This window comes from Narcine bancroftii, chromosome 7 (assembly GCF_036971445.1).
Source record: "Narcine bancroftii isolate sNarBan1 chromosome 7, sNarBan1.hap1, whole genome shotgun sequence".
Taxonomy (NCBI): domain Eukaryota; kingdom Metazoa; phylum Chordata; class Chondrichthyes; order Torpediniformes; family Narcinidae; genus Narcine; species Narcine bancroftii.
The window spans coordinates 46144748-46205695 of NC_091475.1; the positions used below are offsets into that span (position 1 = coordinate 46144748).

Sequence of the window (60948 nt, forward strand, 5' to 3'; positions counted from 1 at the left end):
TGGTTAATTGTTTTATTCCTTTTTCCATTCAGGGAATCGGGTACAATCCTGTATGGTACCTACATTTAAATAGTAGTAGCTTTTCACACAACTTTCATAATTGTACAGCAAAAGTTGTACAAAAACTTTTGGAGCTACAGCATGTGTGAAATCTTGGAGTGTGGGGAGGGTAGACACAATGGGAGGTTGCTCCTGCGGGGACCAACTACCCATTCTGACTGCTGTTAGCTTTATGCAGGCTTTAAAGGAGCCAACAGTAGTTTTATTTAAAATCCTGCAACCGCTGGGTCTGCGCCAAAAATAGCAGTGTCTATGATCGGCAGAAGCTACGAGGGGTTGAAGATTGCAGGGAAGCAGAGGACTGGTGCAGAGCTCCAAAAATTGGGAACACAACCCCACACCCACCACCCTCCCCGTCTGAGAAGGAGAAGCAGAGGAAATGACCCATAGGACAGTGACCATGGTGGCAGACTAGTGAGGGGCTCTGAGGCCGAGGAATACACAAGCGGTGACTCAAGGCAAAGAACCCACACAGGCTGTGGGCTGCTGGAGACTGTGGTCAGGGGACCCACCGACCAAGCTGGGGACTGCTGTAGACTGACTCGAAACTGGCTGAATTGGTACCAGGTATCGTAACTGAGTTGCAAGAGGGTGCGAAGGGCTCTGAAAGGTTCCTAATTGTATTGGAGGATCGGATCTGGAGCTCGGGTTGCTGATGGCTTGGACTGGACTTTGTGGCTGTGGAGGCTCTGGAAGCGTTATGGTGAATCTGGGGAGGATCTCTCTTGCTTCTCTTCCTCTGCCTGTAAAAGATACCAAGCAATTTCTGCCGATGGCAAATCTGACTGCTTTACAGCGGACAAAAGGCAATTTTGTGTAATATGGCACTGTTTTTATTACATGATAATAAATTGAATCTTGAATGTTATTGGAAAGATCCTTGAGTGTAAGTATACATCTAGGTGGTTTGTGTTAGGACAGATTTGTTACAGGCAAAGTAAAAATCAACAAATCTAAAATTAAAACATCTCCAGATGGCAGGTCTGCCATGGGCTGTTTATAGTTAAGTCTCTTTTACTTGACTTCTTTTGATGATCATAGAACTTTACTGGCATTTCAAAATCAATCACTTTTATACATTTGCTTTAAAATTTGCCCCTTTTATGCTTCAGCTGAATTCGTACATTCAAATCATATCATTACAGTTCTTTTAGAAAATCATCTCTGCATCTTTCTCAATCAGACTGTAATAATTATTGCAGAGTATTTATATCATTGATGGTTTTTAGGGATTTATAAAGAGATTGCAGTGATCAGGTCTCCTCGTGGAATTTTATCAGTGCAATCCAAAAAAGAGTCTTGCTACAGGTAAGGCAGATCATTTACCTATTCATTGCCTGAGAGAGCTGAAGTGAAGCTCATGCAAAATCACCTGATTTGTTCGTATAACTCATTTATGAATTGATTCAATGTTGTTTTATATCACCTTAACAACTCAGTAAAATTTCTTTTTTTAAGTTCAGGGGCGGGCAACATTTTACCACGCGTGTGTCAGTGGTTGAACGGTGGTATGTACTGATTGCCACCATAAATTAAATAAATACTGAAACACAGACATTATGTAATTTTCTGCTTGAAGTACGTCATGTACAATGCATGAACATAAATGATGATAATTTATCAAAAATCAATCCACAGAAAAAGTTCAAGGAACAAGATCAACCGTATTCCTTCCAAAACATTACGATGATGCATTTCTGGTATTCCAGTGAATCAGTTTAGCTTCTCCCACTCACATACCACCACCAAGGTTTGCACATGACTCAGCTGGCTGTGTTACTCCAGAGGGATTTATATTCATGGCAAAAGGTCCCTCTATTTCTTCAACTTTTTTCTGATACTTAGCAAGAATTAAACTACATTTAGCTGTATTTTTGTGAAAGAAAATTAAATCAGTAATTTTATCCTCAAACACTCTTTCCAACTATTTGACTTTACCACAACTACTACTTGTCACTCATGCCCCAGGTCTTGAGGTAAGCCCCCATATCTCAATTTGAACGGTGTCATTCCCTGGAGCCTACTTCGCGCACTGATCTTGTTCTTTTTAAGATGGACCTCGCACTATGTTTATGTTTGTTTAACTCTAATAAAGCCGATTAGCTGAGGGTTGAGCTGTTGACATTTTATGTCAAGCAGTTGCCCCAGCCTTTCATTCGTTCTGTTAAGGATGACTTTAAGGTCAAGTTGGTGTTTGACACGTTTATCTTTCCCCTGCACCAACTTCCCCATATTAAGGTGAGCTCACAGCCACACAGCGATTGGCTGGGCCTTCCCTCCCTCGCCCACAGCTCACATCCACTCCCCTCCCCTGCTTAGACCAACCGCTCAGGCAGCGGCAGCAGAAGCAACAACATCCATCTACCGGGATATTCAGGTGCAATATGCGCCGCTTGTTCCTCTTCATCCCCCCCTTTCATCTTGTTGGTGCTCACGGTCATGCTTCCCATGAGTTTCCCAGTGGCTGGAGTGACAAGGGATGGCTCTTTGCCCTGGACCTGCGCCCCTGTTGGCAGATGCACCTTGCACCCCTTGGATCAAGGGTGCTGGCCACAAAAGGAGGAAACTCCGGTGTTGCCTTCCCCTTTGCAAGTCCCACAGTGCTTGTTAAAACTAATGCGGGCTTCAGCGACCATTTGTGTTGAGCCACTTAATTCACCCACAAGAGGATCCTGTGCCATCTGCTCTGGTCTGTGCTGAATGGACAATTTCACATTACCGAGATGTTTATTAATATCTCCTTGCACTGCACATATGAGATCGTGAGTCAGATAAATTTGGATCACTGTAGGTTGCCCAGCCCCTGTACAAATCTGTTTGGTAGTCATGGCTTCTCACTAAGGTGGCAAGAATTTGGGGAGGAAGAGGAAGATGGGGAGAGAAATGGGAGAAAGGGGGAGGGTAAAGGATTCAATTTATGTAATAAAAACACAATGCTGGAGAAACTCAGCAGGTCGAACAGTGTACTTTATATAGCAGAGATAAAGGTGTTGCATCTTTATTTCCAGCATTGTGTTTTTACTTTAATCATGGTGTCTGCAGACTTTCGTGTTTTACATTCAAGCTATGCATTTTCTTTCCTGTTAACCTCTTAGTGAAGAATTACGTGCACCGTGAAGCCAGTAACTATAAGCTCAGTTGTTCATTTCTCATTCCAAATCTTGTTTCTTTGTGTCCTTGCATGTGCCAATACTCCAGGATAATGCTTCCCCTGTGGTTGCCGCATTCTTGGAGGATGGTCTTGAAGGGCAACTTTGAATAGTGCTGGGCTATTGGGTTTGCTTCCAATCTGCTACATTTTGGCATGGGCAGCAACTACCCCAGCTGACTGCCTGACAATCTACAACCAGATCATTGGTGGTTGGGTCAAACAATATTAGAAAGCCACTGGTCATGCACATAAAGATGCTTGGTGTGTGGTGAGCTGTTGAAAATCCCAGAGACTACCTAGGAGCCCAACAATTTGCAACAGGCCTTTACAGAGTTTTAAGCCTTGTTTTAAAAGTTAATTTTTTTTTTAATTAAAAGTTTTCCAATGTGTAAGAATGGTCAACTCCATTTGCAAGCATGTGAATGGATGAATGAGGCAGCATCTACTGGGTGGTATTGCAACTTCAATTGCACTCCAATAACAACAAATCTAACATTTGAATGGTGCAGTGGGAGTGCAGACTGCTGCTAATCTGAGATATCATTCTCAAAAGCTCCATGATGCCATTGCCAGTTCCCTCATCAATCCTCATTTATTAGATCAGGAACCACATCACACATTACTAGAGTGTGCACATGATGATAACCAGCACTTGCATGTCTATAGCTTGATATCCAACCTCAGCACAAAGTCACAAATCTACATGGAGCTGAGCTGCTTCATGCTCCTTGACAGTGAATCCAGATCCTTTGACAAGTTTCTCAATGTACCAAGCATGTCCATTAATTCTCCTCTGTGACTGTCCCCATCAAGCTGTTCATCTGAGACTTTTTTGTGGATGTAAAATAAGTTTCACTGTAAATCCTCCATTTAAAATGTAATTCAAACAGGCATTACGTTTTGACAAGTTAAACCAAGGAGAACATGATAGGGCCCTGGAGAATGTTGAAGAATAGAACAGTTTCTTGAAAGCAGTGATACAAGTAGACTGACTGGTAAGAATGCATTTGGCACAATCGCCTTTATCAGTCAAAACAAAACAAGACATTGGTAAAGTCACATTTGGCATAATGTGTGCAGTTCTGAATGCCCAGCTACAAGAACAATGTAATTAAACTACAAAAGGTGCAAAAAAGATTCATGAGGGTATTACTGGTAGGACTTTTTTTTTTCCTGGAGTATAGGGGGCTAAGGGATGACTTTATAGAGGTATACAAAACCATGATGGGCATGGATGGAGTGATTAGTCAGTCTTCACTCCAAGGTGAGAGAGTCTAAAACTTGAGGGCATAGGTTTTAAATTGAGGAGGAAAAGATTGTAAAAGAACCTTAGGGGTAATTTTTTGACACAAAATTATATGTAAGAGCAAGTAGTAAAGTGGGGGGGGGGGGGGGGGTACAATTACCACATTTTTTAGATATTTGGGAGAAAAGGGTCAGAAACTGTGGGCCAAACACAGGTGAATGGGAGTGGCTCAGAAGAGCAACCTGCTCAGACCTGTTTCAGTGCTGTATTCCTCTGAGTCTATGACTCTTCAACCTCCACACTGAGCTCTATGTTTATTTAGAGGCTATTTCAGAAAATGTGAATGGACTGAATAACACTAGCTGAATTAATTGGCTGATATAAGCTTCTTCAGACCTTATCAATAGATTTTACAAACAGCTTTTGTATTTCTAGCTGCAAAGAATATTATCAAAATTTATTATACTATTTACAGAAGTTTTGAAGGAGTGGCCTTTTTCAGTTCAGTAAGAACATCTGAATTTCATCTGTCTATGTAGCATATCCTGTAATATTGTGTTCCAAATTAGATTTGTGAAATATTTAAATGGCTGTCTCTCAAATAATTTCTGTAAATTTCACTATTACCAATCCAGCTTTTTAACAGTAATGGCCTATATATATCAATAGTGCCTTTTTCTCATCTTTTCTGTTTGCCAAAGGTATTTTGTGTACCTTGAGGCAGAGAAAATACTTTTGGCAAGAGGAACATGAGAAAAAACTGTGTATTCAGTAATGTAGAAATTCTGATTCTTTCATTTATAGCCTTTGATATCATTTCAAAGTTCAGATTTATTTTAGAATACATACATGACATCACATATAACCCTGAGATTCTTTTTCCTGCGAGCGAGGCAGAATCACCATTTATTGGTGGTGCAAAAAAACTGAAGATACTTATTTATGTAAACAAATAAAGAAATGTAAACAAAATGGCTGTGCAATACAGAGAGAGAAAAAAAATCAATAAAGTGCAAAAGTAAGTCCTTAAATGAGCCTCTGAGCTCATTATTGAGGAGTGTGACGGTGGAGGGATAGCAGCTGTTCCTGAACCTGGTGGTGTGAGTCTTGTGGCACCTATTCCTCTTTTCTGATGATAGAAGTGAGAACAGAGCGAGTGCTGGGTGGTGTGGATCCTTGACAATTGCTGCTGCTCTCTAACGGCAGCATTCCCTGTGGATGTTCTCATTGGTGGGGAGAGTTTTGCCTGTGATGCCCTGGGCTGCATCTACTATCTTTTGCATGGCTTATTACTCATGGGTATTAGTGTCCCCATATTAGACTGTGATGCAGCCGGTCAGCACACTTTCCACCACACATCTGTAGAAATTTGCAAGGGTTTTAAAACCTCCACAAAATCATGGAGGCGCTGACAGGTTTACTTCACTATGCTATTAGTGTTTTGAGTCTAGGAAAGATCCTCCACGAAAGTGACTCCCAAGAACTTAAATTTGCTCACCCTCTCCACCTCTGATCCCCCAATGATCACTGGATCATACCCCTTTGGTTTTCCCTTCCCGAAGTCAATAATCTACTCATTGGTTTTGGTGACATTGAGTGTGAGGTTGTTCTTGGTGTACCATTCAGCCAAGTTTTCAATCTTCCTCCTGTATGCTGACTCGTTGCTCCTTTTTATACAAGCCACAGCCATCAGTGAATTTATCGATGTTGTTGTTGTACCAAACCCCACAGCAATAGGTGTATAGCGAGTGGAGCAGGGAGCTAAGAACGATGCCCTGTGGTGCTCTGGTCCCAGATTTAACTTGAGTACATTAAGTCATATCAATTCAACATTTTAGTTTACTATTTTCCTTTAAGAAAATGTGTTAAATTTATATCATTTTGAGCACATGGCACCTTAGATTATTTACAACTTTAAGGACATGAAGAAAATTCTGAGCTACTTTCCTCTGCTGTCACTAAGTTTGCTCCTTTGATGGTAGAACAGGCTGAAAGTTCGATTTGTGCTTATGTCTTTTAATCTAATATCTTCCATCTCTGACCTGCTATGCATGCCACCCTCCATTCATCCCATTGGTGGTGGACATTTAAGATATTCTGGCTTTGTGGACATCTTTCTAGTAAAAGCCTCCTAATTTTCTTTCTTCTCCTTAAAACCTTTTCAAAAGCCATGTCATCATTCTTTACATTAAAAGAATGCTCAAGTGGTACTAAAGCACATACCTCACAGTTTGAAGTTCATAAAATAGAAATATAGAGGGAAAGTAAAGGTTTTAGAGATTATTTTTTCGTTGCTAATTGCTAAGAGAGGCGGTCTCTGCTATTCAGCACCAATATATTCAGTTCCATTGAAGGCAAGACAAATTTCTCCCCAACAATTTTAGATGCGATCATAATGAAATTAAAATTCCACAAGATTTAATAAAGGGAAAGGAATAATAATGGCTCAGATTCAAAACCAAGCCTCGGTTAAACTTGGGTTGCATAATCACACACAAAGCTCCTTTTTTTAAATAGTATGCATACAAATTCTTAAATCAGGACAATGCAGTATTCAGACATGACCTAAATAAACTTTTAAAATAATTCAGTTACTTGCACAGGGTAGCCAGAAACAGAGCCAGCTGTCAGACACATCTTTTTCATTGCAAAGTATTTGGAATTAGCTGTTCCAGAAACAACATGGAAATTAACGTGTTCCCACTGAGGTTTCCTTCAAGCTACATCAATACTTTTGGAAATAAAAGCTAAGAATTGGCCATTATTAGAGGGAAATCGTTTATTACCATTGGGATTGACAAGAATATTAATATGCAAACCAAATCTTTCAGCCAGAATATGCAAACATATGCTTGTGATTTATCATCAGATCTCAAATGTATCACCTTAGGGAAATCAAATGTCCCTGTCCTGAGTGTGGTAAATTAGATCACTTGTCACTCCATGCTAGTAATATAGACCACATCAGCTGGTTGAAAAGTAGATTGCATTTATGTAACTTGCTTTGGTCAATGGTGCAGGTGAAACTGAAGGATCTGACCCTCTCTACCATCACCTTGTCAATGAAAACAGGTTGGGTGATTCCTTGGCCTGCCCTTCCACAATAAGATCCTTGGTCTTGTTGATGGTGAGAGCAAGGAAGTCAGAAGTGGTTGGAGTTGTTGGTCCTGAGAAAGGGCCTCATAGCAGAGGCATGTTGCCATTTAACTTCCAATTTTGTGAGTAAATCGTAAGGGAATATTTTTAAAACCATTCAGGCTAATTGGTGCAGCACATGCTTTAAATATAGAATAGTAAGCATTTTGGACTGGTACCTGCCTTCTCTTATTCAGTCATGAGGATACTATCATGTACATGCGTTAACAATCAGCAAGATAATCGCAAGTAGTTGAGGTAACAAAACACGCAATAGATGCGTGTGTTGGAGCAGAAAGAGGGTGAGGGATAGAAAGATGAGAGGAGGAAAAAGAGGAATAAGGGAGATACCCCACTTTGTCATGGATAGATTGATTTTTCATGAGAAAAAGCAGAAATACCTTTGCTCAGAGAATGAGGTAATCGTTTTCTGCAAGCGGCAAGAGCTGTTTACAAATGGGATGCCATCTTGTTGCAGAACATTCAAATCTGAGGGTTTTTTTTTTAAACCAAAAATTGACTTTCTTCATGATAATTTATTTACAAAAGGAAAACTGTTCAAACCTGAGTTTTGTATACATTCATTTCCAGCACTGTACATTGTTACTGTATTTACACCATAACCACTACTTGTGGCTCCCTGTCATTACTCTCCCTCTGTTGTTTGAGATGCTTTACCCTGATCTCAGTTCCTCAATGCCCGGTAAAGGAAGGACCAGCCATGTTCAACCTTTTTTTGGACTATAGCCCTCCTAGGACTCTACTCAAAGTTTATGGCCCCCTTCCCTGTGAAGCAGTCAAGTTTTGGTTTTCTGTACTGCATAAAAAATATTTAAAAATATTTATTTTACATGAGGTGCAAAGAAAAAAAGATTCACTTAAATGTGCTGTGGCTCCCTGTTGTCTGCTCTAGACTGTGGTCCTTCCCCACTGTCACATTGGCTGTGCCAAGCCTCAGGGTGTCCCTCAGCACATACTCCTGCAGCCTGGAATGCACCAGTTGGCAGCTTTCCAACATGGACATCATTAAAAAAACCATTAAAAAATGGCTGTGCTGCCAGAGCTGCTGTAATGGCAGTGCTGCTGCTGGTGCAAACCCAGGGAGAGTGGGAAACAAAAACATGGAGCTCCTCCACAGTGTTTAACCATCCAGTTCTAATGCAGATGGGTTTTTACTGGTTTTAAACAGTCTGTGAAAGGAGCTGTCCAACCGTAGGGTCTGTGCCCAAAAATGGTGGTGCCTTTGCTTGCAGCAGCCTCAAGAGGTTGTAGACTCCGAGGACACCAGAAATGGGGAGAATATCTTTTGTTGAGGAGAAGCATACAAAAGGACCCTACACGACAGTAACCATGGCAGCGGACCAGCGAGAGGTTCAGTGGCTGAAGGACCCACATCGGCAGTGGGCTGTTGGCAGCTTGTGGTCGAAGGACTCACACTAGCTGTGGGCTGCTGGAGATTGGCTCATGGGAAACAGGTATCAGAACTTGTATTTGAGAAGGTGCTGAGGGTAAGGAGAGCTCCCGAAAAGCCTCAGGTGCTGAAGGCTTCCAGATCCTATTGGAAGAGCTGGAGCTCGGGATGCCAACGAATAGTTCAGGGATCTGTGATGCCACAGAGGCTGCAGGCAACTCCATGGACACTCAGTAACTCTGAAGGGACCCTCATTTGCTTCTTTCTTTTACTGTAAGGGTTGACAGGCAATACTAATGCCGATACTTCACCTGCCTCTCCCCTCCACATTTTTTCATATCTTGATGAAGGGCTGAAGCCTGAAACATTGGTTATCTTTGCTATATAAAGTACACTGTTTGACCTACTGAGTTTCTCCAACATTGTGTTTTTATTTTAACATTCAGTGTTTGCTTTTTTTTGGTGCGATGCTTTAACTTGATCATGGAGGATGACAGTGTCTGGTTTAATATTCTACTTATTGATGAGTAAATATTGGAACCAAAATTGTAATATTTACTAAATGGACTGGGGAAATGCAATCATAATTTAATCAAACTGTTAATCCAAAATAATATTTGAGAAATTCAACAGAGTTCTTTGAAGATGCAACTACTGGAGTGGGTAGGGTGGAACCATAGAACTATGAGCACTTGAGTTGCCAAGACAAAGTAAGGCTACAGACTAAGTGCTAATAAATGGGATTAATACAGCAAGGTTCTAGAATGGTTGGCATGGGCATAATGGGCTAAATATTCTATTTCTGTGCATTTGGATTTCCAGAAGAAATTTGACAGGTTGCTGAAGAAAAGGTCCTTTTTGTACATGATCTTGAGGTAATGATTAAAATATAATGAACCTGGATATTGGCTAACTAATAGAGTTGGGGGTAAAGGGATCATTTTCAAGTTTGCAAGTGATAACTCGTTAACATGACACAGGGATCAGAGTAGGGGGCCCAACTATTTACGGTATTCATTGAAGGTTTGGAGTCACAAGAGTCAGACAACACAAACAAGCCCTTTGGCCCATGCCCATAACCTGCATTCATCCACGTTAATTGAAGTTGTGAAGACAAAGAATCTGCAAAAGGGAAATAGAAAGTGCAAAGATTTAGCAGATGAAATACAATAAGGGTAATGTGAGCTGACCCACTTTGTTAGGAAGAATAGTAAAGCCAGAATGTTATTAAATTAAAGAATTCAGAATGCGTGCATGGAAAACAGAAAATGAACTTGCAGCTGCAACAGTCCATCTAAGAAGAGAGCAACCAGGGTTCTTTCAACAGATTCTAATTGTGTTCAATTCACGTTCATGTTGGGTATTATTATTGTCAATTATCATAAGAAAGGAAAAAGGGAGATGGTAAATAAAATTCAACTTTGATACTCTCCTGTTCTTTTTATACAGCTTCTGACACTCAACAGGCAAATAATTTCCCCTTCTTTACCAAATTCCATTTTCCTCGTAGAAGAGGTGTGGATGGGAGCAGCTCCATTGAGAATACACTAGTTAATTATTAACCTGTAAGAGCAGGCACCCATTATGATTAAAAACACATAAATGCTGGAGGCTATAATCACAGCATCTGCAGACGGCTAACAAGGATCAACTTCCAGAAAAATCATTTTCAAATTTCTCCCCCACCCATGGGCTGAATGGATCTAATCTCCTTCAGCCTTCTAACCATCCAAGATATATGTTTCTGCCATTTACGTTATCAGTTGCAACTGTGCCTTGTGCTGGTATGACTCAATCTTCTTGACTTCTCTCTCTAAATCTCTCCAACACTTTATCTAACTAAGCTTTTGCACATCTGCCCTAATACCTTCTTATGTGACTGGGTGTCAGGTTATGTTGGATTACATGCTCAAAAGTGTCCTGGACATAACAATCTTGAGGTTACTACAGAAATGGAAATTATTGCTGTACTATGTGGTTCCAATGATTTGGCAACTCCAAGCCATCAAGGCTACAAGGAAAATGTTCATGATAAACTATATCCTACATATGCTCTGCTACATTAGCTGCAATTCTACTTACAACATGTGGCCCAATTGACCCTGATAAAGCATTTACTGTGGAAAATAAAGAGGGAGTTTTTACGACTGACTAATTTTTTAATGCGTTGACCATCGCCTTCCCAAGATCGTGTTCTATGGCGAGCTCTCCACTGGCCACCGTGACAGAGGTGCACCAAAGAAAAGGTACAAGGACTGCCTAAAGAAATCTCTTGGTGCCTGCCACATTGACCACCGCCAGTGGGCTGATATCGCCTCAAACCGTGCATCTTGGCGCCTCACAGTTTGGCGGGCAGCAACCTCCTTTGAAGAAGACCGCAGAGCCCACCTCACTGACAAAAGGCAAAGGAGGAAAAGCCCAACACCCAAGCCCAACCAACCAATTTTCCCCTGCAGCCGCTGCAACCGTGTCTGCCTGTCCCGCATCGGACTTGTCAGCCACAAACGAGCCTGCAGCTGACGTGGACTTTTACCCCCTCCATAAATCTTCGTCCGCGAAGCCAAGCCAAAGAAAGTTAAATTATCATATCAAAAATTAAGTAAATACTAAGCATAAGTCTTGACTCATGATTTGATTGAAGGTGAAAGGTGTTTGTGAGCCAGCTCTTGATAGTAAAACACAGAAATGCTGGAGGGAACTCAGTAGGTCTTGCAGCCTCCAGAGGAGGTAAAAATATAATACTTATTTTTTTGGGCTGAAGGCCTCAGGCCCAAAACATCTGTTATATATCTTTACCTCCTATGAACTCTATGAGACCTATTGAGTCCTTCCAGCATTTCTGTGTTTACTAGGGGTTGACACCATGGTTAAGTGAAAAAAAAACACACACAAATGTGTGAGAAACTCAGTGCCTTTATGTAACAAAGGTGTACCAACATTTCGGGCTTGAGCCCTTCATCAAGGTGTTTTACTACATTCATAGTGTCTGCAGCCTCTCATGTTTCACTTAAGCCAACTCTTGATGTCCAGGCCCTTTAGTTCATATCCCTTATTGCAGAGATGGAATTAGAGACCACTTACAAGATATGTTATTGTAACCATGTAATATGGGGTGCACTAGTATACCGTGGAAAGACTCTGATTCAGTGCAAGTGAATCAAGCTCATTGCTTCATATTAGTCATTCACTGTATCTGCCACTCAATCAGGAAAAGGGCACACCAATGCTTCATACCTGATGAAGAACACTGGGACAAAATTTTGGTTACCCTTTAATTCCTAATGATGGTGCATAACCTGCTGAGTTTCTTCAAAACATTTATGCATTGCACTCAACCCCAGCATCTGCAGTCTTGTTTCCTTTTTATGCTTTTTAAAATAAAATCTTTGAGTGAAGATGTATGTCTTCAGACAGACTCTTGGGGAAACCAAAGTAGCACATTCCTGGTAGAGTCACCCATGTCAAATAGCTCCAAGGTGAGATTCTAGATTAGGTGCAATTGGACTAAACAATGTACTATTCTACAACAACAAACCATCTGCTGGAGGAATTCCACAGGTTGAGCAGAATCACTGGAGGAACTCAGTGAGCTGAGGAGCACCAGTGGAGGAACTTGAAGTTTTCTCTAGTCTACTATTCTACAACCCTTTGACGTTTATCTTACAGTAAATATTGTGAATTGCTCTTGAAAGAACAACTGCCTGAATTTTCCATTGTGATGTGTTGTCCAAGCTTATTGGTTGCCTGCCCATTTAAACCTGTTCTTATGTTGAGAAGATCCAACAGTGAAACTGCTCTGCAGAGAATTCAGACCAACATAGTTCAGCAGTTGTAAAAATACCAAAATATTACAAACTAAAAACATACATGACAGTCATCTCCAAGTGTTTTCTACGATCATATTAGTTTTATTATTAATATTCTGTTGCCTTTTTCAAGATGTACTGAAGACAAAGATACTGGAATCGCTAGCTGTGATTTACGAAATCAAATTTATTTGTGATCCTTTGTCAATCTAAACAGAAATCCAGCCACTGTTATACCACTTTTCTCCACATTCATTGCAAATGACAAAAGTCATCATCTGCTCATCAGGATTTCCACTTTGCACCCAACCTGGAATAAAAAGTGTACCTCTGTCAATTGCAGTGACCGTACAATTAAATTTTTCACACCTTTTGCATCTGATTTTGTTTGTCTTAATTCCTTCCAGACAATGAGGCAGCTGATGGTCCTGAAGCCCAGAGGTAGTGTACAATGCTCTTAGGTGTTTCAACTCCTCACTAGCCATGTCCATCACTGACATCTCAGCAAAGGTCTGTGGAGTTAGTTCTCCTAACAATATTTTTTGTCTTAAATGAGGATTTTTAGGGTTCTGTAAATTTGAAATCCTGCTTCGAATGCAAGCTTTGTACTTTTTAATATTTTTCAAATGAATTGTATATATGGATTGTTCGATTTCTTTGGCAATTCTATGCAATGTTTCTACCATTTTTTCATCAACTGTCTCTGAGTCAGTTAAAGCTTGGAAAATTAGTTCTATACACTTAGACCGCACAGCATCAAGATCTGAAATACACAACTTTTTAGGAACTGGATTCTGGTCAATTCCTAAAAAGCCTTCTGCTGAAAGTTCCTGTACATTGTGTGTTTTTTTGTTTGTGAGGAGATGGTGGAAGACGTCAGTTTCTGTTGCTATTTGAACATCTTCTGGTTGTTGTGTGAAGTTTTTCCTAGCAAAATTGGTTTCATACATCTTACGTTCAAGTTGTACTTTTCCTTGATTTATTTCATTTGACAGCTCCATTTTTTCCTGACATTTTCCCTGGAAAATAGAAGTCTTGTATAATTTTTTCCATGCAGACAGTAGACTCCGTGCCTTCCCCCTGGTATCAGCATCTGGACAAGTTTTTAGCACTCTATATACAGCTTTAATAAGATCCATCTCCTGGAGAATTTCAGGTGTGACTGGAATACTCTCAAAATCATTCAGGAGGTACTTTATGTCCTGGATGTTGTTTGCAGAAACAAGTTTCTCAATCTGCCGTGCTCTACGGGTCACCTCCTTCAGGTTATTCATTGCACTGTCAAATATCAAATAAGTAGACATTATTACGGGTATTTATATTTAAATATACAGTACATTCATTTTAAGAGTGTTTTTAACAGATCAATTTTTGCAGTAGAATCAAGGAACTGGACAGGAAAATGGAGGTAGAATCAAGGAACTGGACAGGAAAATGGAGTTGAGGTCATGATTTTTAATGAATAGTGAAACAAGTTTGAGGTTGTGTATCGCCAACTCCTGCTTCTGATATTTTTTTACTTCTCAAACTTATGGCATCCTATAAGAAACATAGGGTTGCAGAAATTAAGATGTGAATGCACAAAATAAAATTCACACAACGCTGCCTCCCAATCTAATGTTTACTTTTTCACACATTTGTAAAACACATTGCTGATTGAAAAGACCAAAGGAAACTAAAAAAAAGTTTCACCTATAATGTGACACAGATTGAAATTTCTTCCTTTACTTTCGCGTTGCAGATTGTTGAAAATGTAAGTCAATAGTTGCATATTGAGATCACAGAATACATGGGAACAATTGAATGATGGAGTATCCTCAAGATAAAGATTAATTGATGGAGAAATAGACAGGAAGGGGAAAAGTTAAAAACCTTGAGTAAAAACATTGCTAACAGTGGAATTGGAATTGGTCTCAAGAATAGATTTCTGCACCGATAAATAGCACCACTAACAGTTCAGTTAGTTCACTTTGCATTTTACCACTCCAGGGGATTTAGAGAGAGAATTCAAGGGAATTGGGTCCTGCCAGCACAAGGCACAGTAGCAACTGATAACACGAATGACAAAAAAAAACACATCTTGGATGGTTAGAGGGCTAAAGGAGATTAAATGAAGCCCCTGTTTTCTAAAGGTTAAGAGTGGAATGGAGAAAAATTATCCAACAGCTTGTGGCATGAGCCATTGACTACATCACTTTTCTTCATTGCAAACTGTTTTGCTTACATACACCAACTGTGAACTCACTTAACTTTCCAGAATTTTTGGGACAACTTTAAAGAGTGATTTAAAAACAGCACATAAAAAAAAAGCAAACAAAAGCATTAATGATTAAAATACAAGTATGGGCCCTGAGGAGGTTTGTGAATGAATATCGAAGATTGATTGGAGGTGGCATTGAAGTGTGGATTAATTCCTAATCTTTTCTTTTTCTTTGGCTTGGCTTCGCGGACGAACATTTATGGAGGGGTAATGTCCACGTCAGCTGCAGGCTCGTTTGTGGCTGACAATTCCGATGCGGGATAGGAGAATATGAACAACTCAGTTTAGTAAACTTTGAAGCTTTTACTGATTAACAAGGGAAATAGTTTTCTCAGTTAGAGTCATTACATGCAGCTGTTAAGTTTGTGGTGTTACTGGGCAAATAGGAGGGATCAGAAAAATAAATGGGCTGGTAAGTGTGTGGAAAAATGGTAATGAAAACCTGTTCAGAAAACAGCAATGAGAGAGAGCTAGAGCAATGTTTATCTGTCATATTTAGTCCAAAAATTTATATTTGGAGATTTCAGTTCAATGCATTATTAATGAATGGAAATTTTCAGCCACTTCCCCAAAGGGCTCACCACAAATCTCAACTATCATCAGGAACCTGACAGCCATTCTACACAAGAGAAAATTACACTACATCAATAGATAGTTTCTAATATTTTAGGAGTTTTACTCAAGATCCATACTTGGCCTATCCTCCTCCCTCATCTACCCATAGCCTCCTGAGAGTATCATGAGGAAGGATGGAATCAACACCCACATGTAGGCTGCCAAAACTCAGCATCATTTCTCCAGAAACTCTCACAGCTATTTTCTTTCTTCTGAGCTCAAGGATAAATTGAGCTACAGTTTTGGATGAATTCAAATTTTGGCTAGTTATCTATAGCTAAGCTTCAAAGGTAACCTACATTTATATAGATTATTTAACGGCAGGAATGGGGTAGAGATCCTGCAAAGCAAGTTTCGGGGAGCAAAGAGTCGAAAGAACAGGACCTCCAAGATGGTCATTTCTGGATTACTAATGGTGCCATGAGCTAGGGAAGGTCAGAATAGGACAAATATGTGGCTGAGGAGATGGTGCAGGGGGGCAGGGTTTCAGGTTCTTGAATCATTGGAACATTTTCTGGGGAAGGGGTGACCTGTACAAACAAGATGGGTTACACCTGAACAGGAGGGGAACCATTATCCTGGCAGGGAGGTTTACAAATGCTGTTGGGGAGGGGCATTTAAACTTGATTTACAGGGTGGTGGGAACCAGAGAAAAGAAGCAGAGGAAGAGGTGGTCAGTACACAAGTAGGGACAGCTGGGAGGAACTTTGTGGACAGGCAGACAGAGCAAATTTTCAGCCACAAGGATGAGTTGCAATACAAGGATGATTCCGAGAATGAATTATATGAGGAGTGTTTGACAGACCTTACCCTGTTTTTTTAGAATTTAGGAGAATGAGGAGAGATCGCATTGAAACAATGTGAATGTTGAAAGGCATGGATAGAGTAGATGTAGAAAGGTTGTTTCCCATAGTGGAGGAGTTTAGGACAAGAAGGTATAACTTCAGGATTGAAGACTGCCCATTTAAAATAGGGATGCAAAGGAACTTATTTTGTCAGAGAGAGGTAAATCTGTGGATTAAATAGCAGGACAGAATCAATGAGCTAAATAGACTATTTCTGATCCTATTCTTATGGACTTAATGGCACTTACTAATTTGCAGGAGTGATTATCAAAAAATGAAATGACAACAAGTATAGACGACACTTTCCTTATTCTAACATATCCTAATTTCAAAGTATCATCTTCCAAAGCGTGAGCTGTGATTTCCCAAATTTCTCTTTTTTTTTTAATCCAATAATTCAAACTCTGTGGTTGTTACTTTATGTAGTTTTAATTCGTTGATAGAACGGATAAACATTTTGCATAGTTTCGCCATAAGACTTTCATAACGGTGAATAACAAAGCATTTACTGTATAGAGATACAGAGATAAAAACTATAGAGATAAAATTCAAATAAAAATTTCTCATGCTCACGCTTCCTCCACATCTTGTAGAAAAAGAGCAAACACTTAGTCTGGGCAGATACTATGACATGTTACATCATAGTTACTATGATACCACTACAAACAATGGTTCTCTTAAAGAGACAGGCACAAATTAACAAAGAGTCAAAAACCCAAGATTTTAACCTTTACACCAAGCTACTGAAGAACATTAGCATAATGCCCTATTTTCTGGGTCTGGATTAGGTGTGTTTAAGGTAGAGAGAATATGACATGCTGAGGGGCTTAGGTAGGGAATATCAGAACCAGGGACTAGGTAGCAAAAGGCATGGTCACCAAGGCAAGCAAATCTGAGGTGAACAAGAGTCCAGTGTACAAATTCTCTCCACATTTCCATCAACCCCCACTAGATTCTACCACTCACCCACACACTAGGGACAATCTACAGTGGCCAATTAATCAACCAACCTGCATATCTTTTACATAACTGGGGAACCCAGAGAAATGTCACATGGTCACAGGGAGAAGTTGCAAACTCCAGACAGACAGCACTGGAAGTCAGGATTGAAATGGAATGGTGAGGCAATGATTCACTGCACCACTCTCTCCTTTGGCTTGGTGTTAATTTTTGCTTCTGTAAAAGGATGACAAGTGCAATTAATATTTAACAGCATTGTTTTTGGAAACAATTCTTCATAATATTTGATATTTAAAGATTGCAAATAACACATTTTAAAGTCTGGGATTTACCTTCTATAATAAGATTTACAATCTTATTTACATTCAGCAGGTTGGAGCTCCCTCCAATGGCCTTGACTATAAAGTGAATGGGAATAAAACAGAATTCTCTAAAACGGGAAAGAAAAGATCCACATGCATTTATGCATTTTCTCATGACCTTGATTTAGAACTAATAAAGAGGTTTTGAAGTGAATGCACTTTCTAAAAGCTCAAAAACACAGCTGCTGATTTGTACAGTGCAAGCTCCCATAAACAGCAAAATAATTATGACCATTATCTGATTTTGCAATGTTTGGGGCATAATCAGTGTCTGGGGAACTCGGATTAACTCCTATATTCTTCTTCAAATTAAACCTTTCATGTGCACTGGAAGATAGGGCATAATTTTATCCAAAAGATGATGTCTCTGAGAGTGAAGCAGTTCTTCAGCGAGGAATTGGAGTGACAATTTAGGACAGCAGCTAACCTTGGGTAGAAGCCTGAAAATCCCTTCACTACCCCATTGCAGGGAGTGCTTCAATCCTAAATGGGGAACAGTAAACTCCGACTGAGATTCGCCTTGACTTCCTGGTGTAAACCTGCCACCGGATGAGAGAGTAAAGAGATGGACTCTCTGTAACTGGCCTCAGTTCGAATGATATCTGACAGGACAATGCTGCAGAAAGCTCGAGGAAGTGCAAAAAACAATGCTTAAACCTCTGGAAAATACTGCATTATACAATTTTACAGTGTTTTCAAATTAAAATTAATCATTCAGGAACAGGGTGATGTGTGAAACAATAACAGCCTGACATAGGTGACCTATTGCTATGCCTTGCACACACATTGTTATGTCTATTTGCAAGACATCCTACCATGATGACCATATCCCCTGAAGCTGATCTGACAACAAATGATTTTTCCATGCCTTGCAGAGGCTTCTAGCTGTCAACTTCTGAGCAATCAGCATTATAAAAGCCATAAAGATGGAATTAATCATTTGATGCACCTTTCCCACCCCCTCCACCCCTCAAACCTGTACATTTTATGGTTGAGAAAAAAAATCAAACTGAACTCCTCTGGTTCGGCAGAATCTGTATCAACCCGAAACAACATTGATTCCAACATAAACATCCATTTTCAGCAGCTTGAGATATTTGCAAGTTAATTCTCACATTATCAGTCCAGTTTGTAGATATAACAGGTAAACTGAAGCATGCTACTGTGGAGAAAGACCTTTGAGGATCTCTTGTAAATGAACTGCAAAAAAGTTAGTTTGTCGGTGCAGCAGGCAACCAAGAAGCCAAATGCGATGTTGCCAGAGGGATTGAATTTAAGACCCAGGGTACTGTGAGGCCGCACCTTGAGTCTTGTGTGTGATATTTGAGAGGAGATATACTAGCTTTGGACACACTGCAGAGGTGGTTCATCAGTTTGATTCTGGAAATGAGGGATCAAGTGTTTTTTTTTAAATAAACTTTATTTATTCGTTCAAAAAACAAATAATATATGACATATGAAGCAATTAAATATATACATAAACGGTTTTTATATATAGAAAAAAAAAGAAAAAAAAAGAAACACCCCCCTTCAGCCAACTCTCCTAAGGGGAGCCATAAAGAAAGAAAGAATATTAAAGAAAAAGTTAAATATACATATTAAAAACTAAACAATATAAATTGAAATGTAAATATTCTGAGTATAACAGCCACTTATTAATTAAAAAGTTATAATTATCATGCGAAACATATGTAATTTTTTCCATTATTAAACAATATTTCATCTCATTATGTCATATCAATAATATTTGTATCTTTCCACGTACTAGCAATACATTTTTTCGCTACGGACAAAGCTAAATATACAAAAGCAAGCTGGAACTATCTAATCCCAAACTTTTCAGAGGTTGCAAACTACACAATAAAAATACTGTTGGATCTAAAACTAGTTTAATCTTATACAGGTATTCTAAAAACAATTGAATTTTCTTCCAAAAAGATTGTATATGTATACATGACCAAACAGCATGAAAAAAAGTTCCAACCGCGTCACCACATCTAAAACACAAATCTGATTAATGAAAACCATATTTTCTTAATTTTTCAGGTATCAAATATAATTGATGTAAAAAATTGTAATTATTCATTGCATAACGTGCATTTATCAATCTAGTTACACTATCATAACAGATATCTAACCAATCCTCTTCAGAAAAAATAAAATCAATATCCGCTTCCCATTTAATTTTAGATCTATCCCAACCCTTTTTATCCATACCATCCTGTAATATTAGATACATAGATGAAATATAACTTTTCTCTGGTACCTTCATAAGAAGAGTTTCAAATTTAGTAATTTTAGGTAAAATCATATCTCTACCAAACATACATTTTACCAAAGATCGAATTTGATAATAAAGAAATAAAGAATTCTTATCAATACCAAAACCGTCCCTCATCTGATTAAAAGATAAAAACTTACCCTCTTTAAAATAATCTCCCAAATTTTTCACACCTTTAAATCTCCAATGCAATAAACTTTGATTATGTATTGAAAAAGAAATAAGTTGATTATTATACAACAGTCAAAGCCAATAATTTACCCCTAGAGCCTGTCATTTTATTTTTCTTTATTCATAACTTCATTAAATTTTCAGTATAGGCACATTATATTGTTGTAACAAATTTATATTCCATCTAAACAAAAATTGATGTACTTCAAATTCAGAAATACTTGTCATCTCAATTTTAGCCCAACTAGGAGGCCGTACCAAATCCATCAATGAACTAATAAATTTAAGTCGGGCTGCTTCATAATAATTTTGAAAATCTGGTAAACGTAGTCCCCCTAACTCATATTTCCAAGTTAATTTATTCAAAGCTATTCTCGAAAATTTACCCCTCCATAAAAACTCCCTAACCATTTTATTCAAATCTCGAAAAAAAAATTTATCAAGTAAATACGGAATAGATTGGAACAAGTATTGTATACACGGAAAGATATTCATTTTAATTGTATTTATCCTACCCATTAAATTAATAGGTAAATCTTTCCATTTAATCAAATCAGTTTTAATTTTTTTAATTATTGGAGCATAATTTAATTTATATAAAGATTGATAATTAACATTCAAAATTATATCCAGATACTTAATTCGATCAGTCCACTTCAAATTAATAATATTCTTATGAACTGAATAATCTCTTTCACTTACTGGTAATATTTCACTTTCATATTGTATTAAACATTCCTTCAAATGCAAAAGTGACTGAGCTGGGTTTATTAAACACACAAATACATCATCAGCAAATCAATTAATTTTATACTCCTCGTCTAAAACTTTCATATCTTGTATCTGTGTATTTTGTCTTATCAGCTGTGCTAAAGGTTCAATCACTAATGCAAACAAAGCTGGTGATAAAGGACAACCTTGATGAGTTGATAACTAATTATTTGTCCTCTCAAATAGGCTTTCATAGCATCGCATAATACAAACTTACTTTGAGCAGAATTAGAATTTTCTTTCCAAAAAAAATTTTTTTTTTCTTTCAAAAAATCAATAAATTCCATATTTTTTAACAACATTGTATTAAATCTCCAACGATAAGCCATTTGAATTTTTCTCAGAAGTTGCATATGTAAAATATAACAAGGAGTGATCTGAAATCACCCTACTTTTACATTCCGCTTGTTGTATTTTCCCTTGTAAATGTGCCGATACTAAAAATAAGTCAATCCTTGAAAACGATTCATGTCTTGATGAATAAAAGGAAAAATCTTTCTCTGTAGAATTAAGACGTCTCCAAATATCTACTAAATTAAGATCTTTCATCAACGCTTGGACTTGAATTGCCATCTTGGATTTTTTTTAACTTTCTTCAGAGATTTATCAAATAAAGGTTCCAAAACACAATTAAAATCACCACCAATTAAAATATTATCATTAGCCTGACCCAAACATAAAAATGCATCTGAAATAAATATTTCATCACCTGCATTTGGGACATAAATATTAAGTAAAGTCCAAAATTCACTAAAAAGCTTACAATTCAATTTAAGAATACATCCTGCCTTTTCCTCCATTGATTGTAATTCAAAAGATAAATTTTTATGTATCAAAATTGCTACACCTTTAGCTCTAGAATTAAATGAAGAATATACATGCCCAACCCAGTCTCTTTTTAATTTCATGCTTTTCTTCACATTCAAATGTGTTTCTTGTAAAAAAAACAATATCAATTTTCATTTTCTTAATATACGCCAAGACTCGCTTACGCTTAATTGGACTATTTAATCCTCGAACATTAAAAGTAGCAAACCTCAACTTTGACATATCTACTATTATTACTAAATACCAATAATATCTTTATATAAAAACTCAAATCAACATATATAGGCCCTCCAATAGAAAAAAAATCACAAATTAAAAACTAATTAAAATGAAAATAAAAAAATAAAGAGAAAAAAAAAGAAAATACCCCCCCCAAAAAAAACTACCAAAAGAGTAATCAATAAATTCCATATTTTTTAAACATTGTATTAAATCTCCAACAATAGCCATTTGAATTTTTCTCAGAAGTTGCATATGTAAAATATAACAAGGAGTGATCTGAAATCACCCTACTTTTACATTCCGCTTGTTGTATTTTCCCTTGTAAATCTAAATGTGCAAATATGCAAATCTCTCCCTCCCCAGACAAACAATCAATAACATCAAAATATCATAATAACGGAGGAGTCACGTGATGGAGCAGTGGCCGGACAGTGAACTCCAGCCCTCTCCAGAAAAGTCGGGAAAAACAAAGGAAAACACAAAGGCACAGAAATAAAAGTTACAGAAAAGTGAGTATAAAGGTGGAAAGAAGATGGCGACAAAAAAAGAAAAATCGAAAGCAACGGTAAGAAGAGAGGAAGAGAAGACAAAGGAGGAAAAAGGTGAAGGCCTTACCTGTCCGAAGAGGCCCGCTGCGGAGAGAGAAACCCGCTCCCTCAGGTCGGTAAATAATGGACTACAAAAATGGCTCGCTGAGCCGAGTAAAAGTGCGCAAACGCGCATGAAAAAAAAACACACCGACGGGAGGGGGGACCAGCTGGGGAGTCGATCTCCACAGCCGGCAACGACAGTTGCAGAACACCTGCAGCAAGAAGAGTCCACAGAAGACAATAGAAACAAGAAAGAAGAGAAGGAAAGGGCACCAAAGAAACAACAGATGGCCAACCCAGAGGAAGAAGAAGAGGAAGAGGAAGAGTACAGTGAAATAGAAGAAGAAAAGAAAGGCAAGATAAAGGATATACTTTCTCTTATTAAAGGATACATGGAATCATTTAAAGAATGGCAAACACATGAATTTAATGATTTAAGAAAAAGAATAAACAACACAGAAGAGAAAATGAATAAAATAGAGATGACCTTAACAGAAATGGGAAAGAAAATGGACAAGATGGAAGAGCGGGCAGTAGCAGCAGAAATGGAGGTAGAAGACTTAAAAAAGAAATTGGAGGAATCTAATAAAAAAACTATAGAGACACAAGAACTACTAGCTCAAAAAATAGATACAATGGAAAATTATAACAGAAGAAATAACATAAAGATAGTGGGCCTTAAGAAAGATGAAGAAGGCAAGAATATGAGGGAGTTTATAAAAGATTGGATCCCTAAGACCCTAGGATGTCCAGAACTACAGCAAGAAATGGAAATAGAAAGGGCACATAGAGTATTGGCCTCTAAACCACAACCACCACAAAAACCAAGATCTATTGTAGTAAAATTCCTAAGATATACTACAAGAGAAAAGGTACTGGAGAAGACAATGGAAAAAGTAAGAGAGGGCAACAAACCACTGGAGTATAAAGGGCAAAAAATCTTCATTTATCCAGATATAAGTTTTGAACTCCTAAAGAAGAGAAAAGAGTTCAATACAGCAAAGGCGATTTTATGGAAGAAAGGGTATAAATTTATACTAAAGCATCCAGCGGTATTGAAAATATTTATTCCAGAACAAAACAGACTATTCTCGGATCCAGAAGAAGCACGAAAATTTGCAGAACAATTACAAAAATAGACTGAGGGAGGAAGACGGGTAATGAGAGTTAAAATGATCACGATTGATATGTATGTGGGTAAAGACAAAAATAGACTGAGGGATGAAGACGGGTAATGAGAGTAAAAATGATCACGATTGATATGTATGCGGGTAAAGAGGTATAAGAGTGAATAGAGACAATGTGCATACGTGAAAGTATCTGTACTTAGAGGAAAATATAGATAGTATAGACAAGAATTAATAAGGGAAGGTAATGGAATAGAGAGAATAAGGAGGGAATTAAAAGAGTGACCTTTGTGACATATGAAAAGTGAAATCTTTTCTGGGGGGGGGGGAATAGCGGTCACTGCAAAATCAGTTGACACTTGCGAGTGGATTCGCAAATCCAAATGGAGAGGGGAGATGTGGTTGTCCGACAAGGGATAAAGGACAACTCAGGAGGGGAAGGGGAGATTGGGGATAAATAAGATAGAAATAGGAGAATAAGGAAAATGTTGGATGTTGTAGGAATGTTGTCTTATAAAGAGTTGAAAATAAGAAAACAGAAATGGAAAAGGAGGAAAGGTAATGATGGAAAAACGGAAAGAGAAGATAAACAAAATATAAAAGGGCTACGCTGAACTATATGACTTTAAATATTAATGGAATACATAACCAAATTAAAAGGAAGAAACTACTAAATTTAAATGAATAAATGTATTCCATTAGAAAAAATAACATATAGGTTAAGAAATAATATTGAAATATTCAAACAAGTATAGGAGCCTTACATTAAATACAATAGCGAAAACCTACCGGGGACAAACATTACCTAAGTTGATGGAAGGAGAAGGAAAGAAAAGAATGGACTCAGTAGAATTTCTGGTGTATTTTTGTTGAATGACAACATTGTCTGACTGGCTTAATGCAACCTAGATTGTATACCTAAAATGGATGAGGGGGGGGGTGGGGGGGTGGCTTGGGAGGAGGTGGGGGGAGAAAAAGTCACTGTATATGTGTGAAAAAGAAATAGTGGTATATCATGGCTAATGTGATTTATGGTGTGAAAAATAAAAAATTTAAAAAAAATATATATATCATAATAACAAAAAAAAATAGAATAAGAAAATTCTTTTCATCCAAAAGATTCCAATCTCGGAGATCCCATTTCAGAAGGAGGTAGACTCTTTCCATTCCCATTTTTCCCATTTCTCCCATTTCTTCCGTTTCCAGAACAACCAGATTTTTCTTTAGAAGATAATGGTGGACTACGTCTTTGTCCTCTTACATCTGGCAATGAATCAGCAAAAATCATTGGTTCACGATCATTTTCAAAAAACCGAAATTGATAGTCTCCATAAAACACCTTCAGCACTGCAGGGTAGCGAAAAGTAGACTTATAACCTTTGCGCCACAAAACTTCTTTAACTGGATTGAATCAACGTCGACGTTGAATGACCTCTTGACTCAAATCAGGATAAAAAAAGACTCTTCTATTCTGAACCAATAACGGGGTTTGTCGTTGTCTCACATTTTGCACTGCAAGTCAAAGTATTGCTTCTCTGTCCAAATAACTCAAACATCGAATTATTACTGGTCTTGGTGGTTGACCAGCTGAGGATGTTCTTCTTAAAGCTCTATGGGCTCTTTCCAGTACCAATCCCCCAGAGAAAAATTCTTGCCCTAATATTTGCAGGATCCAGTCATTAAAGAAACGAAGAGGATTTTGTCCTTCTATACCTTCTGGCAAACCAACAATTTTCACATTATTCCTTCTGCTTTGATTCTCCAAGTAATCTATTTTTCTTTCTAGCTCCTTCTCACGTTCTCCTAGTTCTATGACTGATTTTTCCACCTTCAACACTTTTTCTGTGTTAGAAGTCACTTGTTGTTTACAGTCCAAAAAAGCAGTCTGAAACTTTTTTTAATTCTTCATAAGATGCATCCACATGTGTCTTAACCATATTTAATTCTGAACTTATACCAGCATTCATTTGAACCATTTCATTCATTTGAGACATCAACAAAGGTTTTATAACAGCTTGAACAATTGCATACACTGTGATTCGGTAAACCATATATAACCATATAACCATTTACGGAGCGGAAACAGGCCATGTTGGCCTTTCGAGTCCACACCAGTTCACTGACTTTGTGCGCCCTCTTCAGGCATTGGTTCCGGTAGATCTTCATTCAATAAAGATGGGCGAATTCAATGCAGGTGGAATCTTTACTTAACTAGTTCCTTTGGCTATCCTTTTGTAAACATTTCCAAATAATAAACATTCTTCAGGATCTTGGCACTTGTTTTCAATATTGTGTCTAAAAAATCTCATGAACGATTGGTACTTAAGTGGTAATCATCATAAGTTTTAATCTCCTTCTTGGGCAAAGAGAGAGACTATAGCTGGATCAATGATGTGGCATTTCAAACATAAACTGGATTAGTAGGTGAATTGGCCACAGATTGTATTTGTGCAGCATGTGTTTGTAGGCTGGATGGGTCTGTTACTATGCTATATCTCGAATTTGAAAAAATAAAATAAAATTAAAATGTTGTAGCGACTACTTCTGTATAATTACTAAAGCAATACACATACTGCAGGTTAGTCAACACAAGAGTGTTTTATTTAGACTTTACAGGCTTCTTCTATATAGCTCACATCCCAGGCACCACGGACGGGGTGGGACGGGGAAAGCTCAGCTCTGCTCTCTGACGTGGTGGCAGAACAAGGTAACTGCATCTCCTGCTGCAACTCAACAGAAGGCATTTTAAAAGTTTTACTGTGGGTCTGGACTCCCAGCGCCGGCACCCCGACTTCCTCAGGGGTCGCCGCTGGTCTCCCCCTGCATCTCGTTTTTTCATCAAATCACGAAGAAAAGCGATTTCTTCAGATTGAAATGCTACCTGATGCATTTCCAACAATGGAGTCGTCTTCCTACGTGCTCCCTCCATTGAAATCGAAAGGCTTTCCAAATTGGGGTCCACTTCTTGGGAACACGCACCTTCTTCCGGAGAACAGGTAATTCCAGTGCCATCCTTCACTTGGTGAGCAATAGACATTTTTTTTCAGCTCCCACAGGTAGTCTTTGAGGTTTAGACAATGAAGAGATTGAGCCTGGGGCTGTATCAAGTCGTCGAGGCCCCAAATCTTCAACACTTCGAAAATGTAACTTCTTCTGCACTTGAGGTTTAATCTTATTACCATTAGTGGCCATAATAATTCCTTAATACTTTAAACTAAAATTTAAAAAGCTTAAACTTGAAAACAAAGGGTTAAAAAACAGGAACTTAAAAGTCTGGCCAGAGAGGTCGAGATTACACGTCTAGACTCTACGCCATCTTGCCACTCCCCTCGGGATCAAGTTTATGAGAGATTGAGTAGCCTGTGACTGGACACATTAGAGTTTACAAGGATGAGAGAGGATCTTGCAGAAACTTACGAAATTAAGAAAGGAAGCTTGATTCACTGGCAGTGATGCTAGAACTGGACTACACAGCCTCAAGAGATTTAAGATAAGAGGTGAAGAGGGAGAGAGAATCTGCAGATTTCTCTACCCAAAGAAGCAATAGAGGCTGCTTCATTGAAGTCTGAGGAGATCTGGCATGCCATCAAATACTCTTATCAAACCTCTATTGATGCAGTGTGGAAATTATACTGACCAGTTGCTTCACAGCGTGGTTTGGAAAATTGAGTGCCCAGAAACTTAGAGAGCTTCAGGAAATGGCAAATTGAACCAAGTTCATCCTGGGCACTGAATTCCCATCCATCAAAGACATTGACATGGACACTAAGTTCTTTCAAACTGCCTTGTAAAATGGGGTTAACTGAGTAATTTGCCCAGTTAACACCCCACTTGAAAGGGTCTGACCTGATCAGCGTCGTCCAAAGTCAACACGGTCCCTGCCCTAGCTCGGAGGTAGTCAGGGGACCCAGTTAAACTTACCCAGGACGCATCCACTGGCAGTCTAAACAGCAAAATGGCCAACCTGGTTACTCCTGTGACATCAGTGTTTACACACTGGCATCATAGGGAAACCCCTGCTGAAGTGTCTGCATTGATCAGGGGGAAAGAGAGGGGTCGCTGCCAGGGCCCAGGGTGAAGGTGGGGATGGTGAGGTCACTGCCATGGGGCGGGGGGAGAGGTCGATGTTGCGGGGTGGGCAGAGGGGTCACTGCAATGAGGGAGAGAGGAGTCGCTGCCGCAGAGGAGGGAGGAGAGGGATCGCTGCCGTGGGAGAGAGGTTACTGCCGCGGGGGTGGAGGGATTGGCTGCCATTGGTTAGGGGGGAGTGTGATTGATGGTGGGAGGGAGACTGACAGCTGGTGGGGGTATGGAGAGACTAGTTTGTGTGACGCAACACTCACTGCGTCATCGTGGGGGCAGGATCCCCCTTAAATCACCAGGATGGCGATTTACTGGGGCTATCGCCCCTCAGCTTAAAAGGTGCTGGAGGCACCTTTGCCCCACTAATAGCATCTGGGTCCCAGGAGCTGCTGTTTAAAAGCACCTACCGTGACAAGAAGGCATCCAGCTTCATAATGGATTCCCATCAACCCGGTTACAATCTCTTCTCACTGCTGCCTTCAGGCAGATTGTACAGGAGCTTGAAGTCCAGCACCTCCACGTTCAACAGCTACCAAGCTCCTGAATGTCCCCATACTACCCTAACCAGAACTATTTGGGAACCACTATTAAATGCCACATTTTACTTGCACTAACGGCAAATGTGAATAGTTATCTATTTTCTTTTCAATCTTGGCATATTGTAGTAATTTAATTTATACTATTATATTGCATGGGCATACCTCATACCGATGTGGCTACAGCAAGTAAGAACTATGGCACATTTGTATCCTGTGCTAATATAATCATCATAATCAAATGTATTTAAGACTCAGGAATTAAGGAGAACAGTTGGGTAAATGGAACTGAGTCCACAGCCAGGATCTTATTGAATAGCAGAGCAGACTTGAGAGGGGCAGATGGCCCATTCCTCCTCCTATTTCTTATATTTTAATGATTTAGATATGAAGGCCCTAATACATTCCAAAGTGAAGCAGCTGCGACTTCATTCTTGATCATTTCAGCAAACTGCACAATTAAATAAAACCTGTTTCTCCGAGTTTGGAGAATTTCAGCAGGTCACACAGCATTCAGAAGAAGTTAAGGGTGACCAGCGTTTTTGGCATGATCATTTACATCCTCTGGATGCTGTGTGAGCTGCTGAGTTTCTCCAGTACATCTGCAGACTTTCCTGCGATATGTCCCACATTACTGCAGGACCATATATTACCTTAAAACTGTAAGGCACATAGTGAAAGCAGCTATAGACGTTCATGCTTCAGGTCAAAGATCTCTGCCTTGAAAGGTTAACACAAATTCTCTTCCAAAGATTTTGCCTGACCTGCTAGACTTCAAGTATTGTATTTGTTCATTTTAAATGCCCAGCATCTCCCTTTTGTGAAATAAATGGGCACTCATTATTTCATTAACCTTACAACACTTTTCCTTGTTCATTCACCATGAAGTGTGTAAAAAAAAATGTAAAATTCCTGTCTACCCAGCCCATGGAAAATGACAAGCAAGTGCACTGATCACCACCTTTGCTCTTCCCATCCTGAAGGCGCCGCTGTGCTGGGCGACACTTAACCCAATCACACGGTGTGAGTTCAGCCGTCTGCTGGTGGCAGTGACGGGAGAAGTGGTAGGCGCGTAAACGATGGTAAAGGCTTAAAGTCCGCAATGCTCCCTACCAGCATCGGTCGCCTTCGGTAAGGCGGTGAAAACAGAACAGATCCGAACCGTTTGCTGGTTCACCGTAAAAGACCAGCATCCGTTCAAGCCGCCATCGCTGCTGCCTCGTCGACACAGTGCGCCTGCGCAAGGACGTCACCGAGGGTGGCTGAGTGGGGGTTGACTCGTCCCTGCACCCACGTGCGAACGGGAGGCACAACCAAATACATTTTCCATCCATGGACTGGAAACAGGAGGCCGAAACTAATCCCGCATTCAGAGGGTGGAAACCGATGTCTTTCACGGCACTGTCCCTTCATGAATGTGAACGTAAGCACTATAAATTGCAAAATAAAGTTTGAGGAAACTTTTATATTTCCTTTAAAGGCGTCCAGCGTGCAAAATATCTCGCTTTGTCATGTAAATAGATTCTCATAATTTCTTTAACCTGAAAAATACTTGCCTCATTCAAAGACTGACAGGTATATAAAATAATAACATTCCAATATGCCCAAACTCGCCAGAGAGGTCGAGATTACAGTGGAAAAGCTGGAAACTTCCTTATTAGCTGGCTCCTCTGGTTAAGACGACTACCTACAAATCCAGGTTGAATTCGTCCCCCTCCTGTTTTTACTCCCAGCAGTTCAGCCTACCAACCATTCAGAAAACCAGAAGCTCTATCCATTGACTACAGATCAGAATCTGTTGTGGACTGGAATCTCATAAGCAGCAAAACCTGATCGAAAAAAAGCAACACTAGTAGGAATATGTAAACATTACCTTTAAAGTCCCTCTTGCAGAATCTACAATTATGTCCAATGAAAATTATAGCTAAAAGAGAGAAACAAGTTATTAGAATTTTAAATTAACCACTTAATTGACACTTAGTAAAGGATTCTTCAATAATTTAGGCAAGGTTTTGAAACAAAAATTGAAATTGTAGGAAACATTCAGCAGTTCAGAAAGTCTTTGGGTAAGGAGAAACAAAATTAATGTTTCATAACAATCATATGTGATTGGACACCAATTGCTTAGTGTTTCTGCATGTATCTCATGGTCAAGGATCCCTCGGAGCACCAATAGTTTTCAGTCTTTATTTAGAAAATGCTATTTTAATTTTTTTTAACCAAAGTGAATAACTTCACATTTTTCCACGTTCAATTCCATCTGTGATGTTTTCACCAATTCACTTAGCCTGCTTACATCTCCCTGAAGTCTCCCTGCATCCTTCTCACAATTCACTTGCATTTAGCTTTGTAACAAGCGCAAAAGTGGACATATTACACGGATTCTTCGTTCAAATTTTTTATATAAATTGTGAACAGTTGGGATCCCTGCACCAATCCCTGTGGCCCTCCAACATAAGATAACCTGTTTATTTCTATACTCCATCTTCTGTCTCAATTACTCACCAACATGTGCTTAATAACTTTACTAGCCTTTTGAACGTTCAAAAACCACATCCATTTGTTTGCCCTTATCTATTCTGCTAATTATAACCTTGAAAAACTCTTATCAGATTATTCAAATGTAACTATCCTTTAATGCTAACTCTTTTGCTATTTTCAAATGCACTGTTACCATCTCCTTGAGAACAGATTCAAGCATATATTACTGAGGTCAGGTGATTTTCTCTTCATGCTTTTTGAATTCATGTTTTTTTTTACTTCCAACATATAGAAACTATCCAAGAACCCAGAATTTTGCAAGATGAAATCAGTGCATCTACCTCCTCCATTGCCTTCTCTCTCAAAACCTTGTGATGTAGGCCATCAGTTCCAGGAGTATAATTTTTTTTAAAATTCAAAGGCTGTAAATCTGAAATGAAAACAAAACGCTGGAAATTCTCAGCAGATTAGACAACACCTGCAGAAATAAAATGCAGTTAGCTTTTTAGATCTCTTTCTACAGATGCTAACTGACCTGCTAGGTCTCTTTTGCGTGTTTTTTAAAAATTTTCTGTCACAGAGCCATGCAGCATGGAAAGAGGCCCTTCAGCTCAAATCGTCCATGCCACGAAGTTGCCAATATGGACAAGTCCAATTTTCCACTATCTCTCTCATTTACTTTTTATGCACCTGTCTAAATATCCTTTAAACTGATCTAGAAAAAGCTTATTGTATATATTCCACAAATTCATCTTCGAGATTATTATGAAAATTAAAATGTATCTTGTTGGCAATTGTTTCCCTTAATTGTTGAATTGGCTATATTATATTCTTCTTTCTTCTTCTTCTTCTTTGGCTTGGCTTCGCGGACGAAGATTTATGGAGGGGTAATATCCACGTCAGCTGACAAGTCCGATGCGGGACAGACACACGGTTGCAGCGGTTGCAAGGGAAAATTGGTGGGTTGGGTTTTTCCTCCTTTGTCTTTTGTCAGTGAGGTTGGCTCTGCGGTCTTCTTCAAAGGAGGTTGCTGCCTGCCGAACTGTGAGGTGCCAAGATGCACTGGCAGTGGTCAATGTGGCAGGCACCAAGAGATTTCTTTAGGCAGTCCTTGTACCTCTTCTTTGGTGCACATCTGTCTCGGTGGCCAGTGGAGAGCTCGCCATATAACACGATCTTGGGAAGGCGATGGTCCTCCATTCTGGAGACGTGACCTACCCAGCGCAGTTGGATCTTCAGCAGCGTGGATTCGATGGTGTCGGCCTCTGCCATCTCGAGTACTTCGATGTTGGAGATGAAGTCACTCCAATGAATGTTGAGGATAGAGCGGAGACAACGCTGGTGGAAGCGTTCTAGGAGCCGTAGGTGATGCCGGTAGAGGACCTATGATTCGGAGCCGAACAGGAGTGTTATATTAAGTCATATCTAATACTACAACTACTATTTGGTAGCCTAAAATTAACTCACCCTTCCTGTTTCCTGCTCTTTCTTGAAGATTCTTGACCACACATTCCCACTTGACCATATCTAGTACTCTGGTCCATCACCTTGATTGGTCATACCTTGTCCTGTCCATCACTAAACGCCCTGTCCTACCTGCTACACCCAGTGGCCCATTTCAATGGACAACAATTTTTTTTCAAAAGGCTTGTTTCCTGAAAAATGGAATTATGGTGGACAACTTCAAGCTGAACACAAAGATAATTTCAGATTTGCTATATCACATAGGAAGTTTGAGAAACATTAAATTGACCTTTATTATCAAGCCACCTTTATTTATCGTTCATACCATGCTTGCATGGTAAAGACAGATAGCGTTTATCCAGGACCATGGACATATTTACATAAATATAAGGTAGAATAGAAGTTAAACATATTAAAATATTAAGACACATACAGTAACAGTCCATGGTACCCTATCCACAAATGTTCTGGGAATTAAGGAGTCTGATGGCTTGGGGGAAAAAAACTGTTGCTCAATCCGGACGCAAGATGGCGGAGGGGAGAACAGTTTACTTGAGGGGCGTGTGAATCCTTCGCAATGTTTATTGCATTTCACCTGCATCAAGAGTTGCATATGTCCTTCATGGTAGGAAGAGAGCCCTCAATGGTCTTTTCTGCTGACTTCACTATCCTCTGCAGGGTTTTGCAATCAAGGAGGAACAGCTTCCAAACCAGGCAGTGATGCAGTTGCACAGTTGCTCTCAATCCATCCTCTGTAGAATTAGTGAAGATGGAGGGTGGGAGATGAACTTTCCTCAGCCTTCGGAGGAAGTAAAGGCGCTGCTGGGCTTTCTCAGCTATGGAGCTGGTGTTAAGGGACTAGGTGAGATTCAGAATGTTTAATCGCACAATGATGCTGACACATTTTGTTATTTCAACAGACCTAAAAATGTTTTTCCACTGGTTTTCATTTGTACTCAACATATGGTACCTCTCATGTCACTGTCCAACAATAGTCAACCAGCATTGATGTATTCCAATTGCCCTGATACTACTTTTCCATGTCACAATGTCCTGGTGAAACCTTTGACTATGTTCATCACTGACTGCACCAACATCAGTAGGGAAGAAGTCTAAATGTGAATTCAGAAAATGAAATTTAAATGACATATTGTACTTTATGGTTTCATTTGCTTGAAGCATGATAAAAAAATATGAAAGAAAATCACAAAAATAGGTTTAATCTAAAAAAAGGTATGTGATAGAAAATTATAAAATGATTTTCATGTTCAAAATCCATAAAATATACCCAAATGTGTTTGGGAAGCAAAATCTTTGTTGTCCAATGCTATTGTTGTTTAGTCCTTGTTTAGTTTCCCATGTGCTCGGTCCATCCCAGGCCTCTTTCATATTCAATTTATGTATTCTGACATGCTTTATTTTTGGATGAAATATCTGTTCATCTGCAGCAAGAAGGAATTTATGTGAACATATACATGGTAACAATGTGGTCCATTAAGCCATCAGCTTTTTAGGCCCGCTTGTGCTGTATTTACCCTTGCAGGTCCACTTGAGGTGCCCTCATCCTTTCAGGTCCACTTCAAATTCGAGAACCATATTCCTTTTGGGTCTACTTGTGCTGCCCACGCTCATTAAGTTCAGCTCGTGTATCATTGGTGTACTGTATTCATTTCAGGTCCCCCTGTGCTGTCCTCATCCATTCCGGTTCATTTGAACATCAAGCTGGTATATTCCTTTTGGGTTTGCTCATGTTGCATTCACTCTTTCACATCTGCTGAAAAATCAAGCTACTATAATGGATCTATGTTAATCTTTAATGTAAAACTATATTTCCTATAAAAATAAAGTAAATTATAGAGTTAAAATATTGTATCTGTATTCTTAGTAAGTTAGCTGTGGGTTAGTACAACGAGATAGACAACAGACTCGCCAAGGCAAATAGCGCCTTTGGAAGACTACACAAAAGAGTCTGGAAAAACAACCAACTGAAAAACCTCACAAAGATAAGCGTATACAGAGCCGTTGTCATACCCACACTCCTGTTCGGCTCCGAATCATGGGTCCTCTACCAGCATCATCTACGGCTCCTAGAACGCTTCCACCAGCGTTGTCTCCGCTCCATCCTCAACATTCATTGGAGCGCTTTCATCCCTAACGTCGAAGTACTCGAGATGGCAGAGGTCGACAGCATCGAGTCCACGCTGCTGAAGATCCAGCTGCGCTGGGTGGGTCACGTCTCCAGAATGGAGGACCATTGCCTTCCCAAGATCGTGTTATATGGCGAGCTCTCCACTGGCCACCGTGACAGAGGTGTACCAAAGAAAAGGTACAAGGATTGCCTAAAGAAATCTCTTGGTGCCTGCCACATTGACCACCGCCAGTGGGCTGATATCGCCTTAAACCGTGCATCTTGGCGCCTCACAGTTTGGCGGGCAGCAACCTCCTTTGAAAAAGACCGCAGAGCCAATATTATGAACTAGGTGAAAAAACGCACAAAATCCTAGCATGGCAGCTTAAGACAGAACAAGCTAAGAAAATGGTATTGGCATCAAGGAAAAAAGACAAACAAATTACATATAATCCAAAAGAAATTAAGGAAAACTTTAGAGAATTCTATGAACAATTATACCGAACTGAAAATGAAGGGAAAGAAGGGAAAATAGATGAATTTCTGACTAAAATTGAACTACCAAAACTACAAATAGAGGAACAAAATAAATTAACAGAGCCATTTGGAATAGTAGAAATACAAGAGATAATAAAAAAATTACCAAATAATAAGACACCAGGAGAGGATGGATTCCCAATAGAATTCTACAAAACATTTAAAGACTTATTAATTCTGCCCCTCCTGGAAGTAATCAACCAGATTGATGAAACACAAAGCTAACCAGATTCATGTAAAACAGCAATAATTACAGTAATACTAAAGCAAGGGAAAGATCCTCTCTCACCAGCGTCATATAGACCAATATCTTTACTTAACACAAATTATAAGATAATAGCTAAACTATTAGCAAACAGATTAGCAGAGCATGTACCGAAAATGGTAAATTTAGACCAAACTGGATTTATCAAAAAAAGACGCACAACAGACAATATTTGTAAATTTATTAACTTAATTCATGCAGTAGAAGGAAATAAAGCACCTACAGTAGCAGTTGCTTTAGACGTAGAGAAGGCCTTTGACAGAGTAGAATGGAATTATTTGTTCAAAGTATTGCAAAAATTCAGTTTACCGGAGAAGTATATTAATTGGATTAAAGCATTATATAAGGGACCGTTAGCGAAAGTGACAGTAAATGGACATGTATCAAAGCAATTTAACTTAAGCAGGTCAACACGGCAGGGATGCCCACTATCACCTTTATTGTTTGCGTTAGCTATAGAACCACTAGCAGAATCGATAAGAATAGATAATAATATAAAAGGAATAAAAATAAAAGACAAGGAATATAAAATCAGTTTATTTGCAGATGATGTTATAGTGTACTTAACAATAAAAGAATTATATAAGAAATTGAAGGAATATGGAGAAGTGTCGAGTTACAAGATAAACGTGTAAAAGTGAAGCAATGCCTATGAATAATGCGGATTTCTCAAAATTTAAGAAGGAATCACCATTTAGATGGCAAATGCAAGCAATAAGATACCTAGGTGTACAAATAAACAAAAATCTCGGCCAACTATATAAACTCAATTATTATCCACTAATGAAAAAATTACAGGACGATTTAGAGCATTGGAAAGATTTACCACTAACACTAATAGGAAGGATAAACTGTATTAAAATGAACATTTTTCCAAGGATATTATACTTATTTCAGGCATTGCCAATACAACTGACAGAGAAATTCTTCAAGGAGTTAAAGAAAATAATAAGGAAATTTTTATGGAGAGGGGGGAAACCGAGGATAGCACTAGATAAATTAACAGAATGGTATAAACAAGGAGGCTTACAACTGCCAAACTTTAAAAATTATTATAGAGCCGCACAATTAAGATACCTATCAGATTTTTATCAAACAAGGGAAAAGCCAGATTGGATGAGATTAGAATTAGATAAAATAGGGGAAAAGATACCTGAACACATATTATATAAATGGGATGAAAAATTGATACAACATAGAAGTTCTCCAGTATTACATCATCTCCTCAATATTTGGAAGAAGATTCATGTAGAAAGAAATAAAACAAATTATCAATTACCAAAGCTAATATTGACGCAAAACAAGTTACTCCCTTTTAGAATAGATAACCTTTCCTTTAGAGAATGGGAAAAAAAAGGGATTAAAAGAATAGAAAATTGTTTTTCAGGAAATAGATTCTTATCCTTTGAACAAATGAAAGATAAGTACAATATAACTCAAGATACAGCGCTGGCATATTACCAGTTGAGATCCTACTTGAAGGATAAATTAGGAAGCAGTTTGAGTTTGCCAGAGGCAAGTAACCTTGAATATGTGATTACAGATACAATGATAATCAAAAGATTTATAACAAATATGTATATTAAACTGCAAGAAAAGGAGAATGAGGAAACAAATGGTAAAACTAAACAAAAATGGGAACAAGATTTAAATATAAAGATAAAAAAGGAAACATGGGAGAAGTTATGCTCCGGAACGATGAGAAATACAATAAATACGAGGTTACGTATGATACAATATAACTGGATACAGGCTATACATTACACCTCAAAAGTTAAATAAATGGGACCCAACAGTATCTGATAGATGTTTTCGATGTAAAAAAGAAATGGGAACAACAATTCATGCAATCTGGACATGTGAGAAAGTAAAAAAATTTTGGGAAGATCTAAATCAGATATTAAATAAAATAACAGAAAACAATATACCAAAGAATCCAGAGATTTTCCTCCTAAGTAACATAAAAAACAAAGAATTTGGAATTGATTTGGAGGATGCACAAAAAAGATTTGTTAAGATAGCTCTAGCCGTAGCAAAAAAATGTATTATGTCAACCTGGAAATTGGAAGATAATTTGAAAATACAACAATGGTATATAGAAATGAATAAATGTATTCCATTAGAAAAAATAACATATAGTTTAAGAAATAATATTGAAATATTCAAACAAATATGGGAGCCTTACATTAAATACAATAGCGAAAACCTACCGGGAACAATCATTACCTAAGTTGATGGAAGGAGAAGGAAAGAAAAGAATGGACTCAGTAGAATTTCTGGTGTATTTTTGTTGAGTGACAACATTGTCTGACTGGTTTAATGTATCCTAGATTGTATACCTTAAATGGATGGGGGGGGTGGGAGGGGTGGGTTGGGAGGAGTGGGGGGGGGAGAAAATGGCACTGTATATGTGTGAAAAGGAAAAAGTGTGTACCATGGTTAATGTGATTTATGGTGTGAAAAATAAAAAATAAAAATAAAAAAAAAGAAGACCGCAGAGCCCACCTCACTGACAAAAGACAAAGGAGGAAAACCCAACACCCAACCCCAACCAACCAATTTTCCCCTGCAACCGCTGCAACCGTGTCTGCCTGTCCCGCATCGGACTTGTCAGCCACAAACAAGCCTGCAGCTGAAGTGGTCATTTACCCCCTCCATAAATCTTCGTCCGCGAAGCCAAGCCAAAGAAGAAGAAAGAAGAGTACAGGGTCACACACAGGTCACAGCACATTTATAGAGAACCATTGTTTTCTGAGAAGAGTGTTCATTCTTGGAGTGGACGTGTCTTGGACAGACAGAGCTAATGGATTTCAAGAGGGTCTTAATTATTCAAGAACTGCTGAGGAAGTCATCTGTTTTTAATTAAAGCCACTTAAGCCTGTTAAACAGAGATGAGGTCAGAGGTTATGGATATGGAATAGTTTTGAAAAAGGAACAGATTTTTGGTAGAAATAAAATTGATGGTGATGTGGTTTTGAAGAATTGGGACTCACCTCTGTGATGATATAATGGTCACATGATTTGGAGAAATATGTTACCAAATTTAGACATGAGTTCAGTTTTGGAAGAATTCAGTTTGGAGTTTACAGAAGTCAAAACTCTGTGAAATACAAGGGTTGAAAATTGGTGCTGTTGTGTATTACTTCTGGGAAAAGGAAGCCCATTTTGATGTCTCTTTAAAAAAAGAGGACAGATTTCTACTGGGTCTATTTTTGAGTGGCCACTTCGTTTAACCCTTGTCTGGTTTTTGATTTCATTGTGAAAGAAGATAACCACATTTATTTAACCCTTGCCTGGGTTTGTGAATTCATCATGGAAGAAAATAGTCAGTTGTGAGTAAAAAAGGCCTGAAGATACAATTTTTAAAAGTGCTTTATAATTATTCTGAACTGAGAATTTAAGACCTTCAAACAGGTCTAAAATGATGCTGAACTTTTAAAGATTGACTTTAAAATGTGGGATTTTAATTACACTTACACACACTTGCACACAGTGGGGTTAAGTTTAAAGTTAAGTAAGTTTAGAGATAAGTAAAAATGTTATGTTATTGATAGTTTAATAGAAATTATTATTTTGAATTTACCATAGTCTGGTGAATTTTCCATTGCTGTTCCTGTGTTAGTGCTAACAAATTCCCCTTAGTCCCAAAAATAATTAAAAGGTTTGTTAGTTCGTAATATAACTCTATTCCTTTCAGGACCGCTTGTGGTGTCCTTAACCATTGCCCTTTCAATTCTGTTTTCAACATCAAGCTACCATATTCCTTTTTGATCTACGTCCTGGAATTTATAAGCTTTCAGTCAAATTACTTTTTCTTAGGGGTGCAGCGTTAATTTTTTAGGTGCCAGAGCTCACAAAAAGTGATCAAATATCCTAATATTATTAGTGATATTTTTCCCCCACCAGCCATCTCCCCCTTCCATAAAATCGCCTGTATTCAGTTGGCATCAGAACAAATCTTAATAGAGTAATGGCAAGGGGAGGGGAGGGGAGGGGCAGCACTGACGTAAAATAGTACCTATGGTGGCCAATGCGTCAAAATAAACGGCAACAAGGAGGTCCCATGAGACCTGGCCTTGGTGGCCACCATGTTGCATTTGGCATTGTATAATTGAGAGCGAACAGTAGGATGAGGAAAGAGGATGAATGTACTGGTTGTGGAAGAAACCGGTTTTTTGTATGTCCAGAATAGTGCTGGAGTGGGAATTACACTGACCTTGCCTGTATTTAATATGCGGCTGCTGTTAAATTCCCCACGTTAAAATTCCTCACTTGTTTATTTTGCCTCTTTTTTACAGAAGTGCTGGAGCGGTGCACTGGTGAGCTCCGGCAGCACTGCACCCCTGCTTTTTCTTGAACTAAATTTTTTTCTTATGTTAACTTCTTTCACTCTCTCTAGTCCTCCTTAATTTCCAAGAAGTATCATGTATCTTCCATGAGAAGAACACAAAATATTTGTTTGTTTCTGCAATTTCCTGATTTCCCTATGTAATTTCTCCCTATTCTTCTAAACTGGACAAACATTAACGTTGGCTATTTTTAACTCTTTTGAAGCTTTTACAGTGTGTATTTTACATTTCTTGTAGATTACTCACTCCCAATGTCAGTCTTCATCCTGAATAACTAAAAGTTTTCTGGAACAATGAAAACTCAAATATATTGTTCAGTTGTTTGGAAACACTGCTTTGTCTTAGTTCTCTGAAGTTAAGTCAAATGTTCAAGCCCCACTTTCTTTTCTCTTTCTTCTTTCTTTTCAGTACACAGTGTTTTGCAGCGTTTTAAAAATGTGGAGGAAACATCATTCAACTGAAAAAGACTTTGACCGAAATAGATAATAATTCAAGTAAGATTAATGGCATATTTGAGTGAGAATTTACAAACAAACTCAAAAGAAAGAAACATTGGTGGTACGGTCATCAACAGGTGTAGCGGTTATTGCAATACCTTTACAGCACCAGTGATCGGGACTGGACCAGGGTTCGAATCGCACGTTGTCTGTAAGGAGGTTGTACATTCTCTCCGTGTCTGCGTGGGTTTTCTCCATCAATTCAAAACGTACCAGGGATGCACTACCAATCTTGAATGCCTCCAAATCCTTAGGATCGGTGTCAAATCTATCCACCAATACTACCTTGTCCATGGTCTAAAATTAAAGTGATTAAATTGTACTACCAATCAACCACAATCAGACAGAGAATCATGCTTAATAGGCTTTAATCATCTTAAAGTGTCAGCATAGCTTGCTTGTTGCTGGCCTGGTTCCAAAGCAGGTACAGAGGGAAGGGTTTGGGGGTAACAGCCTTTATGGGGATACCAGGGAGGGAGGAGTCACAGGTTCAGGGGGTGGGCCAGTCCATACAGCACATACATACATCTTTATACATAGTGGTAGCACAAGAGCGGGTGTAGGTTAATAGGATGTAAAATGGGCAGCGCAGAGTTGTGGGCCGAAATGGCCTGTTACCGTGTTGTATGTCAAAATTTAAATGTTTTTAAAAATTGTGTTCTACCAACAGTGAAGGTTGTTCAAGTGGATTTTCAGGACTATTTTTAATCATATCATAATCATCCAGCAGAGGAACTGGCAATGTGTTCTCACAAATCAGAGTTCTGGTAAATAGGTGACAGAAAACAACAATCAAAGTGAATTTAATATTTGAAATTTTTTGACTTGATAAAATGCTGGAGAAATGCAGGCACATTTTTGAAGAAGAAATGATGACTGTCTCAAGTCAAACTCTTCACTTTCCTGTTGTAAATGGTGAGACCCATCATGGTATATAGTATCTGGTTTATTTCAGCTGTAGGTTAAATGGTAGCAAGATTTTTTTAAGTTAATCAGATTGTGAGTTTTGTTGCACATACATTGTAATGGTTTTGCTGACAAAGTGGATTTTGGAAACAGATCCAATCGTATGATTGAGAGTAGAAAGAGGCTGTTCACTCCTTCATTATCTGTTTGGTTCTACTTTGCTCTTTAGCCTACAAATTTCCCTTCCATCAATAGAGCCAATTTTCTTTTAAATGATTAAATTTGCTTCTGACATCTTAGTGCAATCCAACATGACGTCATTGCTTAATAATTTCCTTTCTTTGCCTTCGGCTCTTGTGTTAAAACTTTAAATCTGTGACTTCTCATGCCAGAAGAAACAGTTTATCTTCACTTACATCAGTTTAAAAAAAAAATCAATTTTGAACTCTTTCTAATCTCCCTCAAGACCTGTTTCTGAATCTCTCCAAGATACTGCAACTTTTTAACTCAAATACTATTTGTGGAGGTGTCATGGGGATGGGGTAGAGGTTAATAAAGTGGTATAACTTCCTTCTTCCTTCTCACTCAATACTCATTCAGGGCATACATGTTTGGTTATAATTTTTTGATGTGCTCTTGATTTCACGGGCTTCATAATAACCCAAGGACATGAAAGAAGCAACATTTATATCTGGAGTAATGCAATTAATTTTTCATCTTCATTTCTCCCCCTAACCATTTTCTTCCACAGAAGATGACTCCTGCTAGAACACAGACCACCTACACTGCCAATCCTTCAGTTCATGTGACAGCTCTTCAAATAGGCCATTCTCGAAGAATGGATCTGCTTCTGTTTTTATCTAGTCTCCCTAAAAACCCATTCTGCTGTCACAGAGGTGTGGGAACCAAAACAATCTTATTTGCTTAAATGGCATGGGAAAACATCAGCTAATAATATCTATTCCACCACCGCTCAAAGCAATTCTCCATCTGCTGATATTATTTAGAAATATAAATTCCCCTGTTTTCTCCAAAAGCCTCGGGTAGTTGATCAGAAGATATCCAGAGAGGACTGCTTTATGTATACCTGGCCTAGATATCTTACATTTTATATTTAAGATGCATGAGCAGGATATGGTTGAAAAATAAGAAAACAGGGCTGTTTTTGTAGATTTACTCATTAGTGCTACTCTGTACATTTATCAGTCTTTAAAGAAAGCATTTACTTTGAACTACGCATTCCTTACAGGAATTTGGAGTGCAAGAATTACCAAACCACTGGATTATGTAATATCTTCCTTTTCTTTCTTTGGCTTGGCTTCGCGGACGAAGATTTATGGAGGGGTATGTCCACGTTTGCTGCAGGCTCATTGGTGACTGACAAGTCCGATGTGGGACAGGCAGGCACGGTTGCAAGGGAAAATTGGTTGGTTGGGGTTGGGTGTTGGGTTTTTCCTCCTTTGTCTTTTGTCAATGAGGTGGGCTCTGCGGTCTTCTTCAAAGGAGGTTGCAACCCGCCGAACTGTGAGGCGCTAAGATGCACGGTTGGAGGCGATATCAGCCCACTGGCGGTGGTCAATGTGGCAGGCACCAAGAGATTTCTTTAAGCAGTCCTTGTACCTCTTCTTTGGTGCATCTGCCTCGGTGGCCAGTGGAGAGCTCGCCATATAACACGATCTTGGGAAAGCGATGGTCCTCCATTCTGGAGACGTGACCCACCCAGCGTAGTTGGGTCTTCAGCAGTGTGGATTCGATGCTTGCGGATTCTGCCAGCTCGAGTACTTCAATGTTGGTGATGAAGTAATTCCAATGAATGTTGAGGATGGAGCGGAGACAGCATTGATGGAAGAATTCTAGGAGCCGTAGGTGATCTAACAATAAAATAATTGCTGTTAATGTTTATCTCATGCACATTAAATGAACAGAAATCCACACAATTAATTCCAGTCCCTAGCTGAAATTTTATAATAAATTCCTTTAAAATATCTCGGATCATGGCACGTGATGGTGCCAGTAACTATGCAAAAGCAAATTTCCCTCTACAGTGGTGAGCAATATTATATAGGGTTTGCTTCAGTTTGCCTATGAATCATATTAACATGTACAGGTGATCACATGAGAATCTGGACTGGATGCAGTGAGTTGGAAGGTGATAGTGTTGATGAAGCTAGGGACCATGCAAACTCTGCTTCCTAAGTTTATATATATTTTTGCTTGGAGTGGGGCTGTCATCCAGAGATCTCTATCTGAGCACATGTGATATGTCCAACTTCCTCTTTCAGCCATATATCAGCTGATATTTGTAAATTGATATCAATAAAGATATGTTGGAGGTAAAGTAAATTGCCACAAAACTATCCCCCACAGTCTTCCCTTCTTAGTAGCTCATATTTTATCTGTTATATTTTGATAATACAAATGGTTGGTAGTGGTTGAATGCAAAAGATAGTGACTCAATTACCTCAAATAACTGCTAGCAAGCTGGTTGTGAAGAAAAACAGTTGTATTCTAACAAATGCTGGGCACATTTGTTCTCTCGTTTTACAATGAAATATGAGTGTTCCTTCGCAATTATTTTTCCAATTGATTCATGTTCAGTTGATTTGACATCAGGAATATTTCAAATCTATTGGAGGTCCTAATAACCCAGTGTCCAATGAAAAAAAATGTCTAGGTGTATTTGTTTTCTGTCTACCATAGGTCAGAATTGTTTTACCTCATCTATTGTAAACACAGCTTTTACTTTACCTGTACATCCCTGTTATGTATGAAGGAAAAGTTTGGCAAATTTTGTGAAAAATGTTATCTGTGTCGATGTGTTGAAACAAACAAGCTAGAGTTCCAAACTTCATGTCCAGGTGCTCAAAGCATCACTAATAATGCTCTCAGGCAAGTGATTTATTTTCATCAGGAATTTGATTTTCCATTTTACCACAAATGCCCAGCAGCATATTGTGGAATTAAACTTAGGGTGATGCTGGGGAACGGTGTCCATAGAAAACACACCAAGATATGCTGAACTTGATAACATATTAACATTACTTTGCTTATCTCACAGGCTCTGTGAAAAGCAGATTTTTTGCCTTTTGTAAACCCCAGGAAAACAGATTCAACCCACTGTGTCTCTCTCACAGACCTAAGGGCATAGAGACTGTTGTTATGGATCTGTATCCAGTGAGAGCACTTGGATACCCTGACTGCATTCAGAAGTACAGTATGGCTCATTATGTTGATCCTTCAAATTTCAGGAACAGCCCAGATTAGCTCTATTTGTCTGTGTTGGAGGTGAATTTCCTAATATATCTCCTACTGTCCTTGAAACACTAACTGACACAATAGTATTAAGGGGTACCTCCGCAGTCAAGAAAGCGAAGGGCAGGGTTGTACCCAAATCATAATATAGTTATTATTTAATTAAAATATCATAATTCTCTGGAACTGCTCTCCCGCCCCCTCATCAAATTTCTGTTGACTTGAAAATAACTTACTGTCTGACTAGATCAAAATTGAGTACACATTCTTAACTAATTTTACCTCTTCCCAGTTGCCACTGAGCTTCAGAACTTCTTGCCACTCTGCCTCGTGAATGTTCCTTTATCCTATAAATAGAAGTTAATAAGGTTACGTTCTCTTTCAGACTTTCGTGTACAGGATTATTTTTATGTGATAGAAATTGATGTATGTGATCACTGGGCGGACGTGACAAGAGATCAAGGCTGTAACTTTGTGAATTAAAGATAACAATGCCTCCCTTCCGGACAGACTGAACATCTTCTGTGCGTGGTTCAATGAGAACAGAATGATGTCAAAGAATGCTTCATATCCCCCTAATGACAGGTCCTCTGCATAGCCGCAACTGAGGTGAGGAGAACGCTATCCAAGGTGAACTCACAAAGCAGCAGAACCAGATAGTGTACCTGGTTGGATACTGAAGGACTGTGCAGATCTATTGGTCTTTAGGGACATTTTCAGCACCTTACTGCAGCAGTCCATCGTCCCCGTGGATTTCAAGACAGCCACCATCATCCAGGTACTAAAGAGGACCTCAATGACTACTACCCCATGGCATTGACCTCCACCATTATGAAATGTTTCAAGAGCTAGGTCTTGGCACACATCAAAACACACCTTCAAGAAATGACCACCATCATGTCAACCTTCTATAGAAGCTCTATTGAGAGCATCCTGGCCCGCTGCATCAGTTTTGTACAGTTGCTGTAGATCAGGAAAGTGGCAGAGAGGATCACTGGGGTCTCCTTACCCCCCACCATCTATGTCCTCTACTGGGATTGTTGTCTGAAGAGGGTGCGCAAAATCATTGAGGACCTTTCCCACCCGTACAGCTTTCAACTACACTAATGGCGTTGTGAAGAAAGCATGTCATTGCTTCTACTTCCTCAGGAGTTTGTGGAGGTTTGGTATGACACCAGAAATCCTGGCAAATTTCTACAGAGGTGCGATGGAAACTGTGCTGACCGGCTGCATCATGGTCTGGTATAGGAACACCAAATTCTCCTGAGTGTAAAGGGGTCCAAAAGGTAGTGGACACAGCCCAGGACATCACAGACAAAACCTTCCCACTATCAAGAACATCTACAGGGAACACTGCTGTCAGAGAGCAGCAGTAATCATCAAGGATCAATCCCACCCACCCAGCACATGCTCTGTTCTCGCTACTGCCATCAGGAAAGAGGTATATGTGCCACAAGACTTGCACCACCAGGTTCAGGAACAGCTGCTACCCCTCCGCCATCAGACTCCTCAATCAGGGTCTCATTTAAGGACTCTTGAACACTTTATTGATTTTTTTATTCACTCTGTATTGCATTGTTTATTTACATTAATTATCTGTTCACATTTCTTTATTTGTTTACATATGTATGCTTTTGCACTATCAATTAGTGCAAAAAAATTTGCCTCTCCTGCATGAAAAATAATCTGAGTTGTATGTGATGTCATGTATGTACTCTTGATAATAAATCTGAAATCAGAGTACCAGGCTGCGAAAGTTTCCTGAAAAACAAGATGGGACACTCTTACCACTATTAAATAGACACTTTAAGCAATTGTTTAAGAAAATTACATTTTAAAATTGTGACATAATGTGACTGAATGCACTCAGAGACAATTGAGGTGTACAAACACGCTTTTAATAGCTTACAATTAATGGCCAGTTGACACAATAGTCCTCAGGTTAATCTGAGGTAAGGTGGGAAAACCAGGCTTTATATTGGGGTAGGTCAGGGCAGAGCCAGGGGAGGAGCCAGCCATCTGAACAATACATAGACAGTGAATTCCAGTTCACTGCGGACCTAATTGCATAGTCAGAGAGATTTTGTCTTGGTGACAGGGACAATTTTGGGTGTTATCACTCTGGAATCAGGTAATGCATCCAGTATGAAAACTTTTCTAAATTTTTGTGGATGAAAGTAATCACTGATCACCCATAAATGTAAAATGACTACTTCATCATATTCTCTGGAGGTTAGAGGAAGGGAGGTCTTGGAAAATACATTGGTGGGAGAATTGCATTAAGAAAAAATGGAGTATTGGAGTGTCAGTGCATTAGCTGTTGGGAGAGCAAGTGGAGAGTGGGATGTCAGTCAGATGAGGATGTTGAAGGGTTCAGGAACAGCATATGGAGCCCAAGAGAGACTCACATTGATGACTTCAGCACCCTACCTATAGGTAATTACAAGTTCTGGATTCCATGGGCATAGACCTATGAGGCAGATGCACTTTGTTTTACCAAACTTGTCTTCATATCATTGTTAAGGCTTGTTTTTGATGCATGATCTACACTATCTACCTGTTAAACTGAATTTCATGTAAGGTGGTAGTCAAGCATACAACAATCCAGCTATCTCTATGTGAAACATATAGGATTATGAAGGGTATGGATAGGATAGATGTAGGAAGGTTTTTTGAGCTGGCCGGGGAAACTAAAACGAGAGCACACAGTCTCAAGATTCGGGGGAGTAGATTTAGAGATGAGGAAAAATAGTTTTTCCCAGAGAGTAGTGAATGTTTGGAATTCTCTAACCAGGGAAGTGGTTGAGGCTGCATCATTAAACATATTTAAAATTTGGTTAGATAAATTTTTAAATGATAGAGGAATTAGGGGATATGGGGAGAAGGCAGGTAGGTGGAGTTAGGTCATAAATTAGATCAGCCATGATCGTATTGAATGGCGGAGCAGGCTCGATGGGCCATTTTTGGCCTACTCCTGTTCCTACTTCCTATGTTCCTATGAAAGGTGCTACACACACCATGGACCCAGACTTAAGCTGATGGCATTTATCAAAGGTGCAAAATACACAATGAAATATTGAGGCTCCATCATGTTTAAGAATTGTTACATTAAACAAACTGTTCTTGATGAAGGGCTCTGGTTCAAAGCATTGATTATTCTTTTTCTGCCACTGATGCTGCTCAACCTTCTGAGATCCTGCAGCAGAATATGTTGCTCCATGTTCCAGCAACTGCAGCTTCTCTCTTGTCTCCAAACAAACTGGCATCTTTCTTTTACCCAGAATAAATGAAATTTCCTGTAATGATTCTCTTGAAGCAACTTAGATCATAAAATAATGGAACAACACCTTCTGATTTTATTTCCATTAAGGGTTTTGATGAAGCATCTGGGAAGGAAACATCTGTGGTTCTGCTTTGCACAAGTGGACTGAGAAATCTGGATTTTATTACAATCTTGGTGACTGGGAAAAACATAGAATTTCTGTCAAGCGGGAATGCCAATTGGCAACGGATGTAAAGCAATACCATTGAACGTTCCCAGTTAGCTCATTGCTGTTCACATTATTAAACAGTTTTGTGTTGATTTTTGACAATCTCAACAATTTTGCCAGAAGCAAATTCAAACCAAGCTTTGTTTATGACAAAGCATGCTATGGAAGCAAATTTTTTTTAAAAGCATTTTTAATTTGCTGAGTAATTTATCTCTTGGCCTTAATTCACCAAATATTTCACTTTGACCAGGTGAACAGATAAAGACATTGTCATAGGGATTTCTCAGCCTTACTGCAGCTAAGTGATGTCAACACCACCCCCCCATCATCCCCATCCCCCCCCCTCACCCCCATTCTCCCCCCCCATCCCTGATCCCACTGGTCACCAAACTTTCATCAGATGTCCACACCAGTCTAAATGCCTCATGAATGCCCGATGCAGGAGGGAGGCCAGAGAATCCAATACCCATTACTGGGTTTGAAAGGCTATTTCCCCTGACTGATTTGATTCCTTGAAACACTGTCAGGAAATTACAAAATAAAAATGTGGAAGCAGCTGACGCTATCAAATTATCACTACCAAGTCCAAAGAAGAATTAAGAAGAAATCTCCTTATACTGCAGAAGCCAAGAGGTGACCCGAGAGGAATAATATGATAATGAGAGACATCGAGAGGACAGATTGTCAGAATCTTTTCCCATTAATATACTGCACAGTTGACATGCTGCTGAAGGCCAGGTTAGAGGCATTCAAGGATACTTGGACTTCTACAGGAAATTCAAGTATGATCTTCACAAGGCCATTAGGGAAGCTAAAGGCAACATGCACCAAGCTCTTCCCAAGAGAATATTAGGGACACGTGGTGATGATGGCAGGGCATGCATGATATCATTAAGTACAAAGTGAGGCCGGGCAGCATGGCACATAATAGTGCAGCATTCCTCAATGAGTTAATCATGTTCCTTGTTTACCAGTAGTGTGATGACACCCACATCAACTAGAATGCAACAAGTAAACTTAATCGGGGTGTCTAAAACAAGAGAGGGAGAGGTTTAAAGGAGATATTAGGCTTTTATTTACATGTGTGGTTGCTAGAAGAGGAAGGGCTGGAGTCAGATATAATCTCTATATTTGAAAGACATTTAGATGGATATTTAAATAAGGCAAGGTATGGGAGGATATGGTCCTAATACATCTGGGATTAATGCAGATGGGCAAAAGATCAGCATGGATGTGTTGGGCTGAAGGGCCTATTTTTATGCTGTACAATTCGACTGTTCTTTGTTGAACTCACTACCATAGGAAAAGAGCAAAAGTATTTAAGGGAGGCAAGATAAATATGCCTTCCAACAAAGTATACCATACCTTGATGAAGGGCTCAGTTAGGTCTGAAACATTGGTTACATATCTTTGTGACAAAAGAAAAAATGTGTGACTTACTAAGTTTCTCCAGCATTTGTGCATTGAACTACAATCACACTGTCTAGAGACTTTCTTGTTTAACTCTTATAACTAAAAAGGTGTTCAGCCTACATGCTCCATGTTGGCTCTCAGGGGGGCAATTCCATTTGTCCCATTCCCAGTCTTCTTATTTCCCGGTACACTTGTGATTCATTTTCTCTCATCCATCCTCTTTGATTCTTTTTGCCACTGACTTATATTAGTGAATAATTTATTGTAGGCTTGCATCTCTTGGGATGTAGAAGCAGACTGAATTACCTGAGAAAACATGATCTGACAGAGAGAAGGTACAAACTCTTCCCAGACAGCACCAAGGTTAGATTGATCCCAGGTCCCTACCAATGATGTGAGCGTTAAAGGGTAAAAGTGCAAAGAAATTTGGGAAGAGGAATGTGGACACTTTTTCTTTGCTGTAATATTTTATTTATTCCTGGAAAAATGTATGCACAAAGGAATTTAACAAATGGAAAGAATTCACATAAGAATTAACCAATAGAACACCCATGAATTTGATTTGCTAACATTTCTGGGGAGCTGGTGATAGGATGGTGGGATTTGGACAGGGATGAGTGTGGGTGTTGTCTACTGCCTGCTTTTTATAACTCTGAAACAGACACGATGGCCAGCTGGGGAAGAAACAGTGTGGCATGGATGGAAGCAAGTTGTCCAATTGCACCTACTCCATCCAAACCTCTTCTCCAGTAGTCAGATACAGGGCAAGAGATGAAAGGCAGAGGAGATTAAAACTTCCTCATCTAACTTTTCTGGTATTAATGTGCAGGAATGGGAAAAGTGGGAGATAGAAATGTTCTCTTAGGAGACAGATCAATTGTGATAATATATTCTGAAGAAGCAACATTCTTCATTGTAAATCTTGGTGGCTTTGTTCCATGGATTTCATGAGCTGTGATAGATAGAGGAGGCAAAGATGATGAGATCCATGATGTATTATTCTTATTTAAATAGATTGGTCTCAGCCAGAAACAGGAGCATTTCCACATTTCCTTATACCTCCCATGATGGGAACCCACACCAAGCTCCCATGCTCAGTCCTCATTAATTTAAAACCACCAATCAGTCCACCACCCCTCTCCCACCCATTCTCCAAAACCCTAAAACCTTCCATCACTTCATTAGACCTGGAAGTACCAATTATCCTTCACCCTTCTAACCTTTCCAAACCCAGCAGCCCTCAAATACTTTCCAATCCACCTGATCTCTTCCTCTTCAAGATTCAAACACTAAAAATTGGAAATGCTCCTTTCAATTACTAACCACCCCTCACATGACCACTAATCAGAGCTAACTGCCACCCAATTGACCCACAACCCCCATAAAATTTGAAGGATGGGAGGAAACCAGAGCACTCGGACACGGGGAGAACATACAAACTCCTTACAGACAGTGCCAGATTCGAACCCAAATGTAACAGCATTTCACTGACTGATACGCTAACTGTGCCACCCATCTTTCTGACCTAAGATTTGACAACCACTGAGAACTCATTATAATCTAAACACAGAGCACACCAAATAACCCCTAAAGGCTCCTGATCATCTGCACGAAGCAATCACTCTATATCTTTTAACCCAAATACCCGACTGGATCTTGACATCCCACTTTCAAAACTATCTTTAAAGATCATAAATTTTAAAATTGGACATACAGCATGGTAACAGGCTTTTTGGGCCCACAAGCCCATGCCTCTCAATTAACCCCGGGTATTTTTTTTTGAAGGATGGGAGGAAATTGGAGCACCCAGAGCAAGCCCACACAAACATAGGGAGAATGTACAAACTCCTTACAGACAGCGCCGGAGTCAAACCCTCATCACTAGTACTGTAACATGTTGTCCTGACCGCTACACTAACATTACTGCTGACCATCCATACTTTCTGGTGTATTCCATGCTCAATAAGCAGCCACTTTGTCAATCCGAGTGGCTGTCCATTGGGAAACACACTCTAAATTTTTTAATACATCCTACTATTAAACTGTGCAGAACTTACAGGAAATGCTTACCAAGTTTCCTGTCCACAAATCATTCCCAGTCATGGTCTTCCTGTCTTGGGAGCATATAATTGGCAGGCTACATAGAGAATATATAAGATTGATTCCATGATATTGCTCATAATTGTCGTTTTAGCAATGTTAGGCGCATGAAGTGTAGATGCATGCTTGGTGAACAACTCACTGCTTTGGTTTGTGTGGCAAATTCAAATCAAACAAGGAATGTTTTTTAAGATTATCCATCGGAACTATCTGCCATGCAATCCTGATGCTGACAGAGGTTCTTTGCCCGTACTCTATGTACCTTAGTCCCATGGACGTTATCATTAGTAGTGTGTTTTATACTAATGATGTTTCAAATCTGATTTTCAACTTGAAAAGACTTCTGGAAATTAAATGTGTTCATTGCACTTTTCATGCTGTAAAACAAAACATTTTCCAATTTAAATTATTATCTTGATACAATCACACCCATCAGTTAATCATTGAATTCAGGTGTTGCGCAAAACCAAGAAGTTTCTCAATAGATGATAAATGGCTATTTATCTTCACTCAATCCCTGCACCCAGAACAGAGTTAGCCATGAATATTTGGTTTGCAATATAGCAATCCTAATGTTATGCTAACAGTACATGTTCCTGGATGGGGGTGGTGTGTGGGGGGTGGGGGAGTGAACTTTTCCACAAATGCATAAAGGTTTCTGGGCAATTGGCCCTGTCACTTAAGATCCTGCAAAAAGAATCAGATTGTCAATAGAAATCTGCAAGCAGGAGCACTTTTATATGTCCGGTGGCGGGTGGGGGGTGGATACACAATGTTCATCTTGACAAGCAGACTTAAAAAGATCTTGTATTGCATTCTGGAATAAAGGAGGAAAAGTTGAAGACGATGCTTCAATTTCCTTTGCAACTCTTGAATTTATAAGTACTGCTTGACTTGTTCATCCAGAATTCTGTTTTTAACTTCAATTATTAAAGTATAATTTCAGTTCCTTTCATTCAAGAGGAAGACACCCACAATACAGAGGCAAGTTGTAATGACTGCTTTGTTGGGGAATGTTTGGCACTATATGGTATTTGAACTGTGCAAGGTAGTCATTCACTGATTAGTGTCAGTGCTTAAGCAATCCCACATGATAGTACACATAAAACATTAGAGCACAGTACAGGCTCTTCAACTCACAATGTTGTGCCAACCTATATATACCTACCTAAAAAAAACAATCCTCCCTACCTCATAACCCTCTATTTTTCTATCATCTTTTAATGTCTCTTAAATGTCTCTATTGTTACAGCCTCCACCACCACCCCGACAATGCATTCCAGGCACCCACAACTCTCGTGTTTAGGGGAGACATCAGGGGTTTTTTTTTTAACTTTTTTCCCTTCACTAGTACAGATGTCTTCTGGTGCTTGCTACTTCTGCCTGGGATTTGAAAAAAAAAGTACTGGCTTTCTACCTTATCTATGCCACGCATAATCTTGCAGATTTCTAACAATTCAGTCAAAGAGAAAAGCCCTAGCTCTGCTAACATAGCCTCATAAGACATATTTTCCAATCCATTTCCCAGAAATGGGTCCTCTGCACCCATTTCCACAGGTTACACATCCTTCTTGTAATGAAATTACCAGAACTGAAGGCAATATTCTAAGTATGGACTCACCAAAGATTTATAGAGCTGCAACATTTTATCATGACTCCTGAACTCAATTCCCCAACTAATGAAGTCCAGCATACCATAGGCCTTCTTGACTATCCTATCAACCAGTGCAGCAACCTGTCTCTCTGTTCATCCATACTGTTCAGTATTCTACCATTAACCATGCACTCGGGCTTCAGGTTTGACCTTCCAAAATACATCATCTCACATTTATCCTGATTGAACTCCATCTGCCACTTTCCTGCCCAACTCTACATCCTGACTATATCCTGTTGTAATCTATGACAATCTTCTACACTATCTACACCTCCAACTTTTGTATCATCCATAAACCAACCCTCTACTTTTTTGTCCATCTCATTTATAAAAATTACAAAGAGCAGGGGTCCCAGAACAGATCCCTGTAGATGTCCAGGCAGAATACTTTATGTTCACTACTACTCTCTGTTTTCTACAGGCAAGCTAATTCTGAATCCAGACAGCCAAGATTCCATCGATTCCATGCCTCATGACTTTCTGAATGTCTCCTATGCCTTATTAAAATCCATATATACCATATCTATTTCCCTACCTTCATCAATTTCTTTTGTAACCTCATCAAAAAACTCATTCAGGCTCACAAAGCCATGCTGGCTATACTTGAGAAGACAGCACTTTTTTAAATGCTTGTAAATCCTGTCCTTAAGAATCCTCTCCAATAGTGTGCCCACCACTGATGTAAGGGTCTCTGGTCTATAATTCTCAGGATTCTCCCTATAACTTGTTTAAAACAAAGTGATCACATTTGCTATTTTCCAATCCTCTGGCCCTCCCCTATGGCCAAGGAAGATCCAAATATCATTATCCACACCACAGCAACCTCTTTCCTCCCTTCCCATAAAAACCTGGGGTATATCTCATCCAGTCCCAGGGACTTATCAATCCTAATGTTTTTAAGAAGATCCAGCATTCATCTTTCTTAATCTAAACATGATCCAATATACAAGCTTATTCTATTCTGACCTCATCTTGACCTTGACTGAAGCACAGCATTCATTTAGGATCTCCCCAACCTCTTCTGCTTCCAGGCACATTTCAATCCTTTACCTTTAAATGGCCCAACCCTTCAATCTTGTCATCCTTTGCTTCTTCACCTATGCTTATTTTGCCTTAGGGATTTCCTTCATCCTACATGCCAAGGGCTTCCCATGCCCCCTTCTAGCTCTCCCAGTCCTTTCTTAAGTACTTTCCTGACTACCAAATAATTCTCCTGAGCTCTTCCTGCTTCCCAAATTTAATGTATGCTTCCTTAACTAGCTGCCTCACCTGTTTTGCAAACCACTGTTCCCTCTTCCTCCCATTTTTTCCCTCTCCCAGTGGAACAAGCCTATCCAGAACTCCACGTAAGTGGTCCTTTAGCAGCCTCCACATTACTTCTGTGCTTTCTCCTGAGAACATCTGTTCCCAATTTACTCTCCCTGGGTCCTGCCTCAACCCCATCATAATTAGCCCTTCTCCAATTAAACACTTTACCCTTTTATTCTTGCCCATATCTATGCTAAAGTTCAGAGTTTTGATCACCATCATCAAAATGCTGTCCTCTCTCCTGTTTTCATATTATTCACATTGTGTGTAATGCTAAATCAACAGGTACTACTTGTAAGGCTTCAAAGTATTTCATAGCAATATGGATTTGGCAATTTTCCGTCAAGCCAGCAAAATTTTGAATGAAATTATTTCAATGAATTTACTAAGCAGGAACATTGACTGGCTCATTGAAATGTTTGGTGATATTTTCTTTCTGAAAATCTTGTGTCATGGCACTGGATTATATAAGATTATTTATTCCCATTGTGTCATTTGAGATTGTTTGGCCTAATTGTGAAAAATCCATGATATTTGTCACAGCTGATCATCGAGTGTTCTTATGCGTCGAACACTTGGCAGTCTGATTAATCTTATTGAGCATGCAGTCATTTTTCTTAATTTTGATCATGAACCCTTCTTTATCTAGGTTTCCTCTGGGTTCTCTTGTATCCTCCCATATCCTACTTGGTAGATTGATAAGCCACTGTAAATTGCCCCTCATGTTGGTGAGTGGTGGAAACTGGGGGGGGGGTATGGAAGGAGGAATGAGGGGAAAATAGATGGGATTAGTGAGGACAGTGGTTCCTAAACAGGGGACCTCAATGTGTTCCTATGTGGCCCACAGTGACTTCCCAACCCACTGAAGACTGGGAGGGTCTGAGGTCATGTCTCGGTCCCCCTGAGTGACCTTGTGTGGGGTGGTGAGCAATCTGCCACTGAAGCCAGTAAGGCCATCTTTCAAAATAAGCAGCTTGGCGCTCAGCAATCAGTCACAGTACCTGTTAGACCTTCACGCAAGACAGATTCAGAAGTGTGTCTTTTCTGTCTTCTTACTACTTGTTGCTCAGCTGCTTCCAAGAAGAATTCCTGCATTACTTCCCAGAAATCGGCCGAGAAGGACTAGCCCTGGTGAGGAACTCCTTTCTTGTTGAAGTCGACAAAGTCCTTGATGATCTGCAGGATGAATTCATTGACATTCAAAATGATTCTGGATGCAGAGATGTATTTGAGACCATCTATCTCTGAGTTTTGTCCAAAAATGACAGAGAGTTACCCCAACTTTGCAAAGGAATGTGTTCAGAAGATCCTGCCCTTCATGACCACTTACCTTTGTGAATCAGGCTTTTCAATGTTGCTGCAGTTGAAGACAAAGGGACAAAACCTCATGGAAGTGGAGTAGGTCTCAGGTATGCAATATCTACCACAGAACCAAGGATATGGAAACTGGTGAAGAAACTTCAGGAACAGGGGTCTCTTTAAAGATGCTTGAGCCTTGATTTTGATGAGGAATTTTTATGTTCATTGTATGCTTGCAGAATTTTTTGTTCTTTAAAAAATGTTAAATAAAATACTTTAAATTAGATTTTTAAAAAGTTGTGTTTCTTACAGAGCTATCTTTGACTTGAAAATAATGCTCAGTTATTGCCACTAGTGGGACATGGCACGTTAGGCCGGAAGCCAGGTGGGTCTTAGACCAATAAAGGTTGAGAACCACTGATGTGGGATTAATGTAAGTGGGGTTTGATGTCAGCATGGACTCAACGGGCTGAAGGTTTTGTTTCAATACTTTGTGATTGTAAGTTTTAAACATATCGAATACCCAGTCAGGGCCTCACAGAACCACTCGTGAGTTAGTTGATTCTAACAGCTGTAATTGTTTAAGTGCTCAGAGGATATGGATCAAATTTACTTCCGCCATGGTTCTGCGGCCTCCACAGCAATTGTCAAGAGTGGTGAAACAGCTGTTGCGACTGAAATACTCTCAAGTATTCAGATGAATTTACAGTGGGCTGTAATTATGCTGTGTAAAAGTGAAGGGTTAAAAGAGGGTTTCTTCAGAAAGGTAAAGGTAATGTCAGCAGAGGTTGTGCCTGAAAACCTGTGTTTAGCTGGACTTGTAGCTTCAGCTTGTATTTTCCAAAAATGAGAATCTCCAACTTGGCAAAGATTTCTGAAGTTTTTGAAGTTCTGACTTCAAAGGTAAATTACTGAAAATCCAGAAGAAATTAGGGTCGATAATTCAACAGCTGCCTCCTTAGAAATTTCAGGAAACAAAAAAGCACAACATTGCACAGGCTATTATTAACATGATGCAGACGTCTTGTCAGATGCAAAGGTCTGATTTAAGATGTTAATTTATCTGTCAGACATTAAATATTGGATCAATTACAACCCTTATCCAGGAGTAAGTCATGGTAAAAGTGGTGAAATTCAGTTTAAAATCACACAGGTGATCTTTTCCGGGTGAATTTGCACCCATCGGGAAATTATCCTGGGCAATTTGTGATAGCGTGCCTGAGCCAGTCACGTAAAGGATGGCATCTCTGTTCTCGCACTGCCCGCTTTCTCCATTGCCAGTGTAAATTGGAGCTCAGAGTAACCTTCAGCCTTCCTTGAAATTGCACAATACAGTTCCAAACATATTGTGCAACTTTGTCTCATTTATGTCCATTTAAAGAGAAAGTGGAAAGAAAAAGTTTGAATTGTACCCATTTGACTCGTTATGTGCACGGTTTCCAAAGGAAATGGGCCAATGACAATTTTTCTCAAGCAAAATATTTCAGTAACAATTGGGTCTGGAGCAGTGATTCTCAGCCTTAAGTAATCCCTTACTCATCATAAAGCACCTATGGCATAGAGAAGACTTAAAGTGGTATTTGACTGGAAAGAAAATGTTTGAAAACCATTGTGGTAGATAATCCTCTGTGTTACTGTGAGAGGCACAGATGATGTATTAGGTTGATGAAGGTATCTCTGATAAAAAGGACTTTGACTTGAAGTATGGATGTCATTACATTGATGCTACCTATCCTGTATTTTTTTCTGTTTTTATGTTGGATTTCCAGCTTCTCCAGTTTTTATTTTGTCTTTTGTCTTCTATTATTCCTTTTGTTGGCTTAGTGCATGTCTTTTTTTTTGGTTTATCACTAGGTACTTGGAAAGTTTTCTGTGGTAAACAACTGAGTGAGTGGAAATTTTCATTAATCAATCATTGATTACTAACCAGTGCAGAGTTCACCCACAAACTCAGCCAAAGCACAGGGGTACACATCTCTGAACAAGTTGATGTGAATGTGGTATTATGAATGGGATAAATGGAGTGAATGGCTTACTTTAACTGTGGAGCAAGGAAGGCAAGTCAAAGATGGCAAAATCTTTTGTCCTTTACATGGACTGCAAAACTAAACTAAAATCTTATCATGCAAGATCCATGGCATGCTCCCTGTCTCTGCTCAGTTATCTGATTTCAGCAAGAGGAAATTGCAGTTGTTGTAGGACAACTGATCTTCATTCTGACCTTCACGATGGAGAGGAAATCATCTCACCAGTGATTCCTGTTGGGAAACATGCTTCTCACATTAACTATAAAGATTTGTGGATTAAATTTCAAAAGCCATAAATGACTGATATGGAATTGACGTACTTACACACCAAAAGCTATATGTTAATTTGAAAGTTGTAAAAGTGTGCATTCACTTGTTCAACATTACAATATGTTGAACAATACATTTTAGAAAAAAAGTATTTCAAATTTCTGGTGCCTCTTATAGTAGCTGTGCCATTGGAATGATATCAAATGTGATTTCTTGAAACAGTATTCCTCTGTGTCTTTCTTGTTGATTCCCTATAGTCTGCCAAATTGCCCTTTTGATGAAATGGCTCAATTACTACGAATAAATAATGTTCCAGCAATAATTGTTAGCCTTCGTACAAAGACTGCAGTCAGTTTATTCTTTTGCTTCTGAAAAGGTAAACCGCCAAGTAATTGTGAGTTGTTCACCAAAATATTTACATTCAATGCTTTTCCAGTACCATAATTGAGAGAGGAGGATCAGCAATGTCAGAGAAGAGCTGTTATCTAGTGAGACTATGTTGCACCCACCCAGTTGTTATAGTTATGACACAACAAAAATCTGAAGTGATATTTAAGTTGAAAGTGGTAGAAATGGCCAAGAAAACCAACAACTGGGCTGCTGCAAGGAAATTTGATGTGGATGAGAAATTGGATGAGAGATTGGAGGAAGAAAGAAGAGACGTTAGGAAAAAAAATACCAAAAGGCAATGTTCTTTGAGAAAAGGAATCATTCGCTGGCCAGAGTTGGAAAATCTTGTTGCAGAATGGGTATGTGAACATAGTCATCTGAAATAAAATAAGATCATTTGCACTGCAGTGGGCCAAGTCGCACTCAGACCTCAGTGAAGATTTTGAGGCTACAGTAGGCTAGTGCAATTGTTTCATGAAGAGGAAAAATCTGGTATTATGCAAAAAAACCCCAAAAGTTATAACATGATCATTGAATTTTGATGAAGATCTACTGGGACCAATGCCTGAAGAGGGCGCACAAAATCAGTGAACTGGTGCAGACTCGAAAGGCCAACATGGCCTGTTTCCGCTCCGTAAATGGTTATATGGTTATATGGTATGGTTAAATATTGCAGATTTGATAGTTGTGCAAAGGATGTGTGAACTTCTCTCAAATTCTCACACTCTTCTCAAATTTAAATCTTCATTTTCTGCATATTCTTTCTGGACGATGCCTCAGGATTGAGGATGACTTACTTCTACTCCACTGGTATCAGAAATGACCAGTGAGCTGATTCAGACTCTCTACAAATGGCGAAGGAGATGCCTGATGTGACAGGAGTGTGGGTGGGTAATTTGTGAGGGGTCACTCCTTCTGCTACTTGTGAAGGCCATGAAATCTCAATTCCACCCAGCAACTGGGAGGAGGAGGTGGAGAACCCAATGATGACTTTCCCTGTGACAGGCAGCAGGGCGACTCATGTAATTGCCAGTCAGGTATATCTCTTTTGCAGATGGTCTTGATTACAACATCTCTGCCCTCTCTCCCCAGATCTCCTCCTCTTCCTGGATGCAAAAGTGAGATTGTAGATTTGTGACTGAAGCTCATTACTGCTGAGTCTTAGAACCCCAGCTTGGATGGAATCATTTTGCATCACTGCACTAAGAACTCACAGTGGTACATACACTGCACTGGCAGTAAGGATGACATTGAAAAAGAGTTAAAACTGTGGGAGTGAAGATGTGGAAGGTAGTGGACACAACCCAGTACATCAGAAGCAAAACTCTCCCCACCATCAAAAGAAATCTACATGCTGCCATCACACATCATCAAGGATCCACACCACCCAGGACATGCTCTGTTCTCATTGCCATCAGGAAAGAGGTAGAGGTGCCACAGGACTCATACCACCAGGTTCAGGAACAGCTGGTGCCCCTCCAGCATCAGACTCTTCAACAACAGACTCAATCAGAGACTCATTTAAGAACTCTGACTTTGCACACTATTTATTACTAAATATTTTTCTCTGCGTTGCATTTTGTTTGTTTGCATTTCTCTCTTTTGTATATTGGATCTTTTCTTGCATACAGTTTTTGCACTACCGATAAGAAGAAATTCTGCCTGGCCTGCCAGAAAAAGCATCTCAGGGTTGTATGTGATGTCATGTATGTACTCTGAAAATAAATCTGAACTTTGATAGGGTGAGTCACTGTAACTTAACTGAGCAGAATGCACTGACAAGGCTTGAGTTTAGAATTGAGCACAGGAGAATTAAAGGTTAGTATTTGGGATCATCAAGAGATGGGTACTGGGGAACAGGAGGGTAAGTGGAGCAGAGTCCATCACCCATGATCTTATTGAATGGCGGAGTAGGCTCAATGGGCCAGGTGAGCTACTCCTGGGCCTATTTTGTATGTTCTTTGAAGTTTTGCAACTCTTAATATGGTGCAAATTGGCAGGGCAAATCCAGTCAGTGGCAGAGGCTCACCATGGAATTTATGATAATTTATGAGACTCCTTCAGTTCTTATGTAGAATAGATGAAGATGTTTTTCAAGACAAACAAACAACATTGAAATCCTGGGCTAAGGCTAAAAGTTATCTGCTCAAAATGAAGGTGTAGAGAAACAAAAGAAAGTGTACTTACTGAGTGGGATGATTCATTTCTGTTCGCCAGGGCAGAATAAAAAGATAATTTGTTGAAATGATGGAGAAATTGCAAACTGACATCAATCTTGGAAATGGGAAGCATCTACATTCTAGTTGCAGGAGCCCATTAATATTTACACATCATGTTAAATATATCACACTTTGTACTTCTGAATCATCCTGAACTGAGGCATGCTGAACAAGTTTGATGGAGGTTTAACAGATTAGTAAATCAAATCCAGCTGAATGGATGAAGATTTTTTTTTAATGACAAACAAAAAGTCAACAATCTAACCTGCAAGTAAAATAATGTTATTGTCTTGGAAATGTCATGTAATGACCTGAAAGAATGTTGGTTTGTTAAGGTGGGGCATTTAGCTGAGCCACGTTAACGAGTTTGGCATGAAAGGAAGGACAGGCGGGGAAAGGGAGTGCAGTAAAACTCTGATAACCTGAAAGTTCCAGCAT

At 39.2% G+C, this 60948-nt stretch overlaps 1 protein-coding gene and 3 long non-coding RNA genes across 7 annotated transcripts; 1 reads left to right on the top strand and 3 right to left on the bottom strand.

The window, feature by feature from the left end:
* Positions 1-12976: 12976 nt before the first annotated feature.
* Positions 12977-29710, bottom strand: LOC138738853 (transcription elongation factor A N-terminal and central domain-containing protein). 4 transcript variants are annotated; one of them, XM_069889966.1, is made up of 4 exons: positions 29574-29663; positions 17822-17887; positions 17540-17705; positions 12977-14087 (listed from the first exon to the last, which is right to left on the bottom strand). In XM_069889966.1, exon 4 carries the CDS (start codon positions 14081-14083, stop codon positions 13019-13021), a length of 1065 nt encoding a protein of 354 aa, XP_069746067.1. In that variant the 5' UTR covers positions 14084-14087; positions 17540-17705; positions 17822-17887; positions 29574-29663; the 3' UTR covers positions 12977-13018. The 4 variants fall into 4 exon arrangements, with proteins under 4 accessions (XP_069746067.1, XP_069746066.1, XP_069746068.1 ...); XM_069889965.1 differs by lacking the exon at positions 17822-17887; XM_069889967.1 differs by lacking the exons at positions 17822-17887; positions 29574-29663 and adding an exon at positions 29422-29522.
* On the top strand, positions 29464-46024 carry LOC138738854 (uncharacterized). Its single transcript, XR_011341817.1, has 3 exons — positions 29464-29883; positions 40093-40178; positions 44725-46024. It is a non-coding gene; the product is annotated as an uncharacterized lncRNA (long non-coding RNA).
* Positions 40570-51578, bottom strand: LOC138738855 (uncharacterized). Its single transcript, XR_011341818.1, has 3 exons — positions 51314-51578; positions 44622-44686; positions 40570-42958 (listed from the first exon to the last, which is right to left on the bottom strand). It is a non-coding gene; the product is annotated as an uncharacterized lncRNA (long non-coding RNA).
* A 7-nt stretch (positions 51579-51585) lies between these two features.
* On the bottom strand, positions 51586-60594 carry LOC138738856 (uncharacterized). The gene is made up of 3 exons (XR_011341819.1): positions 60479-60594; positions 55307-55481; positions 51586-51720 (listed from the first exon to the last, which is right to left on the bottom strand). It is a non-coding gene; the product is annotated as an uncharacterized lncRNA (long non-coding RNA).
* Positions 60595-60948: the final 354 nt, after the last annotated feature.

Coding starts and splice junctions, on each gene's coding strand:
- LOC138738853 (XM_069889964.1), bottom strand. CDS start 29,653: ATGCTGGTCTTTTACGGTGAACCAGCAAACGGTTCGGATCTGTTCTGT. Junction 14,088..29,573: donor ACCGAAGGCGACCGATGCTG/GTAGGGAGCATT, acceptor GATATTTGACAG/TGCAATGAATAACCTGAAGG.